Source organism: Gymnodraco acuticeps, unplaced genomic scaffold, assembly GCF_902827175.1.
Source record: "Gymnodraco acuticeps unplaced genomic scaffold, fGymAcu1.1, whole genome shotgun sequence".
Taxonomy (NCBI): domain Eukaryota; kingdom Metazoa; phylum Chordata; class Actinopteri; order Perciformes; family Bathydraconidae; genus Gymnodraco; species Gymnodraco acuticeps.
The window spans coordinates 1-72,089 of NW_022990177.1; the positions used below are offsets into that span (position 1 = coordinate 1).

General features: G+C 41.8%; 2 protein-coding genes across 2 annotated transcripts; one reads left to right on the forward strand and one right to left on the reverse strand.

Annotated features, from left to right (window-relative positions):
- The first annotated feature begins 1,671 nt into the window (after positions 1–1,671).
- On the forward strand, positions 1,672–24,586 carry vcpip1 (valosin containing protein (p97)/p47 complex interacting protein 1). Its single transcript, XM_034217758.1, has 4 exons — positions 1,672–2,423; positions 6,262–6,565; positions 16,161–16,437; positions 22,245–24,586. The coding sequence occupies exons 1-3, from the start codon at positions 2,420–2,422 to the stop codon at positions 16,234–16,236; spliced, it is 384 nt and encodes a 127-aa protein (XP_034073649.1). The 5' UTR covers positions 1,672–2,419; the 3' UTR covers positions 16,237–16,437; positions 22,245–24,586.
- Positions 24,587–63,895: 39,309 nt separating this feature from the next.
- LOC117547190 (aerolysin-like protein) lies at positions 63,896–68,485 on the reverse strand. Its single transcript, XM_034217757.1, has 2 exons — positions 68,262–68,485; positions 63,896–65,836 (listed from the first exon to the last, which is right to left on the reverse strand). The coding sequence occupies exon 2, from the start codon at positions 65,813–65,815 to the stop codon at positions 64,874–64,876; it is 942 nt and encodes a 313-aa protein (XP_034073648.1). The 5' UTR covers positions 65,816–65,836; positions 68,262–68,485; the 3' UTR covers positions 63,896–64,873.
- Positions 68,486–72,089: the final 3,604 nt, after the last annotated feature.

Below are 72,089 nucleotides of genomic sequence, written 5' to 3' on the forward strand. Positions count from 1 at the left end.
GCTGAGTGTGCTTTTTATGCACTTTGGGTCAATAATGTGGCGTTTCTGGCAGATGAACTAAAGGTGTGCGGCTGCTGCTGTGAGGAGGAAAGATCAGGCTGAATTTACAATGGGCCTTAATGGAGACATGTTGAAGGTTTTGTCTCTTCATGCCCTCAGAGGCATTTTGTTTCATTTCTTTGCTTAATTATGTTTTATTTTTCATTGTAGGAGAGGTTTTCCTACGTCTTTCATGAAAAGTGATGTCCAAGGAGTGTAGGGTTTGGGAGTTAAAGCACTCCAGACTTAACGAGCTGCTCCATCCACACTCATGTTAACATCTGAAGAAGGCCTCTCTACCAAACTACAAACTAAGTTCAATATCTCAAAAAGTGTAAAAGATCAAATAAGTTTCATAGCTGAAGGTCTTGTGACCGTTTTAAAGTTGGAATGAAGTCTCTAGCTGAAAGTATGTGGAAGGAGAAGCATTGGTGTAGGAAAAGAGGATTTGAAGGCTCCTCCCATTGACTTCCATGTTAAAAAAAGAGTTTAAAAAGCTGAATATTTCAAAAAGTATAACATATTTTGAAAAAGTTGAAGGTTTCCCATCATGTGCTGAAAAGACTAATAAAGTCAGAAACAAAACACACTCAGGGATTAAGGTGCTTTATTAGTTTTACAACATTTAATAGATATAGTTTTAATGACACTAAGAAAGCCAATAAATACTGGAGATATTTTGAGGGAATCGACATTTGTGAATGAAGATTTAGCCAAAATAATTCAGAATACCATTTGACCCTCTAGTGTTAGGAGCAGTGAGAGACGGTGCCTTGCTCAGGGACACCTCGGTAGCACTAGGGCTGCAGTCGAATAGTCCATTTAGCTTGAACCTTCCTAACCGAGTGAAATGACCCGGAAGTCCCTCAGTGGCAGCCATGATAAGTGCCGTTCCAATTCTCTAGATGAAAGGAAAGGAGGTTTCAAACTTCCTTTAACCTCCTTTAGCTTAGGAACCACTGGACCTCCCTAACCGAAAGGAGAGGAGAAAATGCTGCCCCACAATGCCTTGCAGCCGCAGCTTTGCCGTCACTCAACAGTCGGCCGTTCACGGAAACAAACGATTATGACGGAGAAATTTATATCATGAAAGTTACGGTGCTCATAAGCTAAACGTATGTGGTAAGTTGCCAAAGTGCTTTGTTCTGAACGTTCATCAGTATTATAATCACAGAGAGAAATATGAACGTTAGTTTTTACTGAAATGATCAAATAAAGTCAACATCTCTCAGTCTTACTGAGCTGTGGGGTTGTTCAACTTTTAAAAGATGTTTGAATGGTGATATACACAGTGATAGATGTTAAGGACTAACGGTTTATAATAAATACATCTGTATTGATTTAAGATCTTTTCATCAATCATACGTATTGGGATCATTTGTATTAATGTGGACCGGAGGGGAGAGGGGGACGAGCAGAAGTTCACTTTCCTTTTATTTCAATTCCAGCTTTGGTCTGAAGAATCTGTTCTCTGTTGTCCACGTTCATAAAGCATAAAGCAACAGCGTCAGAGCACAGAGTCTCTAGATGAGTCACAGGAGTCCCTCGTTCTTATTGAACATCCATGTTGTAGTCCGCTGTATAGAGAACTGTAGTTCCATAGTTTCCCCACAGCAGCAGACGCTCATTCAGGACGTCCGCTGGCGCATCAGAAACACGTGGGATAGTGAAAGTTGCAGTCGATCTCTAAAGTACCTGCAGTCTCTTCTCCTAAGTCCTTTTGAATTCTCCTATCCACTATCCCTTAACCCCGTGACCTTTCACTCAGAGGTCAAGGAATAGGAGATAGGGTTAGACGTTAGGAGCTGATTTTAGGATTATTCGACTGCAGCCCTGGTCTTTCTGGGACTTGAACCGGCCCCCAGCCAAGTCCCCATGCATTTAGGCGCCACCTAATTGATGGTTATTTCCAAATTCTATTTTTTGTTTTCCAATGAAAGACCACATTTGACTTTCGTTGTTGTTAAAATGGGAATGTTTTGGTGTTTTGAAAGAAAGCAAATACTGGGAAGTAGTAGTAGTGTTTCAATAAAGCTTTAGATACTTAACAAATGAAGTGTTTACATAAAAACACATTTCAGATGCAGACCCAAGGACACGGTACAATGTTAAATACTATCAGAGGTTAAATAATGATAAAACACAAGCGCGGGTGATCATGGAGCAGACAGTCAAAGTAGACGGGAATGATCGAGACAGGTGATTCAGGGGAAACAGGATGGTGAGCACTGCAGTGAGCAGGCTGACCTGAACAGTTATTTAATATCTTCTCACACTCTTCTCTGTCTGTGTTTCAGGTGAAGACGTCTGGTCGTACGCTAAGAAGCTACCGCACTTATTCCAGCAGGGCGGCGTCTTCTACAACATCGTGAAGAAGGACATGGGTACGTCCGCACAAAGAACTACGACTTTATAAAGGAGTTGGAAACATCTGGAGCGCGGACGCGTAACATTACAAAGCGTTTATCCCCGCCTTTACTCACACGTGGATTAGGAGGACTGCTGTTTATCATTTATTTATTTTTATTCGTTTCGTTTCTGTTCTGATGTAAAGCGTCTTTGAGCATTCGGAAAAGCACTATAAAAACCCCAGTGTATTATTATTAAAAATCTTACCCTCCATAAAAGCGTCTTTGAGAAGCACTTTTTCTCCAAATCTCAAAATTCTGACTTTTTCCTCAAAATATAACAATTCTGACTTTTTTCAAAAAATCTCAAAATTCTGACTTTTTCTCAAAATCTGAAAAAGAACTGACTTTCTCCTCAGAATCCTGACTTTCTCCTCAGAATCCTGACTTTCTCCTCAGAATCCTGACTTTCTCCTCAGAATCCTGACTTTCTCCTCAGAATCCTGACTTTCTCCTCAGAAATCCTGACTTTCTCCTCAGAATCCTGACTACTTTCTCCTCAGAATCCTGACTTTCTCCTCAGAATCCTGACTTTCTCCTCAGAATCCTGACTTTCTCCTCAGAATCCTGACTTTCTCCTCAGAATCCTGACTTTCTCCTCAGAATCCTGACTTTCTCCTCAGAATTGACTTTCTCCTCAGAATCCTGACTTTCTCCTCAGAATCCTGACTTTCTCCTCAGAATCCTGACTTTCTCCTCAGAATCCTGACTTTCTCCTCAGAATCCTGACTTCTCCTCAGAATTCTGACTTTCTCCTCAGAATCCTGACTTTCTCCTCAGAATCCTGACTTTCTCCTCAGAATCCTGACTTTCTCCTCAGAATCCTGACTTTCTCCTCAGAATCCTGACTTTCTCTCAGAATCCTGACTTTCTCCTCAGAATCCTGACTTTCTCCTCAGAATCCTGACTTTCTCCTCAGAATCCTGACTTTCTCCTCAGAATTCTGACTTTCTCCTCAGAATCCTGACTTTCTCCTCAGAATCCTGACTTTCTCCTCAGAATCCTGACTTTCTCCTCAGAATCCTGACTTTCTCCTCAGAATTCTGACTTTCTCCTCAGAATTCTGACTTTCTCCTCAGAATCCTGACTTTCTCCTCAGAATTCTGACTTTCTCCTCAGAATCCTGACTTTCTCCTCAGAATCCTGACTTTCTCCTCAGAATCCTGACTTTCTCCTCAGAATCCTGACTTTCTCCTCAGAATCCTGACTTTCTCCTCAGAATTCTGACTTTTTTCTCAAATGTTTGACTTTTTCTCAAAATGTTGACTTTTTTCTCAAAATTTCAAAATTCTGACTTTTTAAAAAAATTCAATTTTTTTTCTCAAAAATTGGATTTTTTCTCAAAATTCTGACTTTTTAAGAAAATTCGGATTATTTTTCAAAATTTGAATTTTTTTTCTCAAAATTTGGATTTTTTCTCAAAACTTTGACTTTTTCTCAAAACTTTGACTTTTTCTCAAAATCTGAAAAAAACCTGACTTTTTTCCTCAGAATTCTGACTTTTTTCTAAAATGTTTGACTTTTTCTCAAAATGTTGACTTTTTCTCAAAATGTTGACTTTTTCTCAAAACTTTGACTTTTCTCAAAATCTGAAAAAGACCTGACTTTCTCCTCAGAATCCTGACTTTCTCCTCAGAATCCTGACTTTCTCCTCAGAATCCTGACTTTCTCCTCAGAATCCTGACTTTCTCCTCAGAATCCTGACTTTCTCCTCAGAATTCTGACTTTCTCCTCAGAATCCTGACTTTCTCCTCAGAATCCTGACTTTCTCCTCAGAATCCTGACTTTCTCCTCAGAATTCTGACTTTCTCCTCAGAATCCTGACTTTCTCCTCAGAATCCTGACTTTCTCCTCAGAATTCTGACTTTCTCCTCAGAATTCTGACTTTCTCCTCAGAATCCTGACTTTCTCCTCAGAATCCTGACTTTCTCCTCAGAATCCTGACTTCTCCTCAGAATTCTGACTTTCTCCTCAGAATCCTGACTTTCTCCTCAGAATTCTGACTTTCTCCTCAGAATTCTGACTTTCTCCTCAGAATCCTGACTTTCTCCTCAGAATCCTGACTTCTCCTCAGAATCCTGACTTTCTCCTCAGAATCCTGACTTCTCCTCAGAATCCTGACTTTCTCCTCAGAATCCTGACTTTCTCCTCAGAATCCTGACTTTCTCCTCAGAATCCTGACTTTCTCCTCAGAATTCTGACTTTCTCCTCAGAATCCTGACTTTCTCCTCAGAATCCTGACTTTCTCCTCAGAATTCTGACTTTCTCCTCAGAATTCTGACTTTCTCCTCAGAATCCTGACTTTCTCCTCAGAATCCTGACTTTCTCCTCAGAATCCTGACTTTCTCCTCAGAGATCCTGACTTTTCTCCTCAGAATCCTGACTTTCTCCTCAGAATCCTGACTTTCTCCTCAGAATCCTGACTTTCTCCTCAGAATCCTGACTTTCTCCTCAGAATCCTGACTTCTCCTCAGAATCCTGACTTTCTCCTCAGAATCCTGACTTTCTCCTCACAATTCTGACTTTCTCCTCAGAATCCTGACTTTCTCCTCAGAATCCTGACTTTCTCCTCAGAATCCTGACTTTCTCCTCAGAATCCTGACTTTCTCCTCAGAATCCTGACTTTCTCCTCAGAATTCTGACTTTCTCCTCAGAATCCTGACTTTCTCCTCAGAATCCTGACTTTCTCCTCAGAATCCTGACTTTCTCCTCAGAATTCTGACTTTTTTCTCAAATGTTTGACTTTTTCTCAAAATGTTGACTTTTTTCTCAAAATTTCAAAATTCTGACTTTTTAAAAAAATTCAATTTTTTTCTCAAAAATTGGATTTTTTCTCAAAATTCTGACTTTTTAAGAAAATTCGGATTATTTTTCAAAATTTGAATTTTTTTCTCAAAATTTGGATTTTTTCTCAAAACTTTGACTTTTTCTCAAAATCTGAAAAAAACCTGACTTTTTTCCTCAGAATTCTGACTTTTTTCTAAAATGTTTGACTTTTTCTCAAAATGTTGACTTTTTCTCAAAACTTTGACTTTTTCTCAAAATCTGAAAAAGACCTGACTTTTCTCCTCAGAATCCTGACTTTCTCCTCAGAATCCTGACTTTTCTCCTCAGAATCCTGACTATCTCCTCAGAATCCTGACTTTCTCCTCAGAATTCTGACTTTCTCCTCAGAATTCTGACTTTCTCCTCAGAATTCTGACTTTTTTCTCAAATGTTTGACTTTTTCTCAAAATGTTGACTTTTTTCTCAAAATTTCAAAATTCTGACTTTTTAAAAAAATCCAATTTTTTTTCTCAAAAATTGGATTTTTTCTCAAAATTCTGACTTTTCCTCAAAACTTTGACTTTTTCTCAAAATCTGAAAAAAACCTGACTTTTTTCCTCAGAATTCTGACTTTTTTCTAAAATGTTTGACTTTTTCTCAAAATGTTGACTTTTTCTCAACCTCAACATTGTGGCTTTTTAGAAAGCACTGGTTCTTACTCACATAATGGTTCAGGCGTTGTGCGATCATTTTGTTGAGGAGGGGGAGCGATAATGTGTTGATAATGTTTGCACAATATGAAAATCGATAGCATCAAGAAATGGTATGTCTTGTTGGTGTCCAGGGAGGGCGTGCAGGATTAACCCTGATGTGCTACAGGTGCATCTCCATGCATGTCCTCTTGATGTTATGTCTGTGGAAATAAAAGCGTCTTTGAGCGGCGTTAGGGAAAGACGGTTTTGGGGAATTGCATTTTGGCTTCACGCTGATTCTTCAGACTGACCTGTTTGTCTATGATCCTTAAGAACCCCCTCCTGTGTGTCCTCAGGCCTGCTGGACGGGAAGCACTGCTCGCTGCCTCACCTGACGGGGAAGACCTTCGTGTTCAACGCGGCGACGGAGCGTCTGGATCTCTGCGTGGACGCGGCCGGGCACTTCCCCGTGAGCCCGGAGGTGGAGGAGCAGGTGAAGGAGGCGCTGCTGCAGCTGCAGGTGCGCTCCGAGGCCTCCGGGGGCCAACAGAGAGAGCAGCGAGGCGTCCGGCGTGCTGAGGCTCGGAGGAGGAGGCGTGGTTGCGGAAAAAGAGTCGTTTCAGAGCCTCAACGCTTTCCAGGGGAGGGGCCACTCTCTAGGTAACTCTTCATTACTGCACTTAAAGGTCCCCTATTATACTGTTCTTCATCAATATATTACAGGTCTCAGATATATACAAAAAGTACCCACATTTACTCAAGTAGAAGTACAGATACTCGTCGTGTTCAAAAATACTCTGGTGAAAGTAGAAGTACTGACTAAACTTCTTTACTCAAGTCAAAGTAAAGAGGCTTTGAAGTGTACTTCAGTAAAAAGTACCCATAACTAGCAGCTGCTTTAAAGAGTACCTGACCTCCCTTTATATTAATAGAACAATAATGTCATTGTTAGCTAATGAATGTTTCCATGCTGAACAACGGCAACATGACAACGTTTCCATTGGTCCCTCTTCTTTAGAGAAGACCAGGAAATGATGGATACACGGATCGTGTTCAAATCAATAGGCACGCAATGACTCTAAAGAATAATGATCACGCATCAAACACACATTCAGACTAAAGGAACCAGCTGTTTGGAAAATGAGAGAAGTAGAAAGTACAAGTATTTGAGTTCAACATGTAAGAAGTAGAAAGTACAGGTATTTGTGTTCAACATGTAAGAAGTAGAAAGTACAGGTATTTGAGTTCAACATGTAAGAAGTAGAAAGTACAGGTATTTGAGTTCAACATGTAAGAAGTAGAAAGTACAGGTATTTGGTTCAACATGTAAGAAGTAGAAAGTACAGGTATTTGAGTTCAACATGTGAGAAGTAGAAAGTACAGGTATTTGGGTTCAACATGTGAGAAGTAGAAAGTACAGGTATTTGAGTTCAACATGTAAGAAGTAGAAAGTACAGGTATTTGGGTTCAACATGTAAGAAGTAGAAAGTACAGGTATTTGGGTTCAACATGTGAGAAGTAGAAAGTACAGGTATTTGAGTTCAACATGTAAGAAGTAGAAAGTACAGGTATTTGTGTGTTCAACATGTAAGAAGTAGAAAGTACAGGTATTTGTGTTCAACATGTAAGAAGTAGAAAGTACAGGTATTTGAGTTCAACATGTAAGAAGTAGAAAGTACAGGTATTTGTGTGTTCAACATGTGAGAAGTAGAAAGTACAGGTATTTGTGTTCAACATGTAAGAAGTAGAAAGTACAGTATTTGGTTCAACATGTAAGAAGTAGAAAGTAGGTATTTGAGTTCAACATGTAAGAAGTAGAAAGTACAGGTATTTGGGTTCAACATTGTAAAGTAGAAAGTACAGGTATTTGAGTTCAACATGTGAGAAGTAGAAAGTACAGGTATTTGAGTTCAACATGTGAGAAGTAGAAGTACAGGTATTTGAGTTCAACATGTGAGAAGTAGAAAGTACAGGTATTTGAGTTCACATGTGAGAAGTAGAAAGTACAGGTATTTGGGTTCAACATGTAGAAGTAGAAAGTACAGGTATTTGAGTTCAACATGAAGAAGTAGAAAGTACAGGTATTTGAGTTCAACATGTAAGAAGTAGAAAGTACAGGTATTTGAAGTTCAACAGCAGTAAGAAGTAAGAAAGTACAGGTATTGAGTATTCAAACATGTAGAAGTAAGAAAGTACAGGTATTGAGTTCAACATGTAAGAAGTAGAAGTATCAGGTAATTTGAGTTCAACATGTAAGAAAGTAGAAGATACAGGTAATTTGGGTTCACAACATGTAAGAGTAGAAAGTACAGGTAATTTGAAGGTTCAACATGTAAGAAGTAGAAAGTACAAGGTATTTGAGTTCAACATGGAAGAAGTAGAAAGTACCAGGTATTGAGTTCAACATGGTTGAGAAGTAAGAAAGTTACAGGTATTTGGGTTCAACATGTGGAGCAGTAGAAAGTACAGGTATTTGGAGTTCAACATGTGAGAAGTAGAAAGTACAGGTATTTGAGTTGCAACATGTACGAAGTAGAAAGTACAGGTATTTGAGTTCAACATGTAAGAAGTAGAAAGTATCAGGTATATTTGTGTGCAACATGTAGAGAAGTAGAAAGTACAGGTATTTAAGTTCACACCATAGGTAACGAAGTATGAAAGTACAGGCTTCAACAGGTATTTGAGTTCAACATGTAAGAAGTAGAAAGTACAGGTATTTGGGTTCAACATGTAAGAATAGAAAGTACAGGTATTTGAGTTCAACATGTAAGAAGTAGAAAGTACAGGTATTTGGGTTCAACATGTAAGTAGAAAGTACAGGTATTGAGTTCAACATGTAAGAAGTAGAAAGTACAGTATTTGGGTTCAACATGTGAGAAGTAGAAAGTACAGGTATTTGAGTTCAACATGTGAGAAGTAGAAAGTACAGGTTTTGTGTTCAACATGTAAGAAGTAAAAGTACAGGTATTTGAGTTCAACATGTAAGAAGTAGAAAGTACAGGTATTTGTGTTCAACATGTAAGAAGTAGAAAGTACAGGTATTTGAGTTCAACATGTGAGAAGTAGAAAGTACAGGTATTTGGGTTCAACATGTAAGAATAGAAAGTACAGGTATTGGGTTCAACATGTAAGAAGTAGAAATACGGTATTTGGGTTCAACATGTAAGAAGTAGAAAGTACAGGTATTTGAGTTCAACATGTAAAAATAGAAAGTACAGGTATTTGAGTTCAACATGTAAGAAGTAGAAAGTACAGGTATTTGTGTTCAACATGTAAGAAGTAGAAAGTACAGGTATTTGGGTTCAACATGTAAGAAGTAGAAAGTACAGGTATTTGAGTTCAACATGTAAGAATAGAAAGTACAGGTATTTGGTTCAAAATGTAAAAGTAGAAAGTACAGGTATTTGAGTTCAACATGTGAGAAGTAGAAAGTACAGGTATTTGTGTTCAACATGTGAGAAGTAGAAAGTACAGGTATTTGTTCAACATGTCAGAAGTAGAAAGTACAGGTATTTGTGTTCAACATGTAAGAAGTAGAAGTACAGGTATTTGAGTTCAACATGTAAGAAGTAAAAGTACAGGTATTTGTGTTCAACATGTAAGAAGTAGAAAGTACAGGTATTTGAGTTCAACATGTAAGAAGTAGAAAGTACAGGTATTTGAGTTTCAACATGTGAGAAGTAGAAAGTACAGGTATTGTGTTCAACATGTAAGAAGTAGAAAGTACAGGTATTTGAGTTCAACATGTGAGAAGTAGAAAGTACAGGTATTTGAGTTCAACATGTAAGAAGTAGAAAGTACAGGTATTTGTGTTCAACATGTAAGAAGTAGAAAGTACAGGTATTTGTGTTCAACATGTAAGAAGTAGAAAGTACAGGTATTGTGTTCACATGTGAGAAGTAGAAAGTACAGGTATTTGAGTTCAACATGTCAGAAGTAGAAAGTACAGTATTAGTGTTCAACATGTGAGAAGTAGAAAGTACAGGTATTTAGTTCAACATGTAGAAGTAGAAAGTACAGGTTTTGTGTTCAACATGTAAGAAGTAGAAAGTACAGTATTTGAGTTCAACATGTAAGACGTAGAAAGTACAGGTATTTGAGTTCAACATGTAAGAAGTAGAAAGTACAGGTATTTAGTGTTCAACATGTAAGAAGTAGAAAGTACAGGTATTTGAGTTCAACATGTAAGAAGTAGAAAGTACAGGTATTTGTGTTCAACATGTAAGAAGTAGAAAGTACAGGTATTTGAGTTCAACATGTGAGAAGTAGAAAGTACAGGTATTTGTGTTCAACATGAAGAAGTAGAAAGTACAGTATTTGTGTTCAACATGTGAAGTAGAAAGTACAGGTATTTGAGTTCAACATGTCAGAAGTAGAAAGTACAGGTATTAGTGTTCAACATGTTGAGAAGTAGAAAGTACAGGTATTTGAGTTCAACATGTAAGAAGTAGAAAGTACAGGTATTTGTGTTCAACATGTAAAAGTAGAAAGTACAGGTATTTGAGTTCAACATGTAAGAAGTAGAAAAGTACAGGTATTTGAGAGTCAACATGTAAGAAGTAGAAAGTACAGGTATTTGTGTTCAACATGTAAGAAGTAGAAAGTACAGGTATTTGTGTTCAACATGTAAGAAGTAGAAAGTACAGGTATTTGAGTTCAACATGTAAGAAGTAGAAAGTACAGGTATTTGTGTTCAACATGTAAGAAGTAGAAAGTACAGGTATTTGAGTTCAACATGTAAGAAGTAGAAGTACAGGTATTTGAGTTCAACATGTAAGAAGTAGAAAGTACAGGTATTTGTGTTCAACATGTAAGAAGTAGAAAGTACAGGTATTTGAGTTCAACATGTAGAAGTAGAAAGTACAGGTATTTGTGTTCAACATGTAAGAAGTAGAAAGTACAGGTATTTGAGTTCAACATGTAAGAAGTAGAAAGTACAGGTATTTGAGTTCAACATGTAAGAAGTAGAAAGTACAGGTATTTGTGTTCAACATGTAAGAAGTAGAAACTACAGGTATGAGTTCAACATTGAGAAGTAGAAAGTACAGGTATTAGTGTTCAACATGTAAGAAGTAGAAAGTACAGGTATTTGGTTCAACATGTAAGAAGTAGAAAGTACAGGTATTTGTGTTCAACATGTAAGAAGTAGAAAGTACAGGTATTTGAGTTCAACATGTAAGAAGTAGAAAGTACAGGTATTTGAGTTCAATATGAGAGAAGTAGAAAGTACAGGTATTTGAGTTCAACATGAGAGAAGTAGAAAGTACAGGTATTTGTGTTCAACATGTAAGAAGTAGAAAGTACAGGTATTTGAGTTCAACATGAGAGAAGTAGAAAGTACAGGTATTTGTGTTCAACATGTAGAATAGAAAGTACAGGTATTTGGTTCAACATGTGAGAAGTAGAAAGTACAGGTATTTGAGTTCAACATGTAAGAAGTAGAAAGTACAGGTATTTGGAGTTCAACATGTGAGAAGTAGAAAGTACAGGTATTTGAGTTCAACATGTAGAAGTAGAAAGTACAGGTATTTGTGTTCAACATGTGAGAAGTAGAAAGTACAGGTATTTGAGTTCAACATGTAAGAAGTAGAAAGTTCAGGTATTTGGGTTCAACATGTAGAAGTAGAAAGTACAGGTATTTGAGTTCAACATGTAAGAAGTAGAAAGTACAGGTATTTGAGTTCAACATTGAGAAGTAGAAAGTACAGGTATTTGAGTTCAACATGTAAGAAGTAGAAGTACAGGTATTTGAGTTCAATATGAGAGAAGTAGAAGTACAGGTATTTGAGTTCAACATGAGAGAAGTAGAAAGTACAGGTTTTGTTGTTCAAAATGTAAGAAGTCAAGTAAAAGTCGTCAGAAAAATAAGTAGTGGAGTAAAGTACTGATACCAGAAACATGTACTTAAAAGTCTCCTATTATTATGTTTTTCATCAGATATATTACAGGTCTCAGATATATACAACACATGTCTCTGATTGCTGAAACACCAAACAGATCATTGCTGGCAAAAAAGAGACGTTGCAGAATCTCACGCTTTCTAGCTACGTAAACTCCCACTGTAGCATCTGAATCAGAATCAGAAAACCTTCATTAGTCCCACAGAGGCAGTGCGAGCCGTCAGGGCCTCTATTTATTTCTTATATTTTTCATTAGTTTTACCAAAAATAACTTGATTAAATTGTATTTAAAATAACATTTCCAAAGAAATAAGATCCTTTGAATCTGCCTATTCAGTTTCTGTTGGAAATGTGAAGGGTTAAAAGAAGAAGCTCGTCTCTGCGAGGTGAAGCTAGGAGCTGATTGGGACGTCCAGCTGTGAATTCACAGAGGGTTGCTATAGCAACTGAACGAGAGAGTAATGTTCAGATGACAGTACAATTGACCAATCATATCTTCCCTCTAAATGGGTGGGTTTTATTATCGCGGACTTTAGACAAGTTCCGCCCGCTATGAAGCTTTCTTGTTTCCATAGCAACACAACGTCCTGTCAACAGCGTAAACTCGCCTTCAAAATAAAAGCATGCCAAATTACGCTTAAGACATACAACTGCAACGAAAGTAACAAACACAATGCAATAATCCTTTCAATTCAAAGAACACACATTGGGTTATCTACAGGTGTTTGTTCTGTGTGGTAGAGGGTCGCTGTCATTGATGCGTTTTGCACGCCCGGGGTCCGTTTTGATATTCCACTGAAGTATACGCTGTGACGTAATAACTCTTTTTTTTTCGCAGAGTGAAGGGGGTCAGAGGGCCTAGTAAGTCACGGCTTACAGAGGCGACTTTACGTTGGTTAGCAGGCAGAAAAGAGCCAAAGGCCAGCTTAACGTTAACTAAGAAGCATGCATAAAAAGAATATTAAAGATGAAACAAAATACACATCCTGTAACAGTTCTGAAGATTAGCAGCCAAGATTATTGAAACAAAGTTGACCCAAGAAAAAAAGTTGAGGATAAAAAAGGTGACTACTAAAAAGGTTGATGATAAAAAAGTAGCTAAGAACAGCTTAATGTTAACTAAGAAGCACGCATTAAAAAGTATTAAACATAAACAAATTATAATTTAAAAAGTTACAGAATTTACAAAATACACGATCCTGTACAGTTCTGAGGATGTAGCAGCCCAGGTATATATTACACAGTTATTAACGGCATATATATATATATATATATATGCCGTTAATAAGCTGTGTAATATATATATAGATATATATATATAATATATATATACACATAATCCTCCATCCATCCATCCATCCATCCTCTCCCCCCTTATCCGTGTCGGGTCTCGGGGGTAGCAGTTCCAGCAGAGAGCCCAAACTTTCCTTTCCCCTCATCAACCAGCTCTGACTGGGGGATCGCCAAGGCGCTCCCAGGCCAGCGAAGAGATATAATCCCTCCACCTGGTCCTAGGTCTACCCCTCGGTCTCTTTCCAGCTGGACGTGCCTGGAACACCTCCCGAGGGAGGCGCCTAGGTGGCATCCTAACTAGGTGCCCGAACCACCTCAACTGGCTCCGTTCGACGCGAAGGAAGAGCCGGTTCAACTCCGAGGTCCCTCCGCGGATGACTGAACTTCTCACCTTATCCCTAAGGGAGACGCCAGCCACCCTGCGGAGAAAACCCATCTCGGCCGCTTGTATCCGCGATCCTCGTTCTTTGGGTCATGACCCATCCTCATGACCATAGGTGAGGGTAGGATGAAAATTGCCCGGTAGACAGAGAGCTTTGCCTTCTGGCTCAGCTCCCTTTTCGACACAAACGGTGCGGTAAAGCGACTGCAGTACCCGCTCCCGCCCGCTGCTCCGATTCTCCGGCCCATCTCACGCTCCATTGTTCCCTCACTCGAGAACAAGACCCCGAGATACTTGAACTCCTTCACTTGGGGTAAGGACCTCATTCCCTACTTGAAGTGGACAGTCCATCGGTTTCCTGCTGAGAACCATGGCCTCAGATTTGGAGGTGCTGATCCTCATCCCAGCCGCTTGAACACTCGGTTGCGAACCGATCCAGTGAGTGCTGAAGGTCGCAGACCGATGAAGCCATTAGAACCACATCATCTGCAAAAAGCAGTGGTGCAATCCTTAGTCCACCGAACTGCAGGACCCCCTCCCCCCACGACTACGCCTCGAAAATCCGATCCATGTATATTAGCAAACAGGATTGGTGACAAAGCGCAGCCCTGGGCGGAGGCCAACCCTCACCGGAAATGGGTCCGACTTACTGCCGAGGACCCGGACACAGCTCTCGCTTTGGGAGTACAGAGATTGGATGGCCCTGAGTAGAGACCCCCTCACCCCATACTCCCACAGCACCTCCCACAGTAACTCCCTGGGAACTCGGTCATACGCCTTCTCCAAGTCTACAAAATACATGTAGACCGGATAAGCGTACTCCCAGGCCCCCTCCAGGATCCTTGCGAGAGTAAAAAGCTGATCCGTCGTTCCACGACCAGGACGGAATCCGCATTGTTCCTCCTCAATCTGAGGTTCGACAATCGGCCTGACCCTCCTTTCGAGTACCTTAGAGTAAACTTTCCCGGGGAGGCTGAGTAGTGTGATGCCTCTGTAATTGGGCACACACCCTCTGATCCCCTTTCTGAAAAGGGGAACCACCACCCCGTCTGCCACTCCTTCGGTAGCTGTTTCCCGACTTCCACGCAACGTTGATGAGACGTGTCAACCATGACAGTCCCTCAACACCCAGAGCCTTCAGCATTTCTGGGCGGATCTCATCCACCCCCGGGGCTTTGCCACGGTGGAGTTGTTTGACGACCTCAGTGACCTCCCCCCGGGAGATTGGTGTTGATCCCCCGTCATACTCCAGCTCTGCCTCTAACATAGAGGGCGGAGTTGTCGGGTTCAGGAGTTCCTCAAAGTGTTTCCTTCCAACGCCCTAACACTCCCATCAGTTGAGGTCAACAACGTCCCATCCTTACTGTACACAGCTTGGATGGTCCCCTGCTTCCCCCTCCTGAGGTGTCGGACAGTTTCCAGAACAACTTTGGTGCCGCCCGAAAGTCCTTCTCCATGTCTTCTCCGAACTTCTCCCACACCCGCTGCTTTGCCTCGGCCACGGCTGAGGCTGCTGCCCTTCGGGCCTGTCGGTACCTTGCAACTGCCTCGGCAGTCCCCCGGGATAACAAATCCCTGAAGGCCTCCTTCTTCAGTCGGACGGCTTCCCTGACCACTGGTGTCCACCAGGAGTTTCAAGGGTTACCGCCCCTTGAGGCACCTAAGACCTTGAGACCACAGCTCCCCGCTTCGGCAATAGAGGCTTTGAACACCGACCACTCTGGTTCAATGTCCCCAGCCTCCACAGGAATGCCTGAAAAGCTCCGCCGGAGGTGTGAGTTGAAGGCCTCCTGAACTTGGGCCTCCTCCAGACGTTCCCAGTTCACCCAAACTTACACGTTGGGGCTTACCATGGTCTATCCAGAGGGTTTCCCCCCGCCACTCGACCAAACTCACCACCAGATGGTGATCAGTTGACAACTCTGACCCTCTCTTTACCCGAGTGTCCAAAAACATATGGCCTCAGGTCCGATGATACGATAACGAAAAATCGATCATGGACCTTCTGCCTAGGGTGCTCTGGTACCAAGTACACTTATGAGCATCCTTATTTTCGAACATGGTGTTTGTTATGGCCAATCCATGACTAGCACAGAAGTCCAGTAACAAACCACCACTCCGGTTCAGATCAGGGGGGCCGTTCCTCCTCAATCACGCCCCCCCCCAAGTGTCTCCATCATGTGCGTTGAAGTCTCCCAGCAAGATTAAAGAGTCCCCTTCAGGAGCCCCATACAGGACTCTTTCCAGGGTCTCCAATAAGGCCGTATACGTCACGCTTTGCCGAACTGCATTGTGGTTCCGTCGCGTCGCTTTGCCTCCGTCGCTCGCACTGAAAGTTGAGAAAAGTTCAACTTTTGAAGCTTCAACGGAAGTGCCAGCAAATCAAATCATATGCCAGAACAAGCTCTAGCCAATCAAACCACGTGCTTGTGTGTCCAGGGCGGGAGATTAATGTGATTGGTTGTTAGTCGCGCACCAGACACGCCCACCGGCAAGCTTCAACGCACGCTGCCGTGTGGACGCACCGTAAAAACAGATAAAATGGGAAATAAAAGAAAGTGCAGAATAGTCTATACAGTAATTGGAATATTGATATATTTGAGTTGCAAACAGATGAATGTTATAGATGTGTGTGATGTGTTATGTTCTTATGTTTGTTCCTTTCTGTCTATCTATCTAGGAAGCTCCTCCCCTCCGGAGCACCGTCCAATCACGCGGCAGCACAGCAGTGGCGTGGACCTGGAGCTCCAGCGTGACACGAGGAGCTCCAGATTTGTCTCAGATCCCAGAGCTGGTGCGCATGGCGCCGGGCTTCGTGAGGATGAAGGAGGGGCGGGGCGCCCAGACCCGGTCTGATTGGAGCAGCAGCGCCGCCAGCTGCAGGACATGGTGTCCAGCATCCAGGCCTCCATGGAGCGGCACCTGAGGGAGGGGACCACCACCAACACCGTCAGAAGGTGAGTTTATCTCTTCTTCATGTCTCTTCTTCATCAACATGTGTCCCCTCTTCTTCATGTCTCTTCTACATCAACATGTGTCCCCTCTTCTTCATGTCTCTTCTACATCAACATGTGTCCCCTCTTCTTCATGTCTCTTCTACAGCAACATGTGTCCCCTCTTCTTCATGTCTCTTCTACATCACCATGTGTCCCCTCTTCTTCATGTCTCTTCTACATCAACATGTGTCCCCTCTTCTTCATGTCTCTTCTACATCAACATGTGTCCCCTCTTCTTCATGTCTCTTCTACATCAACATGTGTCCCCTCTTCTTCATGTCTCTTCTACATCACCATGTGTCCCCTCTTCTTCATATCTCTTCTACATGAATATGTGTCCCCTCTTCTTCATGTCTCTTCTTCATCAACATGTGTCCCCTCTTCTTCATGAATCTTCTACATCAACATGTGTCCCCTCTTCTTCATGTCTCTTCTACATCAACATGTGTCCCCTCTTCTTCATGTCTCTTCTACATCAACATGTGTCCCCTCTTCTTCATGTCTCTTCTACATCAACATGTGTCCCCTCTTCTTCATGTCTCGTCTACATCAACATGTGTCCCCTCTTCTTCATGTCTCTTCTACATCAACATGTGTCCCCTCTTTTTCATGTCTCTTCTACATCAACATGTGTCCCCTCTTGTTCATGTCTCTTCTACATCAACATGTGTCCCCTCTTCTTCATGTCTCTTCTACATCAACATGTGTCCCCTCTTCTTCATGTCTCTTCTACATCAACATGTGTCTCTTCTACATCAACATGTGTCCCCCTGTCTTTTTCATGTCTCTCTACATCAACATGTGTCCCCTCCTGTTCATGTCTCTTCTCATCAACATGTGTCCCCTCTTCTTCAGGTCTCTTCTACATCACATGTGTCTCTTCTACATCAACATGTTTCCCCTCTTCTTCATGTCTCTTTCTACATCAACATGTGTCCCCTCTTCTTCATGTCTCCTCTACATCAAACATGTGTCCCCCATCTTCTTCATGTTGCTTCTACATCAACATGTGTCCCCTCTTCTTCATTCGTGCTTTCCTGCTTCTACATCAACATGATGTCCCCTCGTCTTCATGTCTCTTCTACATCAACATGTGTCCCCCTCTTCTTCATGTCTCTTCTACATCAACATGTGTCCCCGTCTGCTTCATAGTCTCTTCTACATCACACATGTGTCCCCTCTTCTTCATGTCTCTATCTTCTTCATCAACATGTGTCCCCCTCTTCTTCATGTCTCTTCTTCATCAACATGTGTCTCTTCTACATCAACATGTGTCCCCTCTTCTTCATGTCTCTTCTTCCAACATTGTCCCCTCTTTCTTCATGTCTCTTCTACATCAACATGTGTCCCCTCTTGTTCATGTCTCTTCTACATCAAATGTGTCCCTCTTCTTCATGTCTCTTCTTCATCAACATGTTGTCCCCTCTTCTTCATGTCTCTTCTACATCAACATGTGTCCCCTCTTGTTCATGTCTCTTCTACATCAACATGTGTCCCCTCTTCTTCATGTCTCTTCTACATCAACATGTGTCCCCTCTTCTTCATGTCTCTTCTACATCACATTTTCCCCTCTTCTTCATGTCTCTTCTACATCAACATGTGTCCCCTCTTCTTCATGTCTCTTCTTCATCAACATGTGTCCCCTCTTCTTCATGTCTCTTCTACATCAACATGTGTCCCCTCTTCTTCATGTCTCTTCTACATCAACATGTTTCCCCTCTTCTTCATGTCTCTTCTTCATCAACATGTGTCCCCTCTTCTTCATGTCTCTTCTACATCAACATGTGTCCCCTCTTCTTCATGTCTCTTCTACATCAACATGTGTCCCTCTTCTTCATGTCTCTTCTACATCAACATGTGTCCCCTCTTCTCATGTCTCTTCTACATCAACATGTGTCCCCTCTTTTTCATGTCTCTTCTACATCAACAATGTGTCCCCTCTTGTTCATGTCTCTTCTACATCACATGTGTCCCCTCTTCTTCATGTCTCTTCTACATCAAACATGTGTCCCCTCTCTTCATGTCTCTTCTACATCAACATGTGTCCTTCTTCTACATCAAACATGTGTCCCCTCTTTTTCATGTCTCTTCTACATCAACATGTGTCCCCTCTTGTTCATGTTCTCGTCTACTCAACATGTGTCCCCCGCTTCTTCATGTCTCTTCTACATCAACATGTGTCCCCTCTTCTTCATGTCTCTCTACATCAACATGTGTCTCTTCTACATCAACATGTGTCCCCTCTTTTTCATGTCTCTTCTACATCAACATGTGTCCCCTCTTGTTCATGTCTCTTCTACATCAAATGTGTCCCTCTTCTTCATGTCTCTTCTACATCAACATGTGTCCCCTCTTCTTCATGTCTCTTCTACATCAACATGTGTCCCCTCTTCTTCATGTCTCCTCTACATCAACATGTGTCCCCTCTTCTTCATGTTGCTTCTACATCAACATGTGTCCCCTCTTCTTCATGTCTCTTCTACATCAACATGTGTCCCCTCTTCTTCATGTCTCTTCTACATCAACATGTGTCCCCTCTTCTTCATGTCTCTTCTACATCAACATGTGTCCCCTCTTCTTCATGTCTCTCTTCATCAACATTTGTCCCCTCTTCTTCATGTCTCTTCTACATCAACATGTGTCCCTCTTCTCATGTCTCTTCTACATCAACATGTGTCCCCTCTTGTTCATGTCTCTTCTACATCAACATGTTCCCATCTTCTTCATGTCTCCTTCATCAACATTTGTCCCCTCTTCTCAGTCTCTTCTACATCAACATGTGTCCCCTCTTTTTGTTCATGTCTCTTCTACATCAACATGTGTCCCCTCTTCTTCATGTCTCTTCTACATCAACATGTGTCCCCTCTTCTTCATGTCTCTTCTACATCAACATGTGTCCCCTCTTCTTCATGTCTCTTCTACATCAACATGTGTCCTCTTCTTCATGTCTCTTCTTCATCAACATTTGTCCCCTCTTCTTCATCTTCTACTCTCTACATCAACATGTCCCTCTGTTCATGTCTCTTCTACATCAAATGTGTCCCCTCTTCTTCATGTCTCTTCTACATCAACATGGTCCCCTCTTCTTCATGTCTCTTCTACATCAACATGTGTCCCTCTTCTTCATGTCTCTTCTACATCACATGTGTCCCCTCTTCTTCATGTCTCTTCTTCATCAAACATGTGTCCCCTCTTCTTCATGTCTCTTCTACATCAACATGTGTCCCTCTTCTTCATGTCTCTTCTACATCAACATGGTGTCCCCTCTTCTTCATGTCTCTTCTACATCAACAGTGTCCCCTCTTCTTCATGTCTCTCTTCCATCAACATTTGTCCCTCTCTTCATGTCTCTTCTACATCAACATGTGTCCCCTCTTTTTCATGTCTCTTCTACATCAACATGTGTCCCCTCTTGTTCATGTCTCTTCTCTACATCAACATGTGTCCCCTCTTCTTCATGTCTCTTCTACATCAACATGTGTCCCCTTTTCATGTCTCTTCTACATCAACACGTGTCCCCTTCTTCATGTCTCTTCACATCAACATGTGTCCCCCTTCTTATGTCTCTTCTAATCAACATGTGTCTCTTCTACATCAATGTGTCCCCTCTTTTCATGTCTCTTCTACATCAACATGTGTCCCCTCTTGTTCATGTCTCTTCTACACAACATGTGTCCCCTCTTCTTCATGTCTCTTCTAATCACATGTGTCCCCTCTTCTTCATGTCTCTTCTACATCAACATGTGTCCCCTCTTCTTCATGTCTCTCTACATCAACATGTGTCCCCTCTTCATGTTGCTTCTACATCAACATGTGTCCCTCTTCTTCATGTCTCTCTTCTACATCAACATGTGTCCCCTCTTCTTCATGTCTCTTCTACATCAACATGTGTCCCCTCTTCTTCATGTCTCTTCTACATCAACATGTGTCCCCTCTTCTTCATGTCTCTTCTTCATCAAATTGTCCCCTCTTCTTCATGTCTCTTCTACATAACATGTGTCCCCTCTTCTTCATGTCTCTTCTACATCAACATGTGTCCCCTCTTCATGTCTCTTCTACATCAACATGTCCCCTCTTCTTCATGTCTCTTCTTCATCAACATTTGTCCCCTCTTCTTCATGTCTCTTCTACATCACATGTGTCCCCTCTTGTTCATGTCTCTTCTACATCAACATGTGTCCCCTCTTCTTCATGTCTCTTCTACATCAACATGTGTCCCCTCTTCTTCATGTCTCTTTCTACATCAACATGTGTCCCCTCTTCTTCATGTCTCTTCTACATCAACATGTGTCCCCTCTTCTTCATGTCTCTTCTTCATCAACATTTGTCCCCTCTTCTTCATGTCTCTTCTACATCAACATGTGTCCCCCCTCTTTGTTCATGTCTCTTCTACATCAACATGTGTCCCCTCTTCTTCATGTCTCTTCTACATCAACATGTGTCCCCTCTTCTTCATGTCTCTTCTACAATCAACATGTGTCCCCTCTTCTTCATGTCTCTTCTACATCAACATGTGTCCCCTCTTCTTCATGTCTCTTCTACATCAACATGTGTCCCCTCTTCTTCATGTCTCTTCTTCATCAACATGTGTCCCCTCTTCTTCATGTCCTCTTCTACATCAACATGTGTCCCCTCTTCTTCATGTCTCTTCTACATCAACATGTGTCCCCTCTTCTCCATGTCTCTTCTACATCAACATGTGTCCCTCTTCTTCATGTCTCTTCTACATCAACATGTGTTCCCCTCTTCTTCATGTCTCTTCTTCATCAAACATTTGTCCCTCTTCTTCATGTCTCTTCTACATCACATGTGTCCCCTCTTTCTTCATGTCTCTTCTACATCAACATGTGTCCCCTCTTGTTCATGTCTCTTCTACATCAACATGTGTCCCCCTCTTCTTCATGTCTCTTCTACATCAACATGTGTCCCCTCTTCTTCATGTCTCTTTCTACATCAACATGTGTCCCCTCTTCTTCATGTCTCGTCTACATCAACTGTGTCCCCTCTTCTTCATGTCTCTCTTCATCAACATGTGTCCCCTCTTCTTCATGTCTCTTCTACATCAACATGTGTCCCCCTCTTCTTCATGTCTCTTCTACATCACATGTGTCCCCTCTTCTTCATGTCTCTTCTTCATCAACATTTGTCCCCTCTTCTTTCATGTCTCTTCTACATCAACATGTGTCCCCCTCTTGTTCATGTCTCTTCTACATCAACATGTGTCCCCTCTTCTTCATGTCTCTTCTCATCAACATTTGTCCCCTCTTCTTCATGTCTCTCTTCTCATCAACATGTGTCCCCTCTTCTTCATGTCTCTTCTACATCAACATGTGTCCCCCTTCTTCATGTCTCTTCTACATCAACATGTGTCCCTCTTCTTCATGTCTCTTCTTCATAACATGTTGTCCCCTCTTCTTCATGTCTCTTCTACATCAACATGTGTCCCCTCTTGTTCATGTCTCTTCTACATCAACATGTGTCCCCTCTTCTCATGTCTCTTCTACATCAACATGTGTCCCCTCTTCTTCATGTCTCTTCTACATCAACATGTGTCCCCTCTTCTTCATGTCTCTTCTACATCAACATGTGTCCCCTCTTCTTCATGTCTCTTCTACATCAACACATGTTGATGTAGAAGAGACATGTTTTGACCTGCTCTCGGTCATATTAAGGACTTTGGCTTTTGCAGCAGGGTTTTAAAAGAGTCTTCATTATACAGTTTTTTATGAAATAACCTTTTCTTTAATTTCATGTTGATTTTATTATAGCCACAACCAACGTCTGCGGATCAACAACCGTCTGTAAAACAACAACCAAATTTCTGCAGAACAACAACCAACGTCTGTGGAAAAACCTCCGGACGGGAAACCGGACCCCAAGGAGGAACCGGAGCAGATGGAGAGCCAGGAGGCGGGGCCTGATGGTGCCATCGAGCCAATGGATCACTCCTGATCACTTCCTGATCACTAAATACTTCACTTCCTTCCCGCCTCTTCGCTCGGAACGACTGCTTCTTCGTGTTTCCGTCGTCTTCGCTGCATCTCTCAGCGATACGTCATCCTCACTCTGCTGCTACACTAACGCAGTGTGTGTGGTGTGTGTGTGTGTGTGTGTGTGTGTTGTAAATAGACTCTATGCACTTTGCTACACACACATGGACCTTTCACTTTAACTGCAGTAAAAAACACGGCGTTCAGAATTTAGCTCCTGCTTCTCCTTCTGTCTGCTGTGACGATGTAATTCACCGCATTTTGGCACCACATTCAAAACAGATCGGAGGCTCGAGACGCTGCATTCCTGTAGATAGAAAACTCTTCTTTCTGTTTTTTTGGGGGGGGGGGTCATGCAGACATGCTTCATAAAGAAACGCCGCCTCGACGCCTTCATCGTCGTCTGAGAAACTGATCTGATCCCTTGATATTTAACGTCTGAAGCTCTGTGCCGCCTGCAGGTCAGTTTTAAACCTCGAAAGCGTTTTATTTACCGTTTGAAAACAGACACGTGAAGCAGGATATCAGTTTGGGTGTAAACGCTTGAAATGCCAAGAGATGTGAGGTCATTCAGAGAGACAAGTTATTTTTACTGTAAATAACAAATAATGTAAAAAATAATAGTTTGGCCGATGTGTTGTAATCAGATATTTGAGACAATTCTGGATCACGTAAATTCAAAGTGACACATTCGCCTCTAAAAGCTCCACAAACATGTTGAATGAATGTCCCAATTCTTCCCAAGCAGCCGTACGTTGTATATTTCAGATTCAGAGTTTAATATCGACTGGATGTTTGTATAAAACACACGTTTGAACATAAAGACAGAAACTGCAGTTACTCCTAGTCTCCTCAGGTGGCACTGCCTCCTCGTTTGCACGGCTCTGTAGTTTCCTGCCTGTGGAAGCAGAGAAACTACAGAGCTGGATTTGTTTGAAAAAACACAACAAAAAACTATTTTTTGCCTTAAAGTTGAATTTCTAATGTGCGTAAAATCCTCCAAAAGCACTTCCTTTGGCTTCAGAATGAGGACCCTTTAATCTGATGGACCTCCAGAATATTAACCCTTCATCAAACCAACCTGAGAACGTTTCCAGACGATCAGAAACCGGAAGACACGGGAAATATTATTATGGAGGAAAAAAAAACTCCATTTTGTTTTCATTTATTTAGATTTTTGTATTTAGAAAGGCCCCAAAGGATGCTGGGAAATGGAGTCTTTTAAAAGCATCTAATCGCAGGAGGTAGTGTATAAGTGAGGTGGCCTTCACTGTCAGTGGTTAATGTTGACACACACACACACACACACACAACACACACACACACACACACACCACACACTCTCACACACACACACACACACACACACACACACACACACACACACACACACACACACACACCATCTGATATTTGGTGAATCCCCCTGACCTTCCCCAAAATGACTGGAAACGGAGGGAACTGCTAGCATGGCTCCGTGTGACGGAAAAGTTGTGGTTGTACAGGTGTTCTGTGTCAGGTTATAAATATATGCTAAGCTAAACACACAAATTAAACAAAAGGAATTGTATTTTCTAAAATAACGAACCTTAGAAAATGGCTAAAAGTCAAAAATGTTTTTCAGGAAATCTGTTCGTTTCACACCTTGAGTTTCACAACGAGTCTTATTAGTTTGAGATCTCATGTTCGACCCTGTTTTAGTTTCATCTGTTGTGTTTGAAACAGATCTAAAGATGTGATCGGTTCTTTAACTCTCGGCTCGATGAGGTTTTGCGGTGGGATTGTGCACTTTTGTTCGAGGAGAAGAGGAACGTTAGCGTAGCATGCTAACGCTCACAGACAGAGACGTTGGGCGGAAAGGGAAACAATGACGCGCTGCTGCAACTTGAAGTTTTTTCTTTGAGCCGTACACTGACATGAATGTAACCCAGTTGTATAAAAGTATATATTGTAGTATATTGGGACCTGTACAGAAACTGCAGATTCAGTTCCTTCACCTGTGTTTGTTTTTTGTTTACTTCTCTCTGGTTTGCTAATAAAATATCCTTGGTACACGGCTTGGCTGTTTGCATGTGTGATGCATTTTCAACCCGACAATAAAATCACTTCCTTCACTTGTTTCTGTGTTTCGTCGTCACTGATTTGATCTGTTCGTCTGCTTTAAATAGTAATCACAGGATATATAAGTGTTTGAAGGTTTCTTATTTCACTAATTTCCACTCCTCGACTCCTCGGTCCTCCGGTAGTGACCCTGAATGGATTTCTGCGCGCCATGTTGAAGGACATCTCATTTCTCTAAATGCACTCCGAGGATCGAGCGTCGAGGAGGCTCTCTGGAGGAGCTCTAACCGAGGAGAGAGGAGACAGGAGGCTCTCTGGAGGAGCTATGATCGAGGATAGAGGAGACAGGAGGCTCTCTGGAGGAGCTATGATCGAGGATACACTGATGGGTCCTCCACGGCTCCTTCGTGGATGCATTTCCGGCAACAGAGATGTTGAGGTTGAACAGCTGTGAGGTCCGTGCAGAAAGCAGAGCAGTGTGTATAATAGATATCACTCAGTAGAACAGGCCGACTCTCTTTATTTGCTTTAGTTTAGTAGATATCTACAAACAAAGAGTCCAGACCATTTAGTGCTTCACATAATAAAATACACAACGGCTGCAGCCTGATGATGCTTTAGGAGCTGCAGGTGTGTGTGTGGACTCAGCGGGGTTAAAGGTCGCGCAGCGTCCAGATAAACAGATACTACTCTTAAGGAGTCTGTTCCTGGCTGCAACTCGCGGGGGAGTCTTGGTTTTTCTCAGATCCATGGCTAGTTTACAGCGGTCGTCTTAGTGGGGTCCTTCGTTTTAGATGATTTGCTGAGTGGAGGGTGGGGCTTATTGCGTTGAATGGGGGAGTCATTTATAGAATTAAGAGTTTTAAAAAAAAAAGTTCTTTAAGCGTTGTAGCTTTTTCATATCATCTCCAACCAAGCAGCAATAGGTCAACATTTAAGAATAAGTAATAGTTTGTCAAGATTTTAGGGAAAAAGTCAAAAAAGTATAGTTTGTCAGAAATATGGAAAAGTCATTGTGTACAAATAGTATGTTGAAAATCAAAAGAAAGAAAACTCAATTCATTACAAATTAATGAATATTTACCCTGTTCTAAAGTTTTGCACCCCTTAAAGAAAAACCCATTCCTTACCAAGTACTTCATATATACCCTTTTGTTAAGTGTTGCGTACATCAAGGTGTATCTTAAAGTATCTTGGTAGCAGAAAATAACTAAAATATGTAAGGTTATCAGAAAAGAAAAAACCTTGTTTAACTGAACAAGTGTGCATACGCCAAAGTGTGTCTAAAAGTATCTTAGTAACACAAGAAAAGAGAAAAAAGCATTGATGTTAACAAAAACTGGATTGTTCCACTGAAATAATAAATAATTTCAAAAAGTGTTTAAAAATGTATTCAGATAAAGTATTTTGTTAGACTATTAAGTCCAAGATGGTCACATTTGTAACCATTTGTATTATATTTTTGTTTTCCTAATAAAGACAGAGTCACCTGAATTAATTTAGTCTCCAGACTTTTTATTTTTTACATTTTGTAACAATCTTTAAACATTTGTAGAGAACAAACACTGAGGTTAAAATGAGTGTCTTATGACGTCTCTCACACAGTTGGTAGTTTTCCACAAAATTCATTTTTAAAACACAATCAATCTTGATACAGAGATAACACATTGTTCGTAAGACAAACCCCGACGCTCTTTTTACATTGGTAGAAAAACACAATGCTTTCTTTGAGGGGCCCTTAGTTTTAAATGATCTGGTGAGGAGGTGTGACTTGTTATGTTGAGTGGGGGGAGGAGTCCTCTGCCAAAAGTGAGAGTCTTTTTACGCAGTATAATGTCCATCGATGTCTGACTCTGTTTAAAAAGTCTTTTAAGCTTTGTAGCTTTTTCCATCAATCATTTTCAGCCAAGCAGTCAGAGGCACCCGCAAGGATGTCTGAAAACCCCCGCATGTAGAGTTGAAATACTCCAAAACAAACCATCAGAGGGGTCCTTCCCAGCGTCACCATACGGCTTGCGCGGTAATACCATCGCCCCGATGGTCCGCTTTTAGTTGTCCCAGACGGTGCTTGTCAGGACTCTTCTCAATTCTGGCGGCGGGGAAATATCTCCTTCTTCTTCCTCCACCTTGAGGGGTAGCAGTGAAAACTCTTCTTTGATCACGCATGCTGTCTGCGTTTCTTTGCTTTTCTTTGCAAATATCTTGTACACCGCTGGTTCCACGCCTGTTTCTTGATGCACTACTCTTCTTCCGATACAGTGGTTGCGTGTGAGATCTCTGGAGGACACCAGAGTTAACACAGCCCAATCTGTTGAGGTCAGTGTCGCTTTAACACTACGGGGTCCATACGTTTCTCCATTCTTCAGATTGTAGAAATGCAGTTAATTCGCCATATAGTTGAATACATAACCCCAAACATCGCCATTTTTCAGAGTCCATTCTTCATGAAGTTCTTCGGCTGGAGGCGTCTGAACCCGGCCCAGATACTGCATTCGTTTCTTGATTGGCGCTCCGGATGGATGGCGGTAAGTTGTCACAGGCGTCTCGCTGATTAAACCCATATCGAGGCGTCTCTTGGCCATTTTTCTTTTTTTGAAAGGTGACTTGCGGAGTGGAAATGACTGGCTTGTTATTTAGTCTGCATGGATTTCTATTTTCATCTATTTCCATCCCCTTACTTTTAAATGATCTGGTGAGGAGGGCGGGGCTTGTCATGTTGAGGGAGAGGCGGAGTCATGCTGAGTTGGATGATGACGATGAGGAGGAGGAGGAGGAAGAGCTAGGATTGGGAGGATTAAGACGCATTTCTAAGATTCCTAGTTCAAGAGATTTAAGAATGATTGACAGCATACCCTTTGACAGATCACCCATTAAAAGAAATAAAAAGACCCCTCCCAAAGTCCCAATAAGGACGAGTTCGATTCCTTCGGACAAAAGATTTAGATTGAGCGTATTTCCTCACAGAGCCCCTCCTCCAACACACATGACGCGCGCACATGACCAAAAGAGGGCACGAGATAAGTTTGTGCACAGATCTTCGGCTGTACGCGTCTGAACCCCGCACTGATACTGCATTAGGTTTCTTGACTGGCGCTCCGGACGGATGGCGGTAAGTTGTCAGAGGCTGATTAAACCCAATTCGAGGCGTCTCTTGGCCATTTTTCTTTTTTGAAAGGTGACTTGGTAAGTGGAAATGACTGTCTTTTTATTTAGTTTGAGCATATTTCTATCTTCATCCCACTATCTGCTGGCGTCATAGCCAAAAAGAAGGGGTGGAGAAAAGGGGGAGAGGCCTGGGCTGGGAGGGGGCGGGTAGACAGTCTCACGCATAACTTCAAAGAGACACCTAGATTAACATCAAAGGCTTATAACACACCAGTGTGAAGTCACACCTGCCTGTTATAACACCTCACATCAAAGGGCAAACATCAAAGGCTAATTAGATTATACAACAAAGGGCTCTGAGGGGCAGGGGCCAGACTGCATAACTTCAAAGAGACTACCTTAATCAACACCTAGATTAACATCAGAGGCTTATATCACACCTACCTGCTATAACACCTCACATCAAAGGACTAGACTACAAAGGTGTGTGAGGGGACAGGGGCCAGACAACATAACTTCAAAGAGACTGCCTTAATCAACACATCAAATAATTAGACAACAAAGGCACTACACAGGGGGGCTTTTCACACCTACCTGTGATAACACCCATCAAAGGACCTCGAACAATGGGAGGCGGGACTTAGCTCCTTTGCATAAGTAGGGAGAGGTGTGACCTGTTACACCACCTGTCACTTTTCATGCATACTAATGTGATTGAAACAGTATGAGTACTACTCCCCTCCCCCACCCCGTCCCCAGAACTACACATGCTGGCTATTGTGTTTCGCAACATGTTCTCTATCTATGGCACGTCTCTACTGGGAGTTGTAGTTTTAAAAGACGTTTTCGTATTTCCCATAATAAGAAGTTGCCAGTATTAAACTGTGTACATCCCTGGAGGTTTAGGGGATAGGGAACACTCACATTTAAAACATATAATTAATAAATGGGTGAAAATTGCTTGTGCCATAATGGGCAGCATTAATATATATACACACATGCCAGCTAAGGTCAGAAGAGCTTTATTTAACAGCTGGTCTTATGCTTGTGACCCCTGTTGTTCATTGATGAGCCTGAAACATACACTTGTCAAGGTTCAGAGGCACATTTTGCAAATATGGCAGTATAACCATCGATCATCTTAAGATAAGATATACTTTATTGATCCCAAGTTGGAACATTTGCGTTACATCAGCATGTGTAACAGTTGTAAATATGCAGTGGTGTTTATTTGTAAATCATTTAGTATAATCACACAAATTCTGTGTTTTATATTTAATAATTCTGTGTTCTTTATTTATTGAATGTTCAATACCTGATAAGGCCGGAGATGAAAAACTTTGGTGGCAGATTCCTCAACAGTGCATTACAAGACATCTATCAATATGTGTATACCTCCACCATTAAACTGTCGTATTCTGCACATTTCTTATACTATCTACATACATCTTATATAAGAGTATAATACATATGTATAATATCAGTTAAAATAAGTGCTTCAACATACAGTAGTTAACATTGCAGGAAAGCAATATATTAGTACTTTGTCAGGCTTCATATTTATATCCCCAAAGCTTTTTTCGGTAACACTTTATATTAAGGTACACAAATTAACCATCAACTAGTTGTTAATTAACATGCATATTAGCAGTATATTGGCTCTTTATTAGTCATTATAAAACACTTATTAATGCCTTATTCTACATGACCATATTCTACAAGTAATAAGCCATTAGTTGAGAGTTTTTCCTCAATAACCCTCTAATTAGTGCTTATTTATTGCAAGTAAGGAAGTTGTTGTACATGAGTTTTGGTCTTAATATGCGCTGCCCAATATGGGCCTAATAAGGCAGTAGTAGCACAAGAATAGTCATTCTCCCATAATAACACTTAACAAATATGATCTATTCTTATGGAACAAGACATGAAACTATAAGTGTTAATTAAGTCTAAACAACTCAAAATTAGGTATTTATATCTAAGAACACGTTCCCTATTCTAAAGTGAAGTCTTGTTCATAACCATTAAGCTAGTAGTTTGACTCTAATTGACCAGAACAGGTTCCCTATTCTAAAGTTGCCTCCTCTTCACACTTTGTAAATACATTATAGCACACAACTACTGAAATTAACCTCAACAGTACATGAACAAAGTAGGCACACGTTGAAATATCTGTTTTATTAATGAACCACTAAAGAGAGGTTCAGACACATACATGTACCAAAACATGTCAAGTTTCTCCAAGGCTGAGAACACACATGCAGCCTGTACTTTTGATGTATTTGTGATCATACTGTGTGACCTGCTTGTATGTTCTTACACAATAGGTGTACTGTTCTCTCTCTGTCCTGTCTCAGTGTGAACATAGATTAAACAGTGAAGATTATTATCATCTGATATTTAAGAAGTGTTACATTTGAAATGGCAGAAAGTCTTGTTGCAAATTCCAGATAGATATTAAAAGAGGTCCCTTGGGTTTCTCTGGTGGTTATCAATAGTAGCAGTTAAGTGAATACTGTTCAAACAATACCTGTGTTTGTGTTTTATATTGATTTCTCTGTTTTATCCTTTCATAAATGTAAGGACTAAAAATGGCTATAAACATTCTGGGCTGGTTGGAGTGAACAGGGTTTTATTGCTCTGTGGGGGAGGTGTAGGTATGCAGGACAGGGGGCTAGGTGGATGAGAGTATATTCTGCTTAAGATCTCTAGCATGTCATGTTTCAGGAAGTCTACATGTCTGGAATAGTATATGTGTGGGTTTAATTAATAAGCAGTCTGTGTAACCAGAAGTGGAGATATGAGGGATGAAATCTTTGTGTTATCTTGTGAGAGAAATGTATGTGCGTTCATTTCAGGACTCCTAAAGGAGCAGGAGAATTGAGTCACACAGTTAAGAGAGACAATGGTCCTTCTAGATTCTGGGTGAGCTGACTTAGTGTGAATGAAAGTTCAGAGATGGCCTGGAGGTATGAAGACAGTTAGGCGTTGTTGCTGGTTCTGAGGAGGTCATGAAGTGATGACTGTTATATTTCCAACAAGTATGGCTTTCATAAAGAAACACATGACTTGTGTGATAAGCTACATAATAAGAGGTGTTTTGTTGCAAAGTGAGCCTGTTTGGTTTTCTGCTGGCCAGCGCTGAGTCACTGTGATACAGCATATTTTGCGTCTCCCAATGAGATGACCTGAAAAGATGACCAGCTGACCTAACCCCTCCTTCTTATTCTGGTATATCTCCTGTTGAGCCCTGGCGTTCGGCCTCTCTTCGCATGCTGTCAGGACCGAAGGATCTCCGCAGCACGCGAACCAGGGCAGGAGTGGGCCGGCATACTCCTTACACATTACAATATAATTGTAGTATATTATATTGTATTGTAATGTATTATATTATATTGTAATGTATTATATTGCATTGCATTATTACCTTTGATAATTAAAACAGATTATTGTTTCAACTGGTATCTGGGTGTTCTCTGATTTCCTTCCTGTTATGATTTTAAGCAGGACTCGTCAAAACGACACGCGGAGCAGAGTGGGGTTGTAAAAACCTCAAAACTCCTACAAAGTGGTGACCTCGACGTTTGCGAGTGGGAGTTCAGAGGGAGTCACATCAGCAGCCAGCGGACGAAGCTGTCCAGGGGTGACACCTCGAAATACTTTCTGACAACTAAAAACAGAGCTCTATACAAAATATCAGGTAAGCACGGATACCCGTTACACTCAAAATCTGTGATTTGGATATATTCAAATTTTTTAGAGTTGTCAGGAATATTTCTCAGTGTCTAGTCTTCACGCTAAAGATAATGCAATGCATATTTTAGCATAGGTAGGTAACTAACTAAGAATAATAAGATTAATAAAGCAGCGGTTAGAAACCTCGTGGATTTTTCAGAATCGCACGACTAACTCGTTAGCTCCATGTGAAGCGATGAGGACTGTAAGAAGAAGGTGAAAGGCCCCGTGCGGTTTTTTCAGAAATCGACACGGCTAACCCATCGGGGGAGTTCAGTGGTTTCTAATGATTCCATCCAGAACAAAATTGAATAATGTTTTCCAGTCTCATAGGAGCTGCAGTTGCATTATAAGTGAATCCAAGAGGGGATACGCAAATTTCAAATAACCATTTTGAAAGGACCAGAATCTCGTTCTCTTGTTCTGTGGGGTTAATCTATCTGGCCAAACGTGACGATAAAGAGATAATGAGGCCCCATGATAATGCCACATCGCTGAAAAGCGGTGTCAAAGCGCGTTTGAACGTCCATTATCTGTTGAAATAAACATCGCACCATGAAGCTGGATAGACTGTACGGGGAATAATTTTCTGTGAATAATTACTAATAGATAAGGGAGAAAAGTCAGATAAAGAAATGCGTGGTCACCAGGGGTTAAAGAAAGCCCCCCTTTTTCTTCACAGCTTTCCTCTAATTGCTGAAGCAGCAGCCCGAAGTGTGACTGCTTGTGCTTCTTCTCAAAATGCCTCAAAATGGCTGCTGAGCGTTGAATTTAAAACAAGGAGTGAATAATCAACGACTGGTCTGAAGTTGGAGTGAATAACATTGAAAATTAATAGATCAATGTGTCGTAGATATTTAAATAAATAAGAAACTATAATTTGTCGTTTTTAGCATAGTTGTTGTGGGATGCAGTTACGTCACATTGTGGTTTCCATGAGAAGTTTTGAGAACTGATTGTTGCTATTGCATTGCATTGTGAATTGTGTGGTATTTGTCATTAGGTAGTTTTTGTAATATCATTAGTAGACATTAATTGTGTTTTTGAGTTTATGAAGAAAGAGTAGAAAGTAAACAGGAGGGATCTGTTCATGTTTAAACATGACAGAGGTGCTGCACGAGGCTAAAAGCACACTGTTGGCTAAACACAGAGAGGTGATTGATGAGAGAAGCTTGTGCAGGAGCAGCTGCAGGGCACAGAGAGAGAGAGACAGGAGAAGTAGATGTTTTCAAGAGTTCAGAGAGAGTACAACTTATATCAAGTTGACTACTAGTCTGAAGAATGTTATATTGTTTTGTGAGTAAACATGAAGTAAAAATATAAGAACAACATGCTTATCTAGGTTAACAGAAAGCTGCTATTAACCAGTTTCAGCAGCTACTGTCCTATCTGTGTTCCAAAGAACATACGTTGCATTTACAATTCATATTAAGAAAGTTCACAATTGATACCATTAAAGGCCGTTTTGGATTAATAGGGCGTGTCTGTCATAAACATTCGTGCTCAGATGGAATAAAGTGTTGAGATGTTCTCAAGAGTGGGAGTTTTCACAACGCTTTTTAGTTTGTATTGAAACAATTAAGTGGTAAGGACAGAAAACTGTTCCGCGATGATTTCTTTAGGTTTTAGCTTTAGTAATGGAGATTACATTTTGTGAGGAAACTTTTCCACCAATAATAAGTGTTCAAAATATATATTCATTAACTGTAATCAGATTACTTGTTTTTCAAATATAGCGCTAAATACAGTTAGTTTTGTATTCTGTTACAAATCTAACCTGCTTGTAACACAACTTAGATAAACAATTTGAAAAATAACAGAATAAGCAAGTGGTTAAGGAGGGTTTCCTGTTTGGCTCATTTGATTTGGAAATCAAGTAAGGAAGAATAGTGTTTTATGAGAACTGTCATTCCTCATGGTTTTTAAAGATAAATCATCAGTTTGTTTGGACTTTGATGTAGAAATAGGATCGGGGTGGAGAAGGAAGACCTTTTTTGTTTCAAATTAAAGAAGATTTTAAAGATGAAGTTTATTTTATTTTTTTCTGACTAGAATTTTAGAAGCAGGACTTCAACTAGACAAGAGATTTTACGATGTGGTTTTACTACTTTTAATGGAGTAAAGAATCTGGGTAGACTACTGCCATTGGTTTGTTTTAACATTCACATGTTTCAGCATTCCTGACCATATAGACACTCAGCCGTTTTATTTTGTAACCCTTTGGGGGAGAGATTTAAATTGAGTTTTTCTCCAGTTGCTGATTTGCTGTGATTATAGCAGCACTGGATAGATGTGCGCCACCTTTGGGTTGTACTCTGAATCAGTGTGTTGGTGAAGAGTTGCTCACTACAGAAACAGAAGAACTGTGCAAAGAACGCATCTCTGAGGAGGGTTTGACATTTTGCTTGGGCCTTGTTGCCGAGGCAACAGTGGTGTGAAGAGGAACTGCAGTTTTTGGGGATTCCTGCTGTGCAGAGGACAACGTGTGTCTGCTGATTGTACCACATTGATCCAGAGGTTCCTTCCCCCTCAGGACATCCCAGTGCCAAACAAGAGTTTCATTGATCCAATTCACTACAGCTGCAGAAGACAACGCATCACTGACTGTTCACATTATGACCGGGCTTGTCTCAGATCTTTCAGACTCTGAAGAAATTATGCGATGATTTGACAGCATAACTGTGCAAGAGTTTTCCAGAGGGTGGTGTACAACAATAGGTTTAGTGTTTGAGAAGGGAGGCTGATTGTTTAAACGATGGTCTGGAATGCTGAAAAGATTAAAGTTTAATATCCTTGTTTAGCAAACAACACATCTGATTATTAGGTCACACATAATAATCTTGACATATAAACTAACTATGAGTAAAAAGATGAATGGATTTGATATCCTAGAGAGGGTTAGTTATGTTGCGAATACTTCACAAGGTATTTGCTAATGTATTTTGAAGAACAAATAACAAGGACACAAGTCCAATTTTGTTTTGTTTATAGATTAAATTGTCCATTACCAAAACTGTTCACCTTATGTCTAGATTTGGACTTTGATGCTAAGGGAGTATTTAGGCTTATTTTTATACATCTGACATTTTCAAATATGTTGGCTATTCACTAGATAGACTTTGGTTAAGAACTTTTCTGAAGATTGAATATTTGTTCCATTTCTAAATATTCCTATTTAAAAAGTAATTTTAGAGTAAAGAAGACTGATGCTGAAAGGGGAAAGAATGTGAGGCCTTCAATCACCCATTGTAATGGTGCATATTATTGACGACCAATAGGGAGGAGGGGTCACTCGACCCACCCTGCAGTGGTTTTAAAATCTTACTTGCAGCTTCACAGGAAGCGCACGGCACCAGATTATGAGTTTGGAAGACTAGCGTCACCACCTCCTAATGGACATTCATTCAGTTAGTAATTAACTGACATTTAGAGATGTTAAAGAGTAAAAACATACCTACCATAAGTGATAATTCCTAAGTTCAGCTACAAACCATTGTTGAAATGACTTCTGTTTTTGAATCCTTGATAAAGGAAGGAGTGATTGTTACATATTCGGACACCCAAGGTTCCACGCACTGTTAGAGGTTAACATTGTTTTTAAGTGGACCAGATTTGAAGATAAATGAATATGAGGTATAAAATAAATAGCAGAGCTTTACAGATCCTAGTAATGGTTTGACTCAAGATAATAATTATGTGCACAAGTTTCTGAAATAGATCTATTAGATATTTGAATATGGATTAGGTGTTGATAAACTGCAGTAGTAGTACAATAAGGAAGTGACATTTTTTGGCTAAACACTTTTCGGGGAATGTGGGAAGCAGCTGTTCCGATGAAAAGTTAGAGATATCTTGAACATTATAGTTGTAATTGTGAATTAATAAATGATGGCGCTCCATATATACATAGTTTTGTAGACAAAGGATACTGGCCTATGCTGAAATGTCAAAGTCTCTGCAGAGCACGACACATGGCCAAAAAAGACTGAGACCAACTGACCTTTGACCCTGACCGACAGTGTGACTTGAGAAGGCACTGTGAATGACTGACTCTGGGGTGAACCTGACCAAACTTGACTTTACAACCTGACGGTGTGAGTGTGAATGTGAGTGTATGTCTGCATGTGATCAGTGCAACTGCATGATTTAAAACAATGACTAATCAAGCATGTTTTTGGACTAACACATTTTTCTGGGGCTCAATAAAATTCCACAGAATTGGAAAACCGCACTTGTGCACTCCCACAGGAGGTGGCAGTTTGCAGAAGGTGGAACTCAAACTAAAATCTGAAGATTTTTGAAGGCTTTTGTTACACATGAGTTCATGTGTCAAAAGGGGGGAGTGTGTATAATGTATAATGTCATGGCTGTAAAATTCACAATTTAAATTTTTCTTTTAAGGATTGACAGAAACCTTCCGCCCCAACCCAGATGTTCAAACTGAGCATTGAATGATAGTTTTATAATTGATCTGCTCCATATCTGGGGATAAGATACTGTTTGATGGATGTTGACATGTCCATAGGCGGCGCGTGAGGCTCAGGTTTGGGAAGGCTAAATAACTTTTTTTTTCATCTTACGCTGCCCGCCTCCGGCGTCTATAGAAAAGAGATCAACTCAGTGAAAGCACCATCTGCTGACCGATCAGAGCTCAGTGTGCGGAGTTTAAATCTATCAAGTCATATTACAGGAAAAAGGAAATGCAGTTTAAACTGCCGTATGCAGAGAAGACGCCGACGTGTCGCACTTATCATTCATATCACACTGACATCACATCATCAATCAGATCATCGATATCACAATATTTCCTTATCTGAGTCAGCTGAGCCGTATCTGGCCGTGCAACACTCACAGCGTCACAGACTGTATGCAGACGTATTATTTGAAGCAACACATTAAGTTGACGAAACACTCAACTCAAATGTAATAAAGTCAGATTCCCTCGTGTTTTAGATGGGGCAGTATCATAAAACTGTTGTACGCTTTCAAACACTCGGTAGTTTATTTTTTAACGAGTTGTTCTGTATTCTCCTTGCAGGTGCAACTATGTGGCTTGTATCCTGGATTATATGTTTAAGTCATGGATGTCTAAAGTTCATATTTGTCTAATATTAGTTTACTTTTCATTAATGAAGTATGACGCTGCGCTGTCAGTACACTTGTCCCTGTTTGTGATTGGTCAAATGTAGCTAACCCCGCCCCTTTCACGTGAACGCGTTCTCAGCTGGAGAGAGAAACCCTGGCTTGATTTACCGAGTTGATAACCAGCGCCGTAAGACCGTTTAGCGAGATCTCGTTTGTTAGGGTTAGTTAAGATAACTCAAGCATATCCAGGGTCTGTTGAACTGGCTTCGTGGTACAGGGCACAGGTGGCTGCATAGCAGCGCTAATGTCAAAGACATTATATTTTTATTTTACCAGGATGCAGTTACACAAATATTTGGGAAGGCTTAGCCTTCCCTAGCCTACAGCACCCGCCGCCCCTGGACATGTCTCTAATATTGATTGAGTTATAACAGGTAACACAGATGCAGAATCAGTGGCCAAGGGGCTACTGGGAGAGATGTAACTCCAGAATGGAATACGGAATAAGTTGACCTGTGAGTAATGTTTCAACAGGTATTAAAGTAACTGAGGTTTGAAATGTAGAAAGAACATATTACAGTTAAAGCTAAAACATAGTAGTGTGATGAGACAGAATTTAATTTAGACAACATCATGTAACTAGCCTGGTAAAGAAGTAAAAGCCATATACTTTATTGTTTAGGTCATTATGGGGCAGAGGTGTGGACTCGAGTCACATGACTTGGACTCGAGTCAGACTCGAGTCACACATTTGATGACTTGAGACTCGACTTGACAACATCACAAAACACTTGCGACTCGACTTGGACTTGAACACCAATGACTCGGGACTTGACTTGGACTTGAGCCTTCTGACTTGAGGTGACTTGATACTTTAATTCAGAGGTCTCCATCGCGAGCTGCCGCTAGAAGAGCAGACTCCAGTCGGGGAGAGCAGAATCTTCAGCCGCTCCTACTCTTGCTGAGAATCCTTGCCGGCAGGGGCGGGTCTTTATTATCTGGGCCACCATGCGGCCAATCATATGCGAGGACACACTAGGATCATACCATTATGTGAAAGGGTGGGGGGCACAGCATGTGTAGTGGTACAGGCCAGCTGCACAGAGCGACGGGGAGCCAGATTTAAATGCAAGCGCATCGGAAAAAGTCAAGAAATGAGCGAAAACCGAAAAAATAAGCAGCATCTGGCTGCTTTTCAATGATACTGGAGAAAGCAAAGCTGAGTGCAGGATTTGTAAAATGAAAATAACCTTCAGAGCAGGGTTTTTTTTTGGTAACCACCTTTAGGCTATTGTCATAGGTGGGAGAAGTTCAGACAATTAAAAAAGTTACAATCAGGGTTCCCGCGGGGTCTTAACAAGTCTTAAAAAGTCTTAAATTTGATAATCTGAATTTAAGGCCTTAAAAAGGTCTTAAATATGATTCAGAAGGTCTTAAAAATGATGGGATTTGAAAGGTACTTCTATGTTGCGATAGCGTCTAAATGTGTTTTGGGGGAAATGTCCGGGCTGCAAAGTAACCAGTACGGTAATAGCCTTTCAGTTCCCCCCAACAATTTGTATTGAAATAAATCAACATGGAACCAGTAATCACTAACTTTGATTCCCCCGGCCCCTTATTGGAGAACACCCAGCAAGTAACCTAGAAACCAAGCTTCAGCTTGTATCTTCGAATCTACTTACAAATACATATGGGGAAGTGTAAGTTCAACCGTATTTGGTTGGAAAACATCTAATTTAGTGCTTGGTTGGAGGGAACGTGTTTGAAGCCCGCTGCACCTTTTGCAAAAGAAATGAGCGTTTGTTTTGCTAATGTAGCGTTAGCTAGTGGAGTGTTAGCTAGTGGAGCGTTAGCTAGTGGAGCAGCTCCCGCAACAACACCGGAGGACCTCCGGGCGAAGTTTGGGTCTACGTCAACCCTAAAAGCGGAGGTGCTGTAGACGCTAAATACCGTAGCTAAACACCAATCATACAACAGCAACAATGAAATAGTGTAGCCAAGGCAGCAGAGCTCTGCTCCTGTCACTTGCTCTCACACACACACACACACACACACACACACACACACACACACACACACACACACACACACACACACACACACACACACACACACACACACACACACACACACACACACACACACACACACACACACACACACACACACACACACACACACACACACACACACACACACACACACACACACACACACACACACACACACACACCTACTGTTAGTCCAACAACGCCCTTTGCTGGCGGCATATTCATTACAAAAGACACTCCCTAACCCTAACCCTAACCCTAACCCTACTGTTTATTTGTAGATATCTCCTAAAGCCTACAAATAAAGTGTGACATGTAGGCCTGTTACATTTGTTATTGAGCCATATATATTATACACACTGTTCTGCTTTCTGCACTGCCCTCAGCAGCTGTTCTCACTGTAACATCACCTAACATCCAGGGGACATTTGATTAGTGAGTAAACAAACGGTAAAGGGCAGAAAGTCTGATGCACATTTGATCATCTCAAATAACTTATAATCACAACGGGAACAGTTTGCAGAGCTGTGCTTTGTTGACAGAAGTCCAGCCATGCGTCACGCCTCTTTTAAACATCACTGTTGGCTGAAATCGTCTCAGGAGAATACTTCAGTGTACCCTCGGTTATAGCTCCTCTAGAGACACTCCTCTCTCCTCTAAATCAGTGTACCCTCGGTTACGGCTCCTCCAGAAAGCCTCCTCGATAATCGATCCTCGACGACCCTTTAGAGAAATTTGTTTTCCTTCGACATCCGTTTCCGGGTTGCTGCCGGAGGACCTCGGAATCTGGGACGCGAAAATTATAGAAATGAGAAACGGCTCATTTCCCAGGACTCGCGCGCGTCTGCTTGACGCCGGGACGACCTGCCGCCCTCCCCGACAGGCGCACGGACGCGAGGGCCCGCTCATCACTGCGCGCACAAGTGCGACCGCAGTTTTAATTATATTTTTTTCCTTCAAATGTGCAGAGGACTCCCCAAGTGCTGTGTTTAATTTATTTTAAAGTAGGCCTGTGTATTATTTTGAATTCTCCTTATAGGAGTTATTTGTTTCTTATTAGAAGTTAACAGTTTTATATAATATAATAAATAGCCTAATAAATGCAAAAAAACTGTAGTTTTTGTCTGATATAACAATAAATACAACTTTATAAGCTATCAAGCTATGAAATATGTTTTGCGGCTCCAGACAAAAAAATGTTTTGGAAAAAGCAGCAAAATGGCTCTTTTGGTCAAAAAGGTTGCAGACCCCTGGGCTAGGGGGTTCACCGTATCTAGAACCACAGCGTTATTGGATTGGAGAAGTATTTTGTGCTAACAGGCGCATTCACACCACAGTACTTTTCCCACAAAGGTTAATGAGAACTTAGTTCATGAGAACTCTCAGTTCTCATGAACTAAGTTCAGATCTCGTTCACACCGGAATAAGTTCCTGGGGAGGATTAGGCAAATGAAGCCGCTGATGTCACTTCTTCTTCTTCTGCTTTGGGTTTACTGGCAGGCCGCAAACAACTTCACGGCGTATACTGCCACCCGGAGTCCCCGGCTGGAAGTCCCCGGAGTTGGGGGAGGCTTCAGTAGAAGCTGCTGGGACTCCCAGCACCTTCTACTGAAGCCTTCCGAGTAAATCGCCAGAACGCCGACGCCTCCTAATCTCCACCGCTCCCATGTTTTCTTTTGTGTTGCCATACAGATGTAGCACTCCAGATCAGACTCAGATGGGTGTGTCCCAATCAAAAGCCCAGCGGATGCCAGTGGCTGGGGGTGTTGCCAAATTGCTAGAGGGCGTTGCCAAATTTCCCCATTTGTTCAATTACAGGATTTAACCATGAGATGGCGCTTCATTCACAAAATACACAAAGACAACTGGGTGTTGTAGAACTTAGTCTGTTTGCAATGTTTGCAGCTCTGCAGTTGTGTTTGCTGAATACTGTAGCATTTAATCACTTATTTGTTACTGTATGGTTTTCACAAGCTACTATAATGAAAAAACATCAATGTTTTAGATCAAATAAAGTATATAGTTTGCTTTATGCAGTATATTTCTTGTAATATTGTTGGGGTGTTTTTACACAGTACAGTAGATTGAAGTAAATCAACGTATACATTAAGATAAGATAAGATGGACCTTTATTAATCCCGTGGGGAAATTCAGTAGTTCAAACAGCAACAGGGTGAGAGTGAAAAACAGGACAGCACAGATTCACACAGATTAATAAAATCAAAAATAAGATGAGCGATAAAAATAATAATAATGAGAAACTATGAAATAAGAAATGAATACAACTAAAATATAATTATCATATCATATATTATAATGTATTGTATTATTAAGTAATATCATATTTCTAAATACAAGTTGTAAAAATACTTATATGTATTTAATATTAATAACATAATGATTAATTTCAGATGATAATACTTTTCAGGGTTAGGTCCGGTCTGACAGCGCTTAGCTCTCTGCTGCAGAGAAGATCACTGCTCTAAACAAAGTCAAAAATCCTACATCCAAACGGAATAAATATAATTAATTATGATGAATACGTTAAGTCTTGTTTATTGTTTTTCACTTTTATTAAATGTTTGATATTTCCGGCACAGACCCTTTCATACCGGCAATGCGCGATAGAAACAACAGAAAGTGCGACAGTTTAAATATGCCAGTGTTAATTTCGTCAACGAAAACTATGACGAAAAATGTTCGTCAACAACCTTTTTTACATGACTAAGACGAGACGATGACGAGCTAAAAATAGATTCTTGATAACGAAAACTATGACGAAATGTATATTTAGTTTTCGTTGACGGGACTAAGGTGTTAATGGTGGACTATCGGACATTCAAAATGCAGCATATTTTCCCCCAAGTGTCCATCTTGTCTGTCAAAATGCATCTTACGTTTCTAACTTGCAATATCATTATTTCCGCTCTCTTCACTCCAGGGGCCTATATTACGAAGCCGGTTCAACCTAACCTGGATATGTTTGAGTTATCCGGTTAGCCTAATCCAAAACATATGCGCTCTCGCTAAACTGTACTACGACGCTGGTTATCAAGTGGATCGCTCAAGCCAGCCATGTCCTATCTAGTTAGGTGCGCGTTCACATGAAAGGGGTGGTATCTGGAGCATTCGACCAATCACAAACATGGAGAAGCGCACTGACAGCGCAGCGTCATACTTCCTAAATGAAAAGTGAACTATAATATTAGTCAAATATGAAGAAGTTAATCTTTAAACATCCATGACTCAAACACTTTATCCAGGATCAAAGCCACAGAGCTGCACCTGCAAGGTGAATACAGCTGGTAAAAGAAAAAGTGTTTGAATGCGTACATTAACAGGTTTATGATATCACTTCCCCGTCCAAGACACCATCTGACTTTCATTACATTTGACTCGAGTGTTTCCTCAACTTAATGTGTTGCTTAAAATAACACTTCTGCATACAGTATGTGACACTGAGTGTTGCACGGCCTGATACGGCTCAGCTGACTCAGATCAGGAGATATATGATACATTATGAAGTGATATGAATGATAATGGGACACATCGACGTCTGCACTCACAGTTCCGCTGACAGTAGGCTATGTAATGTTACTTTGATCCGGTTACTTATGTTGTGGCAGATATTTAATTAAGCTTTCTTAACTTTTTCTGGGACCGCAGACATCTTTTCAAGGCAAATGGAGTTTGCCTGAACAAGTCAGGAGTGAAATTGTTTATCTCTAACATATTCAACTGCCTGCGTTATCAATCTGTTCCCTCTGCCAAGGACAAGCGGCAAGAGGAATCAAAACAGGAGAAAGACACAACACATCACGCAGAAAACCCTGAAGAATTATCCCTGCACCCGCCTGAGGAATGTTCTGATTATGGGAGACACATGGAGGAGTCTCCACTGCCCGTCACCCCCCCCCCCCCCCCCCCCCCCCCCCCCCTGTCAACGCCTTTGAGGATACTCCGTTCACCCTTTCACCCTCGCCCACCCTCCTGGGGATCGTTGAACACATGAAGGAGATACAGAAGGTTGGCACCGATTCCTTCCTGGAGTTCAAAGACCAAACTAAGTTGATTCGCAGGGCTGGCACCATGTCCTTTACCCCCGCTCCTCAGCGACGCCCACCAAAATCGCCGCGGAGACGCGCGCCGTCTCCCCTGTCTTCATCGCCATGCCTGCGTCAACCACCTCCCCTCCCTGGCAGCATGTCCTCTACCCCCGCACCATCTCCCACGTCTCCATCACCGTGCCTGCGTCGGCCGCCCCCCTCCCTTCGAGAGGGCATCTGCAGTCTCCGAAGCCTGATAAGGATGTGTGTGTACTAAACGCTGCAAACTGATATCTGCTGGGTCCAGGCTCAAGGGCGTATGGCACTCTCAACTCTTTCCAGGACATGCGGGGGCCCTGCCTGCCTATAGCTTTGCCGATATCTGTGTTGATAGGTAATAGATTAAGAGCGGTGAATCATAGAAACAGGAAGCACTCAAACGTTTGTGTGAGTGTATCTAATTTAGCAGTGATTCCATGTCAGCCACAGCTTGTTACAAAAAACATGACTGATAGTGTGTTTAACGAACTTAAACTAGCTTTATTAAACGTCAGGTCTTTGGCAGGAAAAACATTTTTAATCAATGATTTAATCACTGAGCACAATCTCGATTTTATGTTTTTAACAGAAACTTGGATTGAACAAAATAACAGTGCAGCTGTTCTTATCGAATCAACCCCTCCCAACTTTAGTTTCATGAGTCAGGAAATAATGCATAAGAAAGGGGGTGGAGTTGCTATTCTGTTCAATGATTCCCTTCAATGCAGGAAGACATCTTATGGAAACTTTGATTCTTTTGAATATGTGGCCTTTCAGCTGAAATGCTCCTCTCAAGCTCTGTTCCTAAATATCTATAGACCACCCAAATACTGTGCAAGCTTTTTTGATGACTTTACTGAACTGCTGTCTATAGTGTGTTTTGACTTTGACCGTCTAGTCATTGTTGGTGATTTTAACATCCATGTTGACAACCCCCAGGACAGAGGGGCTAAAGAACTGTTTTGTGTTCTTGATAGCTATGGACTGACTCAGCATGTGACGGAGCCCACGCACAATAAGGGGCACACTCTGGACTTCATGATCTCAAAGGGTCTGAATATCTCTGAGGTTGTGGTGACTGATGTTGCACTCTCTGATCATTCCTGTGTTTTCTTTGAGAGCTCTATTTCTGTTCACAAAAATGTTCAAAAAGAGGTAACCACAAAGCGATATTTAACTGAAAATACTAGGGAAATATTTACTCAGAATTTCTCTTCCACACTTGCCCCTGCTAACATCTCAGTAAATGAGCTAGTAGATCATTTTAATTCAAAAATTAAAAATGTTATAGATGCCATTGCTCCAACTAAGGTAAAGGAAGTGTCTGGGAAGAAAATATCTCCATGGAGAAAAGCCATGACCGTGAGAGCAGAAAAAAGAGAATGTCGAAAAGCTGAACGCAGGTGGCGAAAAACAAATCTCCAGGTTCACTTTGAAATCTATAAAGAGAGACTTGGCCTTTATCATTTGGAATTGAAAAACGCACGACAATCGTTCTTCTCTGACATCATTACCAAAAACAAAAACAACGCACGTGCCTTGTTTGCTACCGTCGACAGACTAACTAACCCCCCAGTGTCAGTAGCCTCTGAATTTCTATCCACCAGGGCGTGCAATGATTTTGCCTTCTTCACTGACAACATTCAGAAAATCAGACAAGCAGTCAGTGCCTCTGCATCAGGAACAGCAAATGTGTTGTCTCTGTGTCCACCTAACATCAATTCAAACGCCATGACACAATTCCATCAGATGAATGATAAAAACCTAGAGGACATTATTCAACTTCTGAAATCCTCCTCCTGCTGCCTTGATATTATTCCAACAGGATTTTTCAAAGATGTTTTTCGTTGCATGGCCTCAGATCTACTTCATATAGTAAACAAATCTCTTCACTCAGGTATTTTTCCACAGGCCCTGAAAACTGCAGTCATTAAACCGCTCTTAAAAAAGAATAATCTAGATGCTTCAGTAATGAACAATTACAGGCCCATATCAAACCTCCCATTTCTAGGTAAAATCATTGGAAAAGTTGTTTTTCAACAGTTGAGTAATTTCTTGCATTTAAATAACTGTTTCGCTCCAAATATCTGGAGCAAACTCCCAGAAACCTGCAGGTCCGCTGCAACTCTGACTACTTTTAAATCCAGCAAGAAGACTTTTCTTTTTGTCGCTGCTTTTAATTGAACTATTTATATCTTAGACTGCACTGTAACTTTGATCCATGTATTTTTTCTTTTAATGTTTATTTTATTATCTTTTCTTTTTAATGACTGATTTTAAATGCCATTTTCTGAATGTCCTTCATTTTTTGTAAAGCACTTTGAATTGCCTTGTTTTGAAAAGTGCTATATAAATAAACTTGCCTTGCCTTAACAGGTTAAAGGGCCAAAGCATCACACTTCAAGTGCACCTCCACACAATATATAGTTCAAGGCTATGCGGTAATATGATTGACTTCATCCCTGTATAACTCTCTCATTATATCCCATACATCCCCGTTGTCATCAAGTCAAGTAAGAAACTCTGTGCATCTGCCTAATACTGTTGTTCTTTTGGGTTTTTTTATTGGCTCGGTATTCCCCTCCCAGATGATACTCCCACACAACAGGGTCTAATCGCCAAACAGCATAACATTCATCTGTGTATTTCTTGGCAACACATATATATTGTTAGATCAAAAACATGTCTCTCCTGATTGAAATGAAGCTCAGCGCAAATTCAACCAGGAAGACCATCTTTATATCTGTCATTCACATATTTCCTTTCTTACTACGCTCACCCCTCCAATCACTGATCGGGGGTGTTCACCCCCCAGCTAAATCTATCACTTTCGTCTCTATTCCCACAAGGTAATCATAGAATATCGTCAAACCTTTAAATCTGCTTTCTCCCCTCTTGACAACTGGACGTAGCCCTCCTCCACCCCGTCCATCTCATATTTATCCAAAACCAGGGTTCACGTCTAGCTTAAACCACTCCTCTTCAGACCGACCTCCATCAATCCATTCATGCTTTCACCACCACCAGTGTCTAGACCCTGGGGAGGGGGATTAATTACATATATATATTTTAACTTATCCTAATTCAACTAGATATATTGGCACAACCTTTGGCGTTGTCCCAATACAAGAAAAAGACTACCAGACTGTTGATCAGTTGGAAATATATCATATTAATTGTTCCTGGTCTGATTACATTTTTCGCTGGGTTATTTTATATTCTCAAACACTGCCTTGAGAATGTTGGGTTATTTTGCTGGGTCAAATCCACACTGATGGGTAGTTTTGATTCTGCCTTGAACAATCTTCCAAAAAATAGGTCCTCTACATACAGCAGAGGGAGCTAGTTTCTTAAATCAAATAAAGGTTTGTATCTACTTCTGTTTCTAGCAAGTGGTAAGGTAGAGACAGAACAATGGTTCTATTGTAATACAAATATATAGTAAATTAGTGATTTATTTAACGTTAGCTTGTGTTAGCTTTTGACTGTCATTAAACATCCATTAGCTGATGTTAGTTTTTGACTCGAACTAACAGTCAGCTTATGACTATCATTTAACATTCATTAGATAACGTGAGTTCTAGAACATTCTACTACAGACGGAGATCAAGCAGTTTTAATGTGATGTGGATTTCTCTGTATTAATACTTGAGGTTGGCCATCATGTATGGACAGCTTTATCACAGACACATTATCTTTATGGCAGCATTGTTTTTTACTGAGAGAAATCTTGCTAAAAAGCCTCATAGTTTGGGGTTGGCTGACCAGGCCTTGATATTAGCACAACATGCATTTGAGAAGGAAGTGTTTAAAACATGCTGTGCCAGCAGCAGAAGGGAAAGACCCATATTTGTTTTTTGTATCTTTATTTACATCCTCCTTCCTTGAGTTGTTTTTGTCATGGTCCTCTGCAGCAGCTCTGCAGGTATGCTGTTTTCTAAACAAGGCCAACTGTCGTCTGAAGGAAGTGTTTAAACTATTCTGTGCCAGCAGCAAAAGAACAAGATCCTTCTTTGTTTGCTGTAATGTAAAACATGTACGAAGGAACAGAGTTATTCACATCAAGCTGTTGTCACAGAAAATATAAACTAAAGATAAAGCTTAAAAAATAAATAAATACATTGAAATAACCCTTTGGTTAGCCTTAATAAAGAAATACTGTGAGATTACTAATAGTTATGAAATATGCTTTATCTGATATGACAGTTGCAATATTGGGGTGGGATTACAAATGCTACATTCATTTTAGAGTTAAGTTATTTGTGTAAAATGTATGAATCCTGATCTGTAATATATCTTCTTTGATGATCTGCAGTTTGAGAAGGTACTCAGAAGAATACATGATTTAAAAAAAGAACTATGCATTTGTTTCCCAGAAAGGGTCTGAATGTCTTTGTTCCAGCTGCATGTGTTTCTCCCTCTGAAGCAGCTCTGCAGGTATGCTGCATTCCTAACAACGCACACCTGGTGTAAATTACCTTGTGTCAGCATCAGAAGGGAAAGGCCCTTCTTTGTTTTCTGTCTTTGTTCACTTCCTCCTTCCTTGTTCCTTGAGTTTGTTTTTGACCTTTAATTTAATGTTTAGATAAAATGAGGGAACACGTTAATCTAGTGCATTCACACATTGGTTGGTCAAGTGTAATACATAAGATTCTCCAACAAACATGAACTTATTCATCAGATTTGCATTATAAGAAATTGCATTGTGGATATTGATTGTGTGGCCTTGGCTCGGATCTGACATACCTGCTCTGCCCCGATCTTGTCAGGGTTGAGAGAGGCAAGCAGGACCCAAATGCAGATAAACAGAAACAAATACCTTTATTTCAAGGCTAAAAAGAGACAAAACAGAACTCTTCCCACAAAACTAGGGCCAACAAGGTGGGTGGAGGGGGTCCGGAGGACGGGCCCAGGCCGACAGAGGAGGACACGGAAGGGGTCTCGGGCGGACGGCCCGGGGGCAGGGCAGAGTCCATGGTGGGACGAAGGCAGCGGCAGGAAGAGTCAGGGAGCCGGGCCCGAGGGCAAAGGCAGCGGCAGGAAGAGTCAGGGGGCCGGTCCCGAGGGCGAAGCCGCGGCTTTCAGGGGGCCGTGCTCGAGGGCGAAGACCGCGGCTCTCAGTGGGCCGTGCTCGAGGGCGAAGACCGCGGCTCTCAGGGGGCCGGGCAGGAAGGCGCTGACGGGACAGCGCCGGAGGCCGGGCAGGACCCGGTGTCGGCCGGACAGGAACCGGAGCCGGTGAGACAGGCCTCGGCAGCATCCACCACGGAAGAGGACCAGGAGTTGGCAGGACCCCCAGCGAGACAGGCGACGGCGGGTCCTCCAACGGAACAGGACATAGGATTGGCCGGACCCCCGGCAGGAGAGTAGTCAGCGGGACTACCAACGGGACAGGACACAGGGCCGGCAGGACCCCCAGCGGAACCTCCATCGGCACAGGACATAGGGTTAGCAGGATCCCCGGCAGAAGAGTAGTCGGCGGGACCCCCAACAGGACAGGACATAGGGTTGGCAGGACCCCCGGCAGGAGAGTAGTCGGCGGGACCTCCAACGGGACTAGACAGGGAGCTGGCAGGACACCCAGCGGAACCTCCAGCGGCACAGGACATAGGGTTGGCAGGACCCCCGGCAGAAGAGTAGTCGGCGGGACCCCCAACAGGACAGGACATAGGGTTGGCAGGACCCCCGGCAGGAGAGTAGTCGGCGGGACCTCCAACGGGACTGGACATAGGATTGGCAGGACCCCCGGCAAGGAGAGTAGTCGGCGGGACCTCCAACGGGACTAGACAGGGAGCTGGCAGGACCCCCAGCGGAACCTCCAACGGCACAGGACATAGGGCTGGCAGGACCCCCGGCAGGAGAGTAGTCGGCGGGACCCCCAACGGGACAGGACATAGGGTTGGCAGGACCCCCGGCAGGAGAGTAGTCGGCGGGACCCCCAACGGGACAGGACAAAGGGTTGGCAGGACCCCCGGCAGGAGAGTAGTCGGCGGGACCCCCAACGGCACAGGACATAGGGTTGGCAGGACCTCCAGCGGAACCTCCAACGGCACGGAGATAGGGTTGGTAAGACCCCCGGCAGAGGAGTAGTCGGCAGGGCCTCCAACGGCACAGGACATAGGGTTGGCAAGACCCCCGGCAGAGGAGTAGTCGGCAGGGCCTCCAACGGGACAGGACATGGAGTTGGCAGGACCCCCAGTGGAACCTCCAACGGACCAGGACATTGGGTAGGGACTTGAGACGTGACTCGAGAGGGGAACTAGAGAGGGGACTAGAGGAGGGACTAAAGGAGGGACTAGAGGAGGGACTCGAGAAGGGAAATCGAGAGGTGACTCGAGAGGGAACTGGAGAGGGGACTCGAGAGGGAACTGGAGAGGGAACTGGAGATGGGACTAGAGAAGTGACTAGAGGTGGGACTAGAGAAGTGACTAGAGATGGAACTCGAGAAGTGACTCGAGAGGGGACTTGAGAGGGAACTCGAGAGGTGCCTCGAGAGGGGACTCGAGAGGGAGCTGGAGGGGTGACTTGAGAGGGGACTTGAGAGGGAACTCGAGAGGTGACTTGAAAGGAGGCTTGAGAGGGGACTCGAGAGGTGACTTGAAAGGGGACTCGAGAGGGGACTCGAGAGGACACTCAAGAGGAGACTTGAGAGTGGACTCGAGAGGTTACTTGAGAGTGGACTCGAGAGGGAACTGGAGAGGAGACTAGAGAGATTACTTGAAAGGAGACTCGAGAGGGAACTGGAGAGGAGACTTGAGAGGGAACTGGAGAGGAGACTGGAGAGGAGACTTGAGAGATGACTCGAGAGGGGACTCGAGAGGGGACTCGAGAGGGAACTCGAGAGGGAACCGGAGGGGTGACTTGAGAGGAGACTCGAGAGGGAGCTGGAGATGTGGCTTGAGAGGGGACTTGAGAAGGAACTTGAGAGGAGACTTGAGACGGTCGGTTCGCCAACAGAACACGGGGGGCTGGAGTCGGCCAGAATGCCGACAGGACACGGGGAACTGGCGTCGGCCGGTACGCCGACAGGATACGGGGAGCTGGCGTCGGCCGGAGACGAGGGGCTGGAGTCGAAACCATGGCTGCAGGGGCCAGGACTGAGGCTGGAACCATGGCTGCTGGGGCCAGAACTGGGGCCGAAACCATGGCTGCTGGGGCCAGAACTGGGGCTGGAACCATGGCTGCTGGGGCCTGAACTGGAGCTGGAAATATGGCTGCTGGGGCCAGAACTGGGGCCGGAATGGCTGCTGGGGCCTGTACTGGAGCCGGAATCATGGCTGCTGGGGCCAGAACTGGGTCTGGAACCATGGCTGCTGCGGCCAGAACTGGGTCTGGAACCATGGCTGCTGGGGCCTGAACTGGAGCTGGAAATATGGCTGCTGGGGCCAGAACTGGGGCCGGAATGGCTGCTGGGGCCTGTACTGGAGCCGGAATCATGGCTGCTGGGGCCAGAACTGGGTCTGGAACCATGGCTGCTGCGGCCAGAACTGGGTCTGGAACCATGGCTGCTGGGGTCAGAACTGGGTCTGGAACCAGGGCCGGAAACATGGCCGCTGGGGCCGGAACTGGGTCTGGAACCATGGCTGCTGGGGCCAGAACTGGTGCCGGAACCATGGCTGCTGGGGCCTGTACTGGAGCCGGAATCATGGCTGCTGGGGCCAGAACTGGGTCTGGAACCATGGCTCTTGGGGCTCGGGCTGCTAACCTGGCCTTGCGACTCCTTCCTTTAGGAGCCGTTTGGAGGCTCCGTGGACCTCCAAAAGCAAGACGAGTTCCAGAGAACGACTCCTGGACAGGAGCAGGCACTGTGGCAGAAGCCAGGGTTGACTCCAAACAGACCACACCAATGCGTGTGGTGTTATAACAGGAATTGGAAGTCAGGGAGCTAGCATGCCCGGGGCTAGCAGGCAGGGGATAACACACCATGAGGAAATCCAAAATTCCGCCCGGTAAGAATTTAACCAAGCCTGGTTTCTCCATTGTAATCTGGCGTGCTTCTGCCAGAGCAGCCTCTCGCTGCTGAACCCTGGACGCTCCCATCCATCGATCAGAGCAGTTAATCAAAGAAAAGGAAAACTCCAATATCTCCTGCTCAAAAGGATCTGCTGGGCCCATATCTGGTGAGTTCCTTCTGTCAGGGTTGAGAGAGGCAAGCAGGACCCAAATGCAAATAAACAGAAAAAAATACCTTTATTTCAAGGCTAAAAAGAGACAAAACAGAACTCTTCCCCGTGAACAACGTCCAACAACAACAAGGAACTCACAAAGACTAACAGAAAACACAGAACCTAAATACACACATGACTGATTAAACAACCAAGAGACAGGTTAGGAGGGAGGAGAAAACACAGGGGCACCAGGTGAACATAATCGGGTAATCAGGGAGGGAAAACAGACAGAAAGCAACAGGCAGGAACGGGGGGTGAACACTTTACAAAATAAGACAGGAAACCAAAGACAGAAAAAGACAAGACAAAACAACAACACAGACAGATCGTGACAGATCTACTACTAGCTGTTAACTAGCTAGCAACCATATCGTTTTTGAGAAGTGTCCAGTGTTCCACATCTAACTTTTTGTGTTCTTATTGGGAGCACCATCCAGGTGCTTATAGTGCATTGTGCCATACTTGGCATGGGGAAGCACTGATAAACAGCACCTAATTCTGATTCTTACCACCCATGGTATATCGGAAAGGCCTGTCAGCTTCACAATCAGCTTCATTGGCCTGATTGTGTTGAAATTGGACTGTAATCCAGAAATAACATGTCAACCAGTTTTCTGCTATTTCAGGTTCAGGTGTAGTGTGTTGTGAGTTTTCATAGTATGTTTAATACTTAAAAACGAAAGTTAGTTATAATCAAATATAATCAATTATATTCTTGTATAACCCACAATGAAAATGCTTCATATTTTAGGTTTTTCTATAGTTACAGTATAAACAAAACAAAGTGGTTTGTTTAGGTTGAGTGTGTATGTTGCCGTTTTCTCCCTCTCCTCTGGCAGCAGTCCACAGGGAGGGGGGCTCCAGGCTTAAGGAGAAACACATTAGAGGCCAAAAAGAGTTCATGTCCTTTTCACACTAACATGAGAAGGTGTGTCTCATGTCATAAAGCTATGGAACATGTCGAGGCATGTTCAGCCTTGTACATTATGGGCATGCGCAGTTTTCAACTGAATTGGGTGTAGAGGAGGAGTTTGTTTTTTGGGTTTTCGATCCAGTTTTTTTAGCATAAAGAGACTGGTTTTTTGAGAGAGCGAGAGAGAGAGGGGGGGAAACCCCTAGTAGACTCTCTCCCGGTAGGCTGTGTGCTTCAGAGCTGGGTAACTAGCTCTCGGTAAGGTTCTGCCAGACGGGGTAAATATCTCTCGAATTTCTTGGTTGTTGGCTGAGTGGAATGATTTGATGAGAGATGTGTTTGTGAATATTATAAATACCGCCACCTGTGGGGAAAATCTCGCCCCCGAATTATTGCGGACAGGTATGGGTTTTTGAGTGTTAATCCGTCGTCTGTGTCGGAAAAAACGGTATGAAACTGATGTGAATTGATTGATGAATGGAAAGTTGAATGCGCTTTTTATGGTCACCGGTCTTTTTACGAGGAAATACCTCTAAATTCTATCGGGAGAATTTTAAAATGTCACAACTGAATAGGGCAGTTGAAATTAAAACATTTTGGTAATAAATGTAAGACTGTAAATTAAAGTTTCATATTTGAACATGATCACAGCACCAGGTTGTTAGTATGATTATAATGTTGTAAAGAGAGAAGGTAAAAACCCTGTATTAGTTGGACCTATTTTTCTTCAAATAAACTGAATCCCACCAGTTGGATTGGGATCCTTTAAAAGACACCTGTGCCCTCCTCTCCTGCGTCAAAGGTAAGATTGCACCCTGCCACACACACTTAGGTAGGAGCACACTCCATTTACTGATATCAAAATCCTTCGGGATCCCTTAAACAGATTAAAAGAGAGTTGTCTGAATTGAAACAGCAGTTAATTGAACCTGGTTCTTCGGGGGGGTTAGTAGAGGTGAGATCTTGCTGACGTTGGTGGATCTGAGCCAAGCAGCAAACTTACATAGACTCAATAACTTCGGAAAGGTCAATTAGTAGGTCAGAGTAATTTACCGGAATAAAATTATCAGGACCTCTCCGACTCTAAACAAGTGCCAGGGCCAGCATGACGTCCACTCATCTGTAGGGGCTAGGGCAGGGGTCGGCAACCCGCGGCCCTCGAGCCGCATGGGCCCTTTAAGCCCTCTGCTCTGGCTTCCTTGAGCTTAGACAAAAATAAGAAGGAAATAAAATAAAAGTATTTGTTAGACTATTTATATTTTGTTGCATGGTTGAAAATGTCTCGTATCTTGGATTTTGAGGTGATACTGTGACACATAAATAAAAAACAAAACGGTTTTAATTAGGTCAATTAATATATGCGTCACATCCTGCTACGGTCCCGCGCGAGCGCCTTTTCTTGGAGGCGAATAACCTGACCCCCGGCTCGATGAGCGAACTACAGATAAATCAAAGAAAAGTACCGGAGGAACACAGGATTTAATTCTGTGTGGACAGAGTTATATGCTTTCTGTAGGAGTTTTGAGGTTTTTACAACCCCACTCGGTTCCGCGTGTCGTTTTGACGAGTCCTGCTTAAAATCATAACAGGAAGGAAATCAGAGAACACCAGCATACCAGTTTAAACAATAATCTGTTTTAATTATAAAAGGTAATAATGCAATGCAATATAATACATTACAATACAATATAATACAATGTAATACATGTAAGGAGTATGCCGGCCCACTCCTGCCCTGGTTCGCGTGCTGCGTAGATCCTTCGGTCCTGGCAGCCTGAGAAGAGAGAGCGAACGCCAGGACTCATACAGGAGATATATACCAGAATAAGAAGGAGGGGTTAGGTCAGCTGGTCATCTTTTCAGGTCATCTCATTGGGAGACGCAAAATATGCTGTGTCACAGTGACTCAGCGCTGGCCAGCAGAAAACAAAACAGGCTCACTTTGCAACAAAACACCTCTTATTATGTAGCTTATCACACAAGTCATGTGTTTCTTTATGAAAGCCATACTTGTTGGAAATGTAACAGTCATCACTTCATGACCTCCTCAGGACCAGCTCACCAACAACGCCTAACTGTCTTCATACCTCCAGGCCATCTCTGAACTTCCATTCACCCGATCAGCTCACCCAGAATCAGAAGGACCATTATCTCTCTTAACTGTGTGACTCAATTCTCAAGGCCTGCAGGATGCGCATCATTAACTTAAGAAGAATTTAACCATTATATCTAATGGTTAACCAAGAAAAACAATCAAAGGGGTAATCTTTTCACTCAAAACAGAACTTCACAGATAATTCTGCATTTTACCCCTCAAAAATAGCCTAAAAACACCCTTTTGATAAAAAGGGTAAAAGTGGAAGAAAAAGACTATTGCGCTAATCTACTTTTAAGAAAAGGGAACATTGTTTCAGGAATCTATAAAAAACCTCTCTATATTTAAGAGGAAAATGTACTTTGTTCCTTCAACTATTAACACACAGGAATGTATATGTACCGAGAAGTTGGTAGTTTAATGAGTCTGTTGACGACAAAACCTCTGCGCACACACACAGCCGAGGCAAGCTACCTGAATTAAGTCTCTCCCTAAACCGGCAATACCGGAAATGTGACATCCGGTTTGTCCTTCACAATAAAGTTTTTCAAATTAAAGGTACATTTAATATTGACGTATCAAATTGATTAAAATGTCTTACACAACACATGTATCGAGACAATAAATGAACTGTTTATATAGCCGATCAACACCGTGTATGTTACTCATTACAGGATAATCACATGACACTAAATCAGACTGGCTGTTCTCCTCTGTTTACATCCTGCTGGTTTAAATGATGTGTTCTATTGTATTGCATAGAAAGACGTGTTACTGTTCTGCTTGTAGTGGAAAGACTGTTTGTAGTCGTAGATAGAAAAACAAAGATGGAAAACATTTCACCATACATTGTTTAGGACTTTTATATGTATTGGGTGTTTATGGTTCATGTGGGAAATTAATAAGCAGAGCTGTTGCTGGTAAATTTGTGTGCCATCATAATAGCAATGTGTATACAGCGTTTCGTGAATATCTGGAAAAAATATGCGAGTAGTTTGGAGTCATTTGAGACAGGTAAATTGTCAAAAATGGTACATTCTCTGTTAGCTTACGTTCGCCCCGATTGAGCTAGCAACTATTTTATTCGCAATTTAACATGATATTGGATATGGGCTTAACTTGTCCTGGACTGGAATTTTTCCGATCTTTTCCCGAGGAGGTGTTGGCGAAAATGCGCTTAAAATGCATGAATAACACCGATTTTTCAAAATGGCCGACTTTCTGGGGGGCGGGGCTAATGGAAGCTATATTGAAATATGTCCGCAATTCCATCAGTAATGTCTGTGGCAAGATTGGGGGTAGTTTGGAGAAACTATATGCGACTATCGCACAATAGGGGGCGCTGCTGAGCTGGTGTACACAAATGTACGTTTTTTTAGTACTATCTGGAAAAAGACGTGGGTTGTGACGTGTGTTCCAAGTTTTGTGTCCGAAAGTCATTTTAGTGATTTTGTGGCATTTAAATCGTCAAAATTGGTACATGTTCTGTTAGCTTACGAGCTCCCCGTTTGAGCAGTCGACTATTCATTCGCAATTTAGCATCACATTGGATATGGGCTGATCTTGTCCTGGTTTGGAATTTTTCCGATCATTGTCCTAGGAGAAGTATGCAAAAATGCGCTTAAAATGGACATATTTCAAAATGGCCGACTTCATGGGGGGCGGGGATAATGGAAGCCATTTTGAAATATGTCCGCATTTCCATGAGGAATCTCTGTGCCAAGTTTCGGGTAGTTCGAAGAAACTATATTTGACTACCGCACAATAGGCTACTGAGCCATATTTGCTAAAACGTACAATTTTTTTCAACAGTCTGGAAAAGGTTGTGGGCTGTGACATGCGTTCCGAATTTAAAGGCCGTAACTCATTTTTCCCGCGACTTATGGCTCAGTACTTTTTTTAACCCTTCGATTTGGAGAAAAAACTGAATAGGACACGCCCACATTTTTCATTGGTTGCGACCCTTTAAATCTCAGTTTATACTCACCCTGCCAGTATGTCTATGACAACATGTATTTTTTTAGTCCATCGGTTCTTGAGATATAAATTAGTTGTGTTTTTGGCGCCCCCTATTGTCCGAAATGAATCTTTTTTGTTGTGCCTATTCCCCAAGACAGACTGAACCTATCCACCGAAATCTGTGATATTTGGATACATTTTGGATGAATTGTGAGCATTTATGTGTAGGCCACACCCTTTTGCTAATACGTTTTGATTGATGTCGGCCACATTTTTCCACACCTCGTGCTCATTTTGTACGGTAATGTGTCTGACCCTCCATTGATGCTGTGCAGTAAGTTTGGTTTGGAAAATCAAGAAATTGGAATTGAAGTTAATATTTCAATGTTTTTCACAATATGCTAATTAAAAAAAATCAAAGTAGGCGGAGCTTCGGGATTTCATGGGGATTTTTAGATAATATGTAGAGCTGCTGCACCCGGATAAGTGTGCAAAATGTCAGGTCTGTCAGACTTACGCTGGGACTTAGTAAATTTGTTCGAAAAACTGAATGTTCACAGGTGGCGCTAGAGAGCAAGTTTGACATTTTTCACGCATCGAATCCAGAATGTCAACATTTTCACCCGTCCTGGCGGCGTTGCCAAATGTCGTACATGAATAGTGTCGCAAGCCCCTCAAAAAGAGGTCGAAAGTGCAGCAGATCAAGGAAAATAAGATCTTCGTGCTCAGGCCCTAATTAGAGTCACGTTGTCAGTTATCAACCTGCTGGGTACACAGTATGTCTGGTCTACGTGAACGACATGCTCCATCACTTTTCCCAGCCTCGTCGCTAACACTTTGGAAAGCAGCTTGTAGTCGGTACAGAGTAGAGACACAGGACGCCAGTTCTTAATCTCCTGCAGGTCTCCCTTCTTAGGGAGGAGAGTGAGCACAGCTCTCCTGCAACTCAGAGGCAACCTCCCGTTACTTAGACTGTCTCTGAGCACACTCAGCAGGTCGTCACCTATAACTGGCCAGAGAGCCTTATAGAAGTCTGCAGGCAGGCCGTCTATGCCAGGAGCCTTCCCACTCTGCATGCTCTGCAGGGCCTCCTGCAGCTCCTGGGCAGAGAGCTCCGCCTCCAGCTCAGCATGGTCCTCCTCAGGGATGTTAGGAAGGCCCTCATAGAACGACTGCGCCACCTCTGGCTCGGCCTGGAACTCTGTTCTGTAGAGCTCTTTGTAGAACTCCACAGCACACTGACGAATCTCGGCGGACTCCTGAAGCAGCTGCCCAGCATTGGATCGCAGGGAGTGCATCAGCCTCCTCTGACCATTCTTACGCTCGAGACCAAAGAACAAGTGAGAGGGAGCATCCATTTTCACGATGTTCTGAAACCGGGATCTGAGCAGAGTACCCTGAGCAGAAAACCCCAGCAGGTCAGACAGAGCTGAGTTTTTACTTTTGAAAACTTCAACATGTTCTCGCTCTCCTGTGGAGTCTGCCAATCCCTGCAGCTCCACCACTTCTCTCTCCAGAGCTCTCAGAGATCTAGCCATGTCCTTTGTGACATTGAAAGTGTACTGCAGGCAAAGCTGCTTGATCTTCACTTTACCTACATCCCACCACTGCTGAAGAGAATTGTACTCACTCTTAGACAAACGGTAGTTTTCCCAAAGTAATTAAAAAACATTTTTAAAATGGTTGTCGGCCAACAGAGAAGCATTAAAGTGCCAGTACGCACTATTACACTTAACATGATTAATTAAAACTGCGGTCGCACTTGTGCGCGCAGTGATGAGCGGGCCCTCGCGTCCGTGCGCCTGTCGGGGAGGGCAGCCGGTCGTCCCGGCGTCAAGCAGACGCGCGCAAGTCCTGGGAAATGAGCCGTTTGTCATTTCTCTAATTTTCGCGTCAATAACAATCAAACGCAACGGGGTGTAGTAGAACGAAAAGGACCGTCGTTCACGAGCATTTCAATGACGAGGAGTCGAGAGAGACTGAAGAAGGGCAGAAGGACACTACTCTGCTCAGAAACCTTTGCGTTGGGTTTCTGATGGAGCATGCACCAGCAGAGCCAATGTGCAGGAATTGCAGGTAAATACATCCAGTTTTATCTAGTCATTGGTTTGTTTGGATACCAGAACACAAGATGAAAGTAACCTTAAATTGAGATGGTTTAAAATGCTATTTTGTTTTAGAACGTAATAAAACAAAGTCAGCGTAGATTATTGGATGAAGCCTGTGTAGATTTCCAGAATAAAGTCAAATATGAATAGGCTATGACCAGGCCATTCAATGTTGCAGGCTTCTATGGAGAGCCAAGAGGCCAACTGTGACAATAGTCTCAGAATTTTTGCTTAAAATATACAACAGATTGTAATTCTATTTAAAATATTACCACCCCCTTTATCCCCCACCCTTACAAACAAAACAAAACAGTGACGTCACGGATCAGCCAACCAATCAGACAGTAGTCTCGCGATGCCAGACCCATCTTCACACACTTGGTAGCACTGTACTTTAATCAGACAGTTATCAAGGTACCATATATGTTGAGTGAGACGGCCGAAAACACTCGGTTTGTTACAACGAATTAGCTGGAGTTAAATAGCCTATTTTTTTTACCGGAATTCCGTTAACCTACTCTTCAAGAACTTCAAGAACAAAAATGGATAGCAGGAAAAGCCTGGTTTATACTTCTCCGTGAGCGCGTTAGCGAACGGAAATGTTCATTTGGTGCTGATGTTCGCACAGTGGTTTGCCATCAGGGATGCAAACTTGTCACCTTTCGGCAAAATTCGCCGTTTTGAATCCAAAATAGGTCGTTTGTGTGATTCATGTAGATCTGCAATAAAAATATTTTTGGGGTATGGGGGGGTCTGGGACCCGGAGTAATCTGCGGCCGCGAGCTGTTATGTGCCATCATATACGCATGGTGTTCTTTTTTTATATATTATAATGAAGCGCGAGCTGTGTGCTCGAGTCTTCCTGCCTGTCGGCTCTGCTCATGGATGTATTATAAGGTTCTGCTGCTCCGCGGTGAGGGTCTAGCTTCAGCAGCTACATTACCTACGGGTGCGTTCGTTAATATGAACTGTGTGGTCCGGAGTCACTGTGGCACAGACTGGACCGCTGGTGAACAGCTGTTAGAACGGGCCGTTCAGGTGTTCAGAGCAGAGCTCCCTGTCGGAGCGCAGAGCGTGCACTGAAAAGTTTCATAGGCTATAAACGGAGGTGTTGGTATAAGTATAGATCTTGTACTTGAGTAAAAGTAGAAGTACTCAGATCTTGTACTAGAGTAAGTAGAAGTAGGCCTACTAAGATCTTGTACTTGAGTAAAAGTAGAAGTACTCAGATATTGTACTTTAATAAAAGTAGAAGTACTCAGATCTTGTACTTAGTAAAAGTAGAAGTACTCAGATCTTGTACTAGAGTAAGTAGAAGTAGGCCTACTAAGATCTTGTACTTGAGTAAAAGTAGAAGTACTCAGATCTTGTATTTGAGTAAAAGTAGAAGTACTCAGATCTTGTACTTGAGTAAAAGTAGAAGTACTAGAGTGTAGGAATACTCTGTTACAGTGAAAGTCCTGCATTCAAAATGTGAAAGTAGAAAAGTATTCTCATCAAAATATAGTGAAAGACAGTAAAAGTAGTCGTTGTGCAGATTGGTCCATTTCAGAATAATATATATGATATGTTTTATAATGATTGATCATGAAAGTGTTCTCAAAGCTGGTGAAGGTGCAGCTTGTTTGAATGACTTTGTATTCTGCAGGGTAGCTGGTGGATTTACTCCAGGTGGAACTAAAGTCTGATTCAACACTTGGTTATATTTCACATCATTCATCTGTGAAGTAACTAAAGGGATTAAATACATGCAGTGGAGGAAAAGTACACCATGTACCTCTGAACTGTAGTGGAGTAGAAGTACACAGTAGCATAACATTGAAGTATCTCAAAACTGTTCCCAAGTATAGTACTTCTTGGGTTGATGAATTGAGTTACTTTACACCAGTAGCTATACAGATAGAAAGACTAAGCCTTGCACAGAGGCATGACATTTTTTTTTCAAAATGCTCAACAGTGCTGCCAGAATGATAAACTGACTGCTACACAATTAAAATAAATGCTTTTATATATTTCTATTAGATGTGACTCTTTAACGTTTCTGTTATTATTAACGGCTGCTTTAGTTGTTCTGACGGCTAACATCCTGTTATTCCTCATTTTAAAGCCGATATTCTGTGGGGTCGGGGGATCGGATCCTTGTCACCTTTTTCATACCTGATGAGTTTGCATCCCGGTACATACTTCGCAAGTGTAACGGGCCCACTAGGTGGCAGTGTCGCATTCAGTAATCCAGAATGTAGCCTACAGAAAACCGTAGAAAAAGCACAGGCACGGAAACTACCGTTTATGTTCCGCGAAAGTAAAAACAGAGAGATGAAGGTTGCTCCTATGCTTTTCATATTTTCTTATATCAAATAAAGTTTATTTATAGAGCACGTTTAAAACAAGCAGAGCTGAGTACATTCCCATACATACAGTTTATCAAACAATACAGAAAACAGTTGTAACATGTACAGCCTTAGCACAATTATAAGGTGTGATTGATTGATTGATTGAAAAGTTTATTAACAGCTTGTATATTGGGTACAGTACAGTACAGCTCAAAACATACAATTGTTAAGGGGATGCAGACCAGAGAAAGACTTTCGTCTTGTTTACATCAGGGTCCCCCATTTCCAATTCATCATGTCATATAAGACATATAAGACATATTTGACATACAGATGGCTTATTTACAATTTACATACAGGTGGTTTTTTACATACAGATTGCTTATTTACAATTTTCATTTTAGATTTCGTTCTAATACATCCTAACCGGACATTTAAGACATACCAAGTCTACAGATATACAGTTAGTAACAGAGTCTAAAATGCGAGTATATACATAGATGGGGGGGGGGAAGCTGTCCATTGAACGACAGGTTGAGATTTGTACCATTACCGGGGCCAGTTTTGCGTTTTGTGTCGAAGTGTTATGGATAATCATAGCCTAAACCGAAGAAGAGTAATCGAGTTAGTTGTTGTTATTGTCAATATAGTAATACAGTTTAAATGTTTGGCGAGGCACTCTCTTCCCACTGTAACAAATGAAAACGTGTCCTCATGTTCATTGAGACTAAGCATTGTAAAGCTTACAAATATACATGTTATATTATAGGGAGGGAAACAAATGAATGAGCATTCTGCGTTAAATGTGTTCATGCTGTTTGAAATAATGACTGTCGGCAGTGCAAACATCTTTGTTACATCTCTTGTCAAATGGATGTGTGTGATCTGCAGACTGGAGGCCATTGAGAGTTTGTTTCTGTAGCTTTAAAAAAACTTTACAGATGTTACAAATTTGGCACTGGTTTGAAATATGCAAAGGCCTCTAACTTCGATGTGATGGCAGCATGTATTTGCTATGTCCCATGGTAATATGGCTAATGTGTTTATTTATTATTTGTGGGGCCATTTAAATGTGTTATTTATCTTTTTTTTAAGATTGAAATGAAGCTCAGTGCAAGTTCTTTCAGGAAGACTGGGTGTGTATACATTCACTCCGCAGCTGCATATAATCAGCTCATCACAGGCGTCTCTTTAACCTATTACATTTACCCTCATTCTCCAGCAGCCAATCAGCGAGCTGCAGCCAGACTTTAAAATGGTACTCCTCTCTCCTGCAGTCAGCTGTGATGTCAGGTGGTCATGCACCTTATCATGGCATGTGTCAATACATGTTCCAACTAAATGAATTCTCTCCTGATTGAAACATCATGTGTTGAAATAAACAACTGCAGTTCAAAATAAAAAGTGAACTGTCTAATACTTTTGTTGTGGAATCAATTCATTTATTTCTTTAAAGGCAAAAACATGAAAAAGCTAAGAAAAAAACTATTGAATAAAATATATTTGGAGCAACTTAATTTACAAACGTGTGTTCACAATGATGGTAATTAAGTGCATACAACATACAATTCCTTTTAAATCATACGGTAAAACAACTTAATCTTTTGAGTACTCAACTTCAAAACTTGTGTTTATGCTCCAATTATGAAGTAAGTGGTAATTAAAAACACCTCTGACTGTAGAGGGAAAGCCTTCTCCCCTAACTCAAATAACTTTGTTGCTTTAAGACAATTTCATTAGAAGTTGTCTGAACTCAATAAACATCGATGCAAACTGTTGATTGATTTTCTTTGTTGAGCCAAGGCATTTGTTTTTAGAGTGTAGTGCTACCACCACACCACAGTTATTCATACGCTTTCTTTGGTTTAGTTTTCTGTAAAATCATTGGGGTGAACAGAATAGAAAAGACTATGTCAATGACAATGTCAAATGTATTGATGAAGCACATTTTAAAACAGTTGACCAAAGTGCTGTACAATTTATATAGTAAAAGTAAATGCAATAAAACAACACAATAAAACACACAACAATAGAATATAATACTTTAGATTGCAGTTTTTGTAATAGATGATGTGATACCCTTTGTTTATGTTTCTGTTGCCTCATAAACCTAGGGTCTACGCCTGCTCTTGCAATGGCACGTTATTCACAGTTTTTGACATGACCCCTGTCATTCTCCAGACCACGGTTTGAAATGTCCACTCTCCTAGTGTCACAGAATGGTCTGGGGCATCCATTCTGCTACACTACTCCCAAACTCTATAATGAAGCTCTGGTCCCTGGAAAGCGGTCACTTTCAATACAAGTCACGGTTTACTGAAGAAATAGGAGAACCTGTGTTTTACTTGTGTGTCTTATAACTTTTTTATCCTGAGGTTCTTTTGCTAAAACCAGTTAATGTGGAGCCTCTATAGACGTGTTTAGTTTTTAGCATTGTTTATAAGTGTGGCATAGTTGAACCTAACCATTTTGCATAGACTGACATATTTCCAGAAAATGCACATACGCAGTGGCGTTTTTATATTTACAAAAGTGGTGGGGCACAAAAAACGTAGATGTCTATATATAAGCTTCTGCAGTGAGGCTCATGGCTGCTGAGGCTCTGGCTCTTCAGGTTTACAAATATTATATTTTGACCTAAATCAAAATATAATATTATTTTCAAAAGCTTTTTTAGTCTGATGCTTCAATTAATTTTAAACAGACAGTTCAACAAAATAATACCCAAAAAATGTAATTTTATCATTTAAATATTGAATTGTTCTCTCTTGGTAAGATCCCATTTTCAATCAAATTGCAGTCTTACCTTGACTTGAAGATGAAGTCCATTTGCCTATCCTTCTGGACAAACATCTCTATTACTTTTTTGTAAAAGTCCTCCTTATGTTCTTGTAGTTTAAAAAGTCTATCATAAATCTAATCTAATCAATAGATTTATGATTCGAAAATGATAAAAGTAGGGTAGACATGTGGATATTATCCGGCTGAACAAAACGTGCATTTATCTAACAGCTACGTTTCCCACAGATCTTATTTTGAGCTATTTTCTAAAATCCTATGGAGAAATATCATTGCTTTTTTGTGGAGGGAAGCCATGCGCAGCTTACTTCCTGGTTTTAGGACGCGTCACTGCAGCTCTCTCGTCTCCTCTTCACACACCACACTTTTTCGCGGCACACGTACTTACAGCCAATCAGCTCTGAATGATGTGAGATGACGTATGGTGGGGATGGCAGCTCTATGCCCCTCTGGTCATTATTTTGTTGCCACACACATTAAATAGGAAAATACTCTGAGCATGCGCAGTGTAGTTTTTACAGTCACCATTGACTTAAACAGTGAGAGGGAGGGGCAGGATCGGGTTTTGTCCCACATGGCTCTAAACAGCTCAATAGGCACACACTGTAGACACTAATTAGAAGAACACAGACTAAAACAGCAATGAGACGAATCAGATGATTAAACATGATCTTAAAATATATTTTATATATCTTTTAATTTATATTTTGCATTTTTTTGTAATCATTACTTTTAATACATTCTGCTGACACTAGGTGGGGCTGTGCCCACCTGCCCCTAATGACCAGTCGCCACTGCACATAGTAGGTGAATGTTATTAGTAAATGACTTGAATGCAGAGCTGATTCCTGTAAATATGTTATTGTGTAGCATTTTGAAAAAAGAATTGCGGCGCTGTTGGGTTCAGAATTCCAGAAAAGACAGACAACTTCTAAGTTGAACTATTTATTGTAAAGAGAGCAAAAGATATATATCACTTGGCCAAGGACTCGTCACGTCTCCGGGAATCACAGGCAGCAAAGCTGTAATCTGTAACCACCAAATCCGTCAAGAGCCTCGAACCTCGTGCGACAACACATTTTATCACACAGGGCGTTGCCCGTACATTTATGATTGGTCAAGACTAGCTGAAGAGATACCGTGGTTTAGACTTGGTTCTCTTTGGTTGGTGCACAGACTCAGATAGAGTCTCTTGGCAACACGATCCTCCAATCAGCATTCGGCCGGCCTGTGGAAGTCCCTCCCTACTCTGGCACCATCATACTCATTTGTCTTCTCTAACGTTTCTTCAGATATAGCGGGAAACCATAATGTTGCTTCCTAGCTCTGCGGGGGAGCGCGGCTCCCATACAAAGTGCAGGCCGGTGCGATGTGCTGTTCTGACTACCTCTTTGTGTTCTCTCAGTCTCTGCACTCGACCTTGCTACCTTCAATATTGCAAGCTAAACACTTTCTCATGTAACTTTTCCCTTCGTTCCTGTCCACCCCATCAAAACTTGGGGGGGGTGATTGGGTCCATTTATTCCTAAGTCACAGCACATACAATGAGCACAATAAGCAAATAATGTAATAATAAGAATCTTGTAATGTTATATAAAAATAGACTCCACAGCGCATATAAGATGAAGTCTACCGCTACAAGCCAAATTAATTGTAATAATATGATATTCAAATCTGTCAAAAACATCTCATTGCTGCTAAGAACGTGTCCAACAGACATCTTATTTAAGGGCAAGTTCTTAAAACAACAAGTCATTAACTAACCAATAAGTAATAAGTAACTTAAAGTACAAATGCAGTGATGAAGTCAAATGTATTTGATGTTCCTAACAATGAAGTAAAATAATCATGGTAAAGTAAAAAGCAAAGGCAATCAGGCATGTACATGGACATTGCTTTCGTTGTTTGTTCTACATTTCTGTAACACTTTGTTTAACATCGGTGTAGGTAAGACCTTTGTATACACCACTGGTGTCATACTGAAGCACGCTGCCATTATTGCAGGTCATTTTCACAGTGCCAGTGTAAGGCAGGTCAATGGTGGCTCGACCGATTGTAATGTCAGCTTTCACCTTCTTTCCTGCAGGAACATTTATGGTAAAGGATACCGTCTCCGTTCTCTCTTCAGTGTTTTCCAGACTGTAAGAGCTCTCTGTTCCCATGGTCAAGCTGAATCCAGTTGAACCCTCGATTACCCCTGGAATCCCTGCACTCACTTCTATACTGAAAGTTGCCTCCATGCGGTTGGTCACAGTCCAAGAGGACTTCTTTGTAATCTTCTTGGAGGATTCAATCTGGTTGACTTGGTCGGCTGTGGTGTTGTTGTCGTAGGTGATGGATTTGATTTCTTCTACAGTCACCTGCGGTACAACTTGGCTCATTGTTGGGTAGTTGACGTCCATCAAAACGGTGCTCTTGACAGCCTTGAGGAACATGAAGCCCATGCAGTCAAGGTCACTGCCACATCTTCCAACAACCCCGAAGCAGATTCCAGAGCCAACATCGATGGGGTATTCTGTCTTCAATCCCCAGCTGGTCATTTTGGCGAAGAACTCTCCGGAACGATTTGTCTTGAATTGTATGGCCCCTAGACGAGAACCTTCTCCATTCCCCCACAGCGACAGAGAGGTGAAACACTCCCCAGGCTGAAATGTATACTCTTCACTAGAACCAGATCGTTTCCCAAAAAGATCATTACTTCCATCTGTGAGGAAGACTTGGACACCCCTCACCTGCCATTCTCCTACCCACACATTCAGCTGCTTTAGCGTGGCTCCAGTTTTCTCTCCAGTCAAGGAAAACTCTTGACCACCGTTGCCACCGATTTTAAACAAGGTTGTTGGATAAGCCATCTTGTAGGTTTTAGATAAGATCTGAAATGGAAATGTTCAGTTAAATACCACTGCTTTAAATATTTAAATAATGTGTTTAAAATGTCAAGAAAATTAGATTTTCAGCATGGAATTGCACGCAATGTCATTGTTACATTAGATATTGGAGAAACACTTTAAAGACGATTTTTGATCTTTTTATTTGTTTGAGTCAGGATAGTACTTGTATATTAAATATTTATCAATGTATTGCAATTAAGCATTCCAATATGCCTTGGCCTTATAAGCTCTGCTCCTTCCAGTCTTCCTGCCTGTGATACCGGATGGCTCACGGCTTCACATCCCATGCACGAGGAAGGAGTGCTACTTATTTTGGAAACCCCCCATATAGGGTGTATACTGGGCTGGCCTAAACTAAAACTGTAGGCTGGAGTGGACAACGTAGCTTTTTAGAGTGTCAAATTAGTTGAGAAATTGTCTCACTAATGCGTGATTGAAAACATTTTCAGAATTGTTTAAACTGCAGCTTTTTCTAGCCTGCGGGAAAAGCCTTGTTGGTTCTGAATTTGGTTTGCGCAATGATCTATAGGCATTACGGTACACAGTGAATAAACAATGCAAATGGTCCAAAAATGACGGGAAGTTCACTTGATACTACTACCCAAACTTGTTGTCCATATACTTACTTAATTTAGCATAAACAACTAAATATATTGTTTTAGCAGCTCATACCCCTTTTCCACCAAAGCAGTTCCAGGGTTAGTTTGGAGCCTAATCTCAAACCTGTTCATTGCTTTCCCACCGCCAAAGAACCGGCTCTCGGCCGGGAAAACGGGTTCCATGGTGGCCCCAATTCTTTGCTGGTTTAAGACCAAGCACCGCTTCAGAGTCATGTTACAATGCGAAACACATATTGTAGTTAGTTATTTGAATGAGCAATGATACAAACACATGTGTAGAGTAGCTGTATTTGACAACTACTCATGATCTACCACATGCTCCTCTCTGTTCGACATAAAGCTAGTCCCCCCACCTTCTTCCTTACACTAGCTAGGAAGATGAGTCACACACAATTTAAAAAAGAGCAGCTTTTTTAAAATAACTTTATTGAAAAATATTAAATATACAATTTATTCCAAAGGTAATGTTTTAATATTAGTATTTTAAACTTTGATTGGACGGCCGGCATTGCGATTGGTAAGCACTGCAATTGGGCAACATTTCAACTATTCCACTAATTCACTGCCAAAAATGGAAAAATGCAAGAGGGGTGCTGCTTTGGAAGAAGAGCATGCAAGCACATCTTTGAATAAGTACAACATGGGTAAGAGGCACGAGAAGTTAAAAAAGCAGGTTCAGTAAAAACGGAATCTAGTTGTTTCCATTGTTGTGGTGCTCAGTAATTGGGGCTAGCATTATGTGGAGAGCAGAGAAGTACACTGCTAACATGTCCAGGGGCTAGAGAGCCACTTCATTAAGTCATAGAAGGGTCGCTCCTTGAACCAAGATAAACAGGCTCTAGCACTGAACTGGCTCTAGGTTCTTGTTGGTGGAAAAGGGGGAGCTAACTGTCCCTTGAAGAATGTAATTTGGGTATCTCAATTTACTGTAGAAACTGCTAAATGTGGCGCCGGCATTGCTATAGTTCTGGCCAGTAGGGGACTAGCAATACATTGCCCAATGGACGCATTTGAACACCGTTTATTCAGTTTGTTCTGAAGAAAAGCACAATCCTTTAATTCTATTTATTCTAATTCTATTCAATTTGTGGCTAAACCGGCATTGCTGTTAAAGTATGTCGGCCGAAGAAATCGTAGCATTAAGTGGCAGAATAAGCCCAACCAAGGGGATCTTAACACATTTTAAATGTGAATAATGGTAATGCTCTTTTCTAAAGCTAAATACAGTTTAATAAAATATGTGAATTACAAGCAAGTAGTTTCAACAAGTCTGTATATGAATGTTTATAATCAAAGACGATGCTCTAATATTTATGCTTCAGGCAGGCTCCCCCCATAATACTGAGGGTTCTTGTCATTGGTTAATACATTTCACAGGCTTTGTTGTTTTTATCCTACAGTTGACGGTAACTCGCAATTTGAGTTGTGCTTTTTATAACCTACTAAAATACTTGGAAAGTAGTTGCTCACCTGACCCGTGCTTTCCCAAACTTGCCTTGCTGTATGAATGGTATGCATCTCCTACACTGTGATGTCCTTCTAACTTTGTATCCAGTGGTTTTAGACTGATTATGCTGGCTGTCTTAAGTACGCACGCAATTTCAATGTTACATCAGATATTGGAGAAACATTTTAATTGAAAAGCTGGTTTTGATCAGTCTACTGAGACACACCATACAGATCAGAGTGAACGGTAATACACATTTATTTGCTAGTTTGTGCATAATACAATAATGCAAATCATAATGATAATAATTTGTATTATAATTATAATGATTTATCCTCACCTTGTTTGAAGAGCTGGGAAATGTGGGAATGGTGATGATCCCAGATGATGCTCAAACATGTATACTTTGATCAGAACACACCCATGATTTTGACGCTTCTTGCCATTGGTTAGTGGAAAAGAAAGGCTTTGTTCATTCGAGTAACAAGTGTGGGGCAATGCAGAATAAACATTCTTCATCATGTTGTTGCTTGCAAAGGGGTGGTCTTGGCTAGGATTGTTGGGATCCGTCCTAATTTTCTCAAGAGATGAATAGTTGGTTAACACGTTTTGCGCTTCCTGGCAAATGTCTAATGTATTATAGAGATGTGTAGATTAAGTAACGTAGGTTATGATGGGTCCAGGTGCCTCTCTTTGTGAATATATTACATATTTTAGTGAGTTCCCCAAACAAATGATTCTGAACTAGGAGCACATTTCGTCAGTCCCTTTAATCAGTTTGTCAAAGTGTCAGTAGCGGTGACGTGCGGTGAGGTAAATGGCAGGGGAGGCAGAGCCTGCGTCTCAAGATATTTACTATATTATTATATAGCTAAAAAATAAGCCAGAAAAAGATTAAGCGTATCCCAAAACCATGTCAAATGCAGTATGGCAAAAATGCATGCAACATACTTTGCAAGTGCAGCTGAAGTAGGTACCTACTACAACTACAAAAAGTAATATGCAATTTGAGACAGCGTTAGCAAAGAACTTAGATGTTCTTCTATACTCTGGCATCAGTCAGCCAACCAACCCATGGCAATCATTCATTATCATCAGCTGGGGCTGCTTTGGATCGAATCTGCTGGGGTCTCTATGGTGTTTTGTCTTTTATTATAAACCCACGTTCTGATATCCATACTTATTCTTGAGCTGTTTTTTGGTTAAGCAAAACTGCTACCGAATGCAATGGCGAAAGTTTAACTAATCATTTAGAAAGAAAACTATACCGTTGTTTGCCCTGAGGTTCAAGTGACTTTGTTTTTTATCATAAACATTGTGTTTTCCATCCAATTGCCTCAAGACCTTAGATTATCCTCCACACTAGGCTTCTGCACATATCCACTTGATGATCACCACTTGCATTGATTTGTTTAGTGATTTATTCAACAGTGAAACACCCGTGATGTTTTCGGTCAGAATTGACCGCCATAGGAAATGAATGGGTATTCTGTTTACCAATCTCGTTACATAAAGGTTTGAAATGTTCATCCTGCAGATGGAAAACACCTCCACACAGGTGTGAATGTTTTGATCAGTTCTGTGGAAGTCACACAACCACTTTCATTGGAAGAACATTGAGATAGAATTGTGGTGCAAGAAGTAAAAAAAAGCAGGAATGTACAACACACACACACACACACACACACACACACACACACACACACACACACACACACACACACACACACACACACACACACACACACACACACACACACACACACAAGGCAAGACAAGGCAAGTTTATTTATATAGCACCTTTCAACACAAGGCAATTCAAAGTGCTTTACAAAAAATGAAAGACATTAAGAAAAAGGCATTTAAAATCAGTCATTAAAAAGAAAAGATAATAAAAATAAACATTAAAAGAAAAAGTACATGGATCAAAGTTACAGTGCAGTCTAAGATATGAATAGTTCAATTAAAAGCAGTGACAAAAAGAAAAGTCTTCTTGCTGGATTTGAAAGTAGTCAGAGTTGCAGCGGACCTGCAGGTTTCTGGGAGTTTGTTCCAGATATTTGGAGCATAATAACTGAACGCTGCTTCTCCATGTTTAGTTCTGACTCTGGGGACAGAAAGCTGACCAGTCCCTGAAGACCTGAGAGATCTGGATGCTTCATCATTTAGCAGGAGGTCAGAAATGTATTTTGGGCCTAAACCATTCAGTGCTTTATAAACCAGCAGCAGTATTTAGAAATCTATTCTTTGACACACAGGAAGCCAGTGTAAAGACTTCAGAACTGGAGTGATGTGATCCACTTTCTTAGTGTTAGTGAGGACTCGAGCAGCGGCGTTCTGAATCAGCTGCAGCTTCCTAATAGATGTTTTAGTGAGACCTGTGAAGACACCATTGCAGTAGTCGAGTCTACTGAAGATAAAAGCATGGACAAGTTTTTCCAAATCCTGCTGTGACATTAGTCTTTTAATCCTAGATATATTCTTTGGCTGATAGTAGGCTGATTTAGTAACTGTTTTAATGTGACTGTTGAAACTCAGGTCAGAGTCCATGACTACACCTAGATTTCTGGCTCTATCTGTTGTTTTGAACATTGCAGACTGAAGCTCAGCGCTAACTTTTATACGTTCTGCCTTGGCTCCAAAAACCATTACCTCAGTTTTCTCTTTGTTTAATTGGAGAAAGTTCTGACACATCCAGTCATTGATTTGTTCAATGCACTTACTCAGTGTTTGAATTGGAGAATAGTCTCCTGGTGAAATGGTTATGTAAATGTGTGTGTCATCTGCATAGCTATGGTAACTTATTTTGTTGTTCTTCATTATCTGAGCCAGTGGTAGCATGTAGATGTTAAAGAGAAGAGGCCCCAAGATGGAGCCTTGAGGAACCCCACATGTCATATTTGTCAACTCAGATGTGTATTTACCTATAGAAACAAAGTTGTTTCTGTCCTTTAAGTAGGATTCAAACCAATTCAGAACTGTTTCCGAAAGTCCCACCCAGTTCTCCAGTCGGTCTAGTAATATGCTGTGGTCAACAGTGTCAAACGCAGCACTGAGATCTAATAATACTAACACTGAAGTTCTGCCACTGTCTGTGTTTAAGTGGATGTCATTAAAGACCTTTACAAGAGCAGTCTCAGTGCTGTGGTTTGGACGAAAGCCTGACTGGAACACATCCAAACAGTTATTTAAATGCAAGAAATTACTCAACTGTTGAAAAACAACTTTTTCAATGATTTTACCTAGAAATGGGAGGTTTGATATGGGCCTGTAATTGTTCATTACTGAAGCATCTAGATTATTATTTTTTAAGAGCGGTTTAATGACTGCAGTTTTCAGGGCCTGTGGAAAAACACCTGAGGGAAGAGATTTGTTTACTATATGAAGTAGATCTGAGGCCATGCAAGGCAAAACATCTTTGAAACATCCTGTTGGAATAATATCAAGGCAGCAGGAGGAGGACTTCAGAAGTTGAATAATGTCCTCTAGGTTTTATCTGATGGAACTGTGTCATGATGTCTGAATTGATGTTAAGTGGAGATAGGGGACAACACATTTGCTGTTCCTGATGCAGAGGCACTGACTGCTTGTCTGATTTTCTGAATGTTGTCAGTGAAGAAGGCAAAATCATTGCACGCCCTGGTGGATAGAAATTCAGAGGCTACTGACACTGGGGGGTTAGTTAGTCTGTCGACGGTAGCAAACAAGGCACGTGCGTTGTTTTTGTTTTTGGTAATGATGTCAGAGAAGAACGATTGTCGTGCGTTTTTCAATTCCAAATTATAAAGGCCAAGTCTCTCTTTATAGATTTCAAAGTGAACCTGGAGATTTGTTATTCGCCACCTGCGTTCAGCTTTTCGACATTCTCTTTTTTCTGCTCTCACGGTCATGGCCTTTCTCCATGGAGATATTTTCTTCCCAGTCACTTCCTTTACCCTAGTTGGAGCAATGGCATCTATACACATTTTTATTTTTGAATTAAAATGATCTACTAGCTCATTTACTGAGATGTTAGCAGGGGCAAGTGTGGAAGAAAATTCTGAGTAAACATTTCCCTAGTATTTTCAGTTAAATATCGCTTTGTGGTTAGCGACCTCTTTTTGAACAGAAATAGAGCTCTCAAAGAAAACACAGGAATGGTCAGAGAGTGCAACATCAGTCACCACAA

Bases quoted from the DNA above. Each gene is read 5' to 3' on its own strand.
- vcpip1 (XM_034217758.1), top strand. The intron at 6,566-16,160 runs GTAACTCTTCAT...CTATCTATCTAG, and splicing joins GGGGAGGGGCCACTCTCTAG to GAAGCTCCTCCCCTCCGGAG.
- LOC117547190 (XM_034217757.1), bottom strand. From the start codon at position 65,815: ATGGCTTATCCAACAACCTTGTTTAAAATCGGTGGCAACGGTGGTCAA.